Raw genomic sequence first — 59,337 nt, forward strand, 5'->3', positions numbered from 1 at the left:
TCCTCGGGGCTTTCAAATCAACATCGGTAGAAATTCTATACGTGGAGCTAGGCCTTTAGCCATTTAAAAGAAGATGCCAATGGTTAACGGCGCGCTACTTATTACAGCTGAGCAAAAATCCGAAAATCTCGACATGTCAGCCGGCCTATCACCACATCAACTACCCCAAAGAATGGCCTCCCAGAAGCATCCTGAACATCTATCCAATGCTCAGCGAATTCACCGCTCTTGAACCTAACCTCTTCAAAGCACACCCTGACTACTTCGCTCAAAGAAAAATTCCTCGACCCTGGTCCATTGCACCTCATAAAACATCTTACTTCCCAATGCCAAAAAAGGAAGCAATGGAGAACCAGATAGATCAGACTAATAAAGCTAAAAAACTCTGGTAAACCTTGTCTTAGCTCAAGAGTCAGGCCTGGTGTCTTTGAGTGGCATCACCATCCCATCAGATCTGTCTGCATTGCCCTCCACAGACTCAGATCAGGCCACAATAAAATCAACAGTTTCCTCAGCAAACTAGACATGGACGTCTCTCCTCTCTGGGACATGGATGCCCTGAATTGGAAGATACAAGGCATGCTCTCTTTACATGCAAATTCTACCATAATCTACATGCATCAATCAAACAATACTTCATGCAAAATCAAATTACCTGAGAAATCAACACTCTCTTGGATCAGAATATGTTACTAGACAAAGAAAAACAACTCCAAATCAGAGACGTCCTAGTCTCATTCCTATGGAAATCCAAATTACTCCAAATCATCTAAACAAACGTGACGCAGGACGAAGCACCGAAATCGTCTACACCAGTACAGACTTTCTAGCAGTCATGGAACCCTGGTTGGTTCACGACAAGGGGGGAATCGTCTGTCGTTATGTCTAATTTCGGAAATAGCAGTCAGAGCCTCCAGCGGATGTGTGATAAGTGCACCAATCAGGAAACATGTTTGTGATTCGTCGAAATTTTAGACATTCAGACCAACGAAACGCGGTATAGGGATTCCTCTCAGCGTGACCCAACCAGAGTTCTTTGACTTTGGCAACAACTAATCAGAGGGAAAACAAGGGTTACGACGACACCATCTAGCGCTCGCTACTGCTACTGCTTCGAAAACCTAAATACAAGATTAAGCAAAAACCGGGTTTCCTTGTATTTTTTAATTTAAAGTATCTTAGAATCCTTAACTTTTAGTTAAAGAATTCCAGTAAGTGAAGAAAATCACCTCTTTGAAAAGATTTGTGTCCACTAATTAATATTTTCATAATTACATTTCATCATTTCAATCAAATTTGCATCGGTATAGACCAAGATGGGATGCTGAGTTGCCAAGTCTGCATTCCTACCTTGGGTATTTTTCCTCTCGGACCTTATAGGAGGGAAATGAAAAATAATATATTTAATTAAGTTGTAGTTAGTTTTGTCACATAATGTTTTGGAATCGTGTACTTTACCTATGTTCTGATATAATACAAAATATTTTATCTCCAAAAAAGCTGTTATTTTTCCTAGAAAATTAATGAAATGAACTTTTTTACAATGTACCGTAGCATACGTAAAGTGATTGACTGTGACTAGTGACTGTAGTGTCAAACTGTTTTTGTTTTTAATGTTGTTAATGTGAGTAGTGTAGTTTGTATGTCGGTAATGAGTTATTTGACACAATTAGTCTTTTTAAGTTATCTGATTATGCTAAAGGACTTATTCATAATGAAAAAGAAATTTACTTAGAAAAACGGTGCAAATGCAATGTAGACTGTCCCTACGTACTGCCAAAAGAAATGTGGCAGAAAACTATCAGTGTTATTGAAAAGTTTTTACCACCTATAAGAGAGCATGAGCTTTAAATGTATTTAATTGCAAGACGGAGCAGGGATACTAAAATGCAACTTAATGCAATCAAGACCATGCATGATGCTATCAAGTACGTGGAAAGTGGTTGGGTCTCTGCGTTCTCAGCAATTGGTGTATCGCATTGTTTCTTTCCTCCGTCCTTGTATTAATTATTGATGTCTTTTCAGCTACCTCTTGCAGGGCACTTTTCAATTTTACTTCAAGTTGGTGTATTATTGTTAGAAGCACCAACTTGTCGCAATTGCACTCCTAGTGAAAAGCAAAGTTTGACGTATTTGTTGTGTATATTTTTGAATAAATATAAAATTACCAAAACAGCTGAGTGTTCGCAAGTTTCAGTTCTGATGGGAATGGTGTTGTTGGATTCTTCACCTAATACGCAATCCAAAGTGGTAGGAGGTATGTCACTAGTAGTGGACAATGATGACCTGTTGGCAAATTTCAATTGCCTTTCATACCTTTTGTATGAACTTTTAGCCTTACTGTCTTCCGACAAACTTTTACCTATTAGGCTAGGAACCTAATCTGGGTTTGTTTCTTCGTTCACCGGTTTGCCTAATGATAAAGCAAAGTATTTTGTATTTTTATAGATTAGGATATATTATTTAGTGAAAATGTTTGGAGCAAACATATTTGTTGTCGATGTCACCACTGCCTTTCTTCAGTTGCTTTATCTATAAAAGCCTTCTTTTTTAGTTTTCTGCTGCTGCTCTGAACAGGCTTTTAAATTCACTTTTGCAACACGAAAGAAACGTATTCCGACTCCAACATTTAGACTCTTGCAACCGACTACACTACAAAATTTCACCATTTCTGATAAAGAAACAGCAATGACAGTGGATGTCTGCTTTTTGTTCTTCAGTTGTAATACGGGGAGGGGGGGTGTGGTGGAAAGGTAAACAAGTACCTTTCATTAATTTTCCAGGAAAAATAACAGCTGTTTTGGAGAAAAAATATTTTATATTATATCAGAACAGAGGTAAAGTACACGATTCCAAAAGATTTTGTAACAAAACTCACTACAATTTAATTAAATATATTATTTTTCATTTCCCTTCTATAAGGCCCGAGAGGAAAAATACCCCAGGTCGGAATGCAAACTTGGCAACTCAGCATATGATCTTGGTCTATTGGGATGGTGGTTAAGAACTACGTCTAGAGATTTATGGATATGAGTATGTCGGTTCAAGTCTATATTAAGCCATGTTATCAATGTGAGTAAAATTTTATAAATTTTTAATTTTATCTCTAAGTAAAAATTTTTAATCCGTTTATAGATTTTTTACCTAAGTGATTTATTCAATTAACTACAAGAACAAGAAGAAAATTTTTCATTAACATGATAATAAAACTTATATATTGTCGCGGGGGGCAATAGCAGATGTACTTATCTCTTCTTAGAGACGCTACAGTCGACGCTGTAGTTACGAATATTAAATCTTGTTTTGATGCCATCGGGCATTACTCTTTAATAAGTAGAAATTCCAGAATAGAATAAGAAAGTACATTAGAGTAGGGTTACCTTCGGGAAAGGTCGTATTTTCAAGGCTAGTATAAAACCCACTATTTTCTCTCTCATGATGTCTCTTCTTCCACTAGACGTGTAGACGTTCGGTAAAGTGTAACCTTTTCATTTCTTATTCCGTGTATTCTCTTTTCTGTGTCAAGTAAATACAAGTGTTTTAAAGTCCAGTGTTACAATTTTGTAACGGCTAGATCAATAGCCTTCAGCCGTGTAGAATAACACGTAACGGAAGCAACAGCGTCCTGTAGACTAGAGCTCGAACAAAGGGCAATACATTAAAGTATCGGGTAGTTCCGCCGAGAGGGAAAAAAGAGAATCCAAATCGAACCACTCGAGGCAGTCTCTGTAATTCCTTTCTGCAAATACACAGTCTACTCTCACACCCTCGTTACATGGTGGAGATTCAAACGGTAAGCCAAAACAAACTTCTATCTGAATAACATCCCGAGCTTGTCTAATTGGTCAGGAAGAGGCGCGTTGCGTTTAGAGACCTTTGCGAGAAACTCAGCCGGTCTCGCACCTTAAATTGCTGAGATATAAGGTTACGGACGCAACTTCCTGACTAAATAGAAGGAACCCAGCGAAAGAAAGTGAGAATAAGAGGGAAGTGAATGAGTGGACAGGAGAACAGGAGCAGCAAGCGAGTACAAGGTATCGCAGCATCACCACCGTTACCACTGGTGACAAGAAGAAACAAGATAACGAACAGAGGCGAAGAAGAAGAAGAGGTAGACTTTAGAACCACAGCCGGAAACAGCCCTAGGCGCAAGTGCGGTTTCAACAACCAGGCTGGCAAGAGACAGCCACCCAACAGCCAAGGAGCAGCAGTGAGCGCAGAAACCGACGCAAGAGCAGCACAGAGGCACAGCAGCAAAGTCGAAGACCACCAAGGACGAGACAGTGGATTCGCAGATCAGAGCCAACTAGAACGTACGTGGGAGTCACCACAGACATCCACCAGACAACCAACACCGAGAAGGCCCGCAGACGAAGAAGGAGACCGCTCAAGCCAAGGATCCCGACCATCGTTGACGTGGGACACCTCGGACCTCACAGGACAACCGCAAGAAGAAACCCTACGCCATAGCCCAACAGCATCCCAAGAAAACGAAGTATTCGCAGATCAAGATCTTTTTTCCCCAGTACAGAACGCGGAGTTTCAACCGGAAGACGAAAGAGACGAAGACGAGCTATATACACCACGAAGACTCTGGAACGAAAGGAGGGCCGAATACCTACCAGCGACAGGCGACACCGACCTAAGCTACAGACAGCTTTCGTCCGAGTCCGACGAGGAATCAGACGGCGCTGAGGGTACATTTGGCCTACTCACAAGCTTCAACTATACAACACCCACCACCAGAACAGCAACAGGAAACTGAACTCTGACACCAACGCAGCCGGAAAATAACCCGACCCCAGCGAACACACCAACAACAGGAAGACCGCCACCCCAACACCCCACTCAACACACACGACACCCGACCCTATCAACAGTTCGAACCCCGAACCCCCGACGACAAACATGGCCGCCGGACTTCTCAAGTTCAAGGCACCCCCTGTCTTCTCGGGCAAAGGAGGAGAAGACGCCGCCGACTGGATGGATCGATACGAGGTACTAGCAGACTACAACCAGTGGACCGACGCAGACAAACGAGCAAACTTCGGCATTTACCTCGAAGGACCAGCAAGACAGTGGTTTCAATGCCTGACACCACCCAACGGGTGGGGAGACACTGCGGCAGTAGCAGCCACCCAACAACAGGCCGGGACACCGGCGATAAGCGGAATGCGTTCCATCTTCATAAAAGAATTCCTTCAAGATAGCTATGCCGGATATCAAGAAAGGAAACTTCGGAACCACAAACAAGGCATAAACGAACCCGCCGCAGAATACTACTACGAGATAATAAACTTATGCCGATTGATGGACCCTAACATATCCGAAGAAGCAAAACTACACCACCTCTACGAAGGACTAAAACCTACATTGGTGGAGAAAATCTGGGTCCTACAACCCAAAACTTGCATCGACTTCCTAACAGCGGTAAGGAGACACACCGAAGCAGCCGAACTAGCATGCAACAAAGGATGGGCCGTCCACATGCTAGCAGAAGAAAGGGAGAGAGAAGAGGAAACAAGAGTCGCAGCAGCAACCAGCAGGGATAACGAGGAACCCTCACTCAAGCAACTTCTAGAAGTCCTGCAACAACTACAAGGAGAAATAGTCGCTATGAAGAAACACGGGGGAAGGAAGGAGAGGAGCCGAGCAGACAACGGAACAACACAAAGCCAGAATGAAGCAACACCCTCACAAAGGACAGCAGATGGACGGCCGATCTGTTTCTACTGCAAAGCCGAGGGGCACATTAGGAGATACTGTCCAAAAAAGAAAGAAGACGACGACAGACGTAACAACACGACCGTCGCAATGATCAGCACATCGGACGAAGAAGATGACAAGGAGATACCCCTGCTATATATCGACGTGGGACAACTGTTGACCGAAGAAGTGACAATTGGAACAAACGACACGGAAAAAAAGACCGAAGCGGTAATCGATACAGGAGCAGCGGTATCGATCATATCCCCCAAACTAACAGCAGAAATAACCCTAGAACTCAAGACCTGGGAGGCGCCACAAATCGTAATGGTAAACGGACAGCGGACACCCCCCTTAGGAAGATTGGAGCTGACAATAACCATTGGAACGACAACAGTCCAAGCGAAGGTGCTAGTACTGGAGATGCGAGGGATCAACCTACTCTTAGGCAACGACGTGCTGAGACGTTTTAAAAAACTGGAGATCGAATACGGCAAGGGGAAAACAAAGATGCGATTCGGCGATCTACCAGTACGGATGGCAATCGAAGACCAAACACCAACACCGGCCACAAAGATAGTAGCAAAAAGTGGGGCAAGAATCCCAGCAAGATCCATGGCGGCCGTGGAGATAGAACAAACTGAAGCGACAAAACCAACATTGGACGGCCGCCCCTGGATGATAGAACCAGCAACCAACCGCACATCAGGACCGACACCAGGAAGAGCCCTCATGCCTGGCGACTGAACAACGGTATGGGTCATGATGACAAACCTGGAAAACAGATCAGTTTACATCCACAAGAAAATGGTACTAGGACACAGAACCGAAGTGGCAGGAATAGGCACAGAAATAGATGCCACAGGCAGAGCCAACGGACCCAGAACATTTAACACCGAGCTGGAAAAAGGCACCACAAATATCCTTGACTTCACACCCAGCATAAACCAGGAGCTTCCGGCAGAGGATAGGAAGGAGTTCGAGGACACACTACGAGACAACACCGACTGTTTCACGAAGGAAGGTGAGCCACTAGGACGTTGCAACGTCGCAGAGCACGAAATCCAGCTAACACCCAACGCCGACCCATCTACCAGACCCAACGCCCGGCGTCGTGGAAGGAACAAGCTATTTACAGAGAACTGACACTGGACATGCTGAAGAAAGGCTTGATTGAAGAAGCTACCGGGCCATGGAGCGCGAGGACACTATTGATTCAAAAAAAGGATGGAAACTAGAGATTTTGCATTGACTTCCGCCCATTGAACAATGTTACAATATTTAGCGTATACCCCATGCCCAGCATAGACCTAGGCCTAGGTTGACTAGGCTACATGGAGCCAAAATATTCTCAGTAATGGACTTAGAAAGCGGGTACTGGCAAATACCCATGAAGAAAGAGGACAAAGAAAAGACAGCCTTCACCACCGCAGATAGATCCTACCGTTTCCTCGTCATGTCGTTCGGTCTCTGCACAGCCCAAAGCACATTCCAGCGGACCATGGACATGGTACCAGGAGGGCTGCGATGGACCTCGTGCCTCGTATACCTTGACGACATCATCGTATACGCAAGAGACACAAAAGAACACATTCGACGACTCAGACTAGTCCTCGCCGCACTATGCAAAGCAAATCTGAAACTCAAACTCGTGAAATGTCGTTTCGGGGAATCAGCAATCATAGCACTGGGTCACAAGATCAATGCCGACGGAATCAGCCCTGATCCCGGGAAAGTGAGAGCCGTGCAAAACTTTCCCACACCACCAACCACAGCAAGCCGAGCGGAAAAAGTCAAGTTCATCAAAAGCTTTCTCGGACTATGTTCATACTACAGGAGACACATACCGGGATTCACCGAGGCAGCGAAACCCCTGTTTGACTTAACCAGAGAAAAGTCGCTGTTCATCTGGACGCCAACACACCAGGAGCGTTTCGACAAGCTGAAACAGATGCTAGCAGACTCAGCCACACTAGCATACCCGGATCCGACGGCCGAATTCGAAATACACCCAGACGCCTGTGGCTACGGCGTCGGGTGTCGGAGCAGTCCTACTCCAAAAACAGGATAATGCGGAGAGACCCCTGGTATTCGCAAGCCGTTTGATGTCACGCAGTGAGCAGAACTACTCCATAACAGAAAAAGAATGCCTGACTATCATTTGGGCGATCAAGAAATTTCGACAGTTCATCTTCGGATCCCCAATAAGAATTGTCACAGACCACCACGCACTATGCTGGCTCCAATCAAAAACGGAACTTGCAGGCAGGTTAGCTAGATGGGCCATGACAATCTCCGAGTACAAGTACGTAATAGCTCACAAAGACGGCAAGCTACACCAGGACGCGGATGCCCTATCCCGCTACCCCGTGAGCGAAGACGACGTGACCCTCGACAACACGTGGGTGGGACACGTCAACAAGGTCGGCGTAATGACGCAAGACAACCGAGAAGAACTGACCAGAGGCCAGCAAGCTGAATGGGCATACGTGTTTAGAAACGCAGAAAACGGGAAGGAAACGGTCAACTATACGATCGAGAATGGCCTTCTGTATCGTATGCGAAGAACGGGAGAAGAGGAGGCGGACGTCGAACTGCGGCTCTGCATACCAAAAGACCTGAAGACCACAATCCTACAAGCCTGCCACGACGACGTCACATCCGGACACCTCGGAGAGACACGCACCCACGACAGAGTCACACAACGCTACTACTGGCACGGGATTACCTGAGATATAGAAAACTACATTAAGGCCTGCCCAGACTGTCAGTCACGGAAGAAAGGGAAATACAGGAAACCACCCGGGTTCCTAGAGCTGACACAAGTAGAAAAACCATGGGATCGCGTAGGAATGGATATCCTTGGCCCCTTCCCCACCTCATCGCTAGGCAATCGCTACATTATTGACGCGGTTGACTACGTCACCAAGTGGGCGGAAGCGGTAACCCTGCCGGTCGCAGGAGCAGAACAAGTTGCAGAGTTCTTCGTGAAGGAGATTCTGCTACGACACGGAGCCCCCAGGAAGCTGACGACAGACCAAGGAAAATGTTTCGTCGCGACCATGATGCAACGAGTACTTGTAGCCATGGAGACCAATCACCAAGACCACCACAGCCTACCACCCATAAGCAAACGGACTAGTAGAGCGACTAAACCACACTTGGCGGACATGTTGGCCATGTACGTGAGCAAGGATCACAAAGATTGGGATGCCACACTGCCTTTTGTACGGTTCGCTTACAACACGAGAAGACAGGAAACGACCGGCAAATCCCCTTTCTTTTTAATGCACGGATATTATTATTTAAGATTGCCAAATATTTGTTGCGACAAACATCGCACGGAAATGGTCCCATTTTTAATGTTTGAATACATAGAAATCCGATATCACATGGAAGCGAAACGGTTAAAAAATGAGGTTAGCCAAAAATCAAAAGAAGAGCAGCATAAGCTGCGCAAACTGTCTAATATGGTTAATTAATGTCTATTAATGTATATTAAGGTTTATAATACAAAGAGGAATTGATTCAGGTTTTCTTTATTTGTATAGTAAATTGTTTTTATTTTTAATACAGAAGAAAACAGCGCGAAAAACAGTCATAAGCGACTACTTTCCCCATTGTTGACAACGTTATGGAGGGAATGTTATGACTGATCCGGGTAGTCAGCGCCCCTAGCGAGTGCCCCAAAATTTGTCCGTGGAAATAGCAGACGAAACACCTAGCAGACGACAGTTCTGGGACCTCTAATGTTAGACCATGATACAACTTTTTTCTTTTTAACAACTCAATTGCCATATTGCTGTCAAACTAGCACACTTTTTATTTCAAAAATTTGATTTCCTTTTGTTTTATCTTTATTCATGTGTTTATGTAACTATAACAAGTTGAAATTTTTGGGGGGTATTTTTCAACGAGGCTATAATTGCGAGCGCCAGATGGTGTCGTCGTAGCCCTTGTTTTTTTGTCTGATTGGCTCTTACTAGGGAACGCCTACCCGCCATAGGAGGTATTTGAGTTTACAGGCCTTAAGCATTAAGTAGGCCTTGCAACGACAGACGATTCCCCCCATGTCGTCAACACAGTCTTCACCAGTGAACTGATACTGATCCGATTCCGTGTCGTTAAAAAACGGATTTTTTGAGGGCCGTAGAACGGATTGGTTTCCGTTCTCTAACGCTAGAGTCGCATGAAGGCAATAACGTTATGCCTACCCTCTAGCGCCTCTAGCTGATTCATAATCGGATTCGTTTCAGTTAACCGATTTTTGACAAAGCAGCGCGTTGTTCAAATCAGTGAGCGGACCCGTTTCCGTTCACAGATCCGTTTCAGTTTATTATCAACTTGTTTTTATAATAAGAAGCGCTAAATAATAAAAACGCTAAATAATTCCCGCCATCGTGCTCGACGGCGATTGGTTGATTAATTTTTACATATTCGGGAAACAAAACCTTATTTCTAACATTTCCGTGGGCATCAGCGTAATCTTTGTGATCTGAGAATCACGAAAATGGTATACTATTTAATTGATTTTATCAAAGATAAGTAATCGAACAGTTAGCTTAAAGTTTGGGTGTGTAAGCTCAGCCCCCCTCCTCTTTAAGTCTGAAAATGGAATAATAATAATCTGAAAAAGAATAAAGCGGTAGGCTGCATAGCATTAGGCCTGTGCGCGTGAAAAAGCGTTCGCGTGAAAAAGCGTTCGCGTGAAAAAGCGTTCGCGTGAATCATACGGGCATAGACAGAAAAGTGATTGTTTTTCAATTCATATTCGGATTCAGCGTACAAAGTTGAATACAGACTATAAATTTTAATATTATCGAAGGTAGTTTGTATAGTATAATATGCGTTTGCGTGATAAAGTGTTTGGCGTGAATTACACGTACATGCCTTTATAACGGATTGTTTTTTAATTCAGATATAAATTCAGCGTAAAAAGTTAAATAAATGCTATTAATTTTAATGTTATCGAAGGTAATTTGCATTGAGTAATATGCGCCAGCGTGAAAAAGCGTTCGGCGTGAATTACACGGATATAGATAGAAAAGTGATTGTTTTTGAAATCATATTTGAATTCAGCGTAAAAAGTTGAATAAATGCTATTAATTTTATTGTTATCGAAGGTAGTTAGCATTGAGTAATATGCGCCAGCGTGAAAAAGCGTTCGGGCGTGAATTACACGGATATAGATAGAAAAGTGATTGTTTTTGAATTCAGATTCGGATTCAGTGTAAAAAATTGAGTACATCTAATGGTTTCATAAATTTGGCGGGAGTTTGCCGTTTGTGACGAAAAAAATCTCGAAAAAAGTCGCCTAGATAAGGAAAGAGAATTGGGTCGTTTGGTTTCTATGAAAAATTTTGTCAAAAACGAATAACTCCCCCGCTAACACCAAAAACAATGAAATTAATGCTGAATATTCAACTTTTTTACGCTGAATTCAAAAATGAATTCAAAAACAATCACTTTTCTATCTATATCCGTGTAATTCACGCCCGAACGCTTTTTCACGCTGGCGCATATTACTCAATGCTAACTACCTTCGATAACAATAAAATTAATAGCATTTATTCAACTTTTACGCTGAATTCAAATATGATTTCAAAAACAATCACTTTTCTATCTATATCCGTGTAATTCACGCCGAACGCTTTTTCACGCTGGCGCATATTACTCAATGCAAATTACCTTCGATAACATTAAAATTAATAGCATTTATTTAACTTTTTACGCTGAATTTATATCTGAATTAAAAAACAATCCGTTATAAAGGCATGTACGTGTAATTCACGCCAAACACTTTATCACGCAAACGCATATTATACTATACAAACTACCTTCGATAATATTAAAATTTATAGTCTGTATTCAACTTTGTACGCTGAATCCGAATATGAATTGAAAAACAATCACTTTTCTGTCTATGCCCGTATGATTCACGCGAACGCTTTTTCACGCGAACGCTTTTTCACGCGAACGCTTTTTCACGCGCACAGGCCTAATGCTATGCAGCCTACCGCTTTATTCTTTTTCAGATTATTATTATTCCATTTTCAGACTTAAAGAGGAGGGGGCTGAGCTTACACACCCAAACTTTAAGCTAACTGTTCGATTACTTATCTTTGATAAAATCAATTAAATAGTATACCATTTTCGTGATTCTCAGATCACAAAGATTACGCTGATGCCCACGGAAATGTTAGAAATAAGGTTTTGTTTCCCGAATATGTAAAAATTAATCAACCAATCGCCGTCGAGCACGATGGCGGGAATTATTTAGCGTTTTTATTATTTAGCGCTTCTTATTATAAAAACAAGTTGATAATAAACTGAAACGGATCTGTGAACGGAAACGGGTCCGCTCACTGATTTGAACAACGCGCTGCTTTGTCAAAAATCGGTTAACTGAAACGAATCCGATTATGAATCAGCTAGAGGCGCTAGAGGGTAGGCATAACGTTATTGCCTTCATGCGACTCTAGCGTTAGAGAACGGAAACCAATCCGTTCTACGGCCCTAAAAAAATCCGTTTTTTAACGACACGGAATCGGATCAGTATCAGTTCACTGGTGAAGACTGTGTTGATGTCGTGAACCAACCAGGGTTCTATGACTCTGCTTTCTACCAACCCCTGGTAGTGAATAGGGCTCGGCCCCGCGACGATCGGGTACGATTTTGGCCGAACCGCGCGGTTCCTTTTTTTAAAAAGGCCAAACCGGTGCGGTTCGGTTTATCAATTTTGGGGAACCGATCGCACCGCGGTTTCCGCGGTTTTACCGCGGTTTGTTGAGTCACACCGCGGTTCTTACGGGTCACACCGCGGTTTTAGGAAAACAACAACACCGCGGTTTTAGGAAAAACAACAACACACCGCGGTTTTAGGAAAAACCGCGGTGTGACCTGTAAGAACCGCGGTGTGACCCGTAAGAACCGTGGTTTTAGACAGTTTACACAACAAGTTTTGCACAGTTTACACAACAGTATAAGTCGTAAATTATGTGAAAAACCAGTTGTATTTTTGCCCACATCATTACAACAATTTTCTTAATCATCATTCGTCAATGTTTTCAATATCGAATTCAGTCAGATTGTGGGAACGTGAATCAATTTCGTTGATCAAACCGGCTTTAGGCCTAAACCATGAGCGCAAGCAGATGAGGGCTTCAACAGTCTCGGAATTAAGGCTCATCCTAGCAATTGCAATACAATCTTTTCCAGTGTTGAACGCCCTCTCACTGCCTGCACTAGTGGCTGGAATGCTTAACATATCTCTAGCCATGTTTGATAATTTAGGCCATCTTTTAGACCTTTGGTCCCAGTAACTTAGTATATCGGTCGGATCACAGTTACTGGACTCGGTCTCCTCATTCACATACTGTTTCAATTCATCTGCTTTGATTCAGTAGTTTTTGTGGATGTAATAGCAGCTATGAAAGAATGGTCCGTCTTGGATTTTGAACTTCCGTGTTTGGGTTTGGGATCACTATCAATCGTTGTTTCGCTGTCAGCTGGCAAACTATAGGATTTCAACATAAGATCAATACTAAAAAACGCGATTTACGCTCAACGCGATTTGATTGGTTGATTTGAAATTTCCGCCAAATTTTCAAAAAATTTCAAAATGGCGGCGGTTCGCACCGGTTTGACGAATTCCAAACCGAGAACCGCACCGAAGTAAAAAACGGCTAAACCGAACCGACGGTTTGGTGATTTTTGGCCGGCAAACCGCGGTTCGCCCCGATCGAAAACGATCGGGGCCGAGCCCTAGTAGTGAATTAGGCATCAGGCCCAGATTTTCTGCAACACCCGACTCCTCGGCCTTGTCAGGCTTGTCTGCAGAAAGCACCAATCCAACAAAAAAAAAAAAACTAAATTCCTGCATGTTACTCCTGGCGAATTTTTTGACATATTGTAAGCAGTTCTTTTCTTTTTATACAATTGCATGGGCCACTAGGTTGAGGAACACGCGTAGTAACGTATGATTTGAAACAAGACCAGGAATGGCTTGTTTATCAATGGAGAATCGTCCTCTTAAGAAATTGCGATTAGGACCGCCTGATGTTTACCCACAGGATCCCAAACAAAAAGAGGTATTACTTTTCAAATGTTTGATGTTGTCAATATTTGGCTGAGTGGCTGCGTGCAATCGTTATCATACAGCAAATAGTCCTAAACGCTGTGTACAATTAGAATGACAGCACAGAATTGAACTGTTCTTTTCCTGTTTAGGATGAGTTGACGCCCGTCAATGTGAAACAAGGTTTTTCTCATACACCAAATCTGAATCAATCTGAGGAATATGGCTCTGCCAAAAATCATAACTTTTCTGTGTCCAAAGTATGGTACCATTGATTATCAATTTTCAAAATCTTCTGATCTTGCAATCTCTCATACTTTTTTGGTCAATACTAGGTTCAGACATTCATTAATGGTGTACTTACAAAGAAACAGGAGATTAATATGTTGCCTGACACTGGCCGAAAACGTCAGCTAATAAACCCTAAAGAAAATTTTCATAATGTTACACCAAAGTCAAAGATGTTCATTGAATCATGGTTTAAAGACTTAGCAGGCAGCAAGCCTTTGATTAACCTAGGCAAAAGAGTAATTACATTAATTTTTACCAAGTCATAAAAAATTTAATTGACAGCTTATGATTATTTCTGTTTGTCAAGGTGCCAATATTCAACAAGAAAGAGGAAATTTTTATCCAACTCAGTGAATATCAGGTTCCTATGTCTAGAGCTATTTGGTTAATAAAGATGACATCTGCCTATTCTATGGCAATTTCTGAGGCTAAAATGAAGAAACGTCAAGTACCAGATTCTTCACAAGGTAGGAATAAGAAATTAGAATATCATATGGTATCAGGTTATCTATTTTTGTCTATGTGTAGAATGGACCAGTACTTTAGTCCGGTTTTTAAAAGAACAAATTGTGAAACTACAAGATTTCTATCAAAAATCAATAATTGTTGGAGGGGCTCAGGCTGTGTTTGCTTCCAATGCTACAGCGTATCATAATGGAAGTCCTCTGATGACCGATGAACAGAAACTTGCACTTCGACAGTTTAATTATTGCCAGCAGTTGTGCAAAGTCATGTTTGAGGTATTTATTCAAATTTATTTTTGCTGTTGCCTCAATGATAGGAATTCAATGACTTTGTAGGAAGGTCTCCTTGAATGCCAGGATTTCTTACAGTGGCAACTGGATATGTTGGAAAAATGCAAAACATGTGATGACGGTCTTCTCAAGTTTGTTGTTCCGATGATATTACAGTATGTTGAGGAATTCACGCAGTGTGAAATTCTGAGTCGGAAACTTGTTTTTCAGGTATCTTGGGAAAAGCTATCCAATCTAATACATTTAGCAACCATTTATGAATTCTTCATGTGTAATTTTATTGCTGTTAGGTGTGTAGAAGAATATCACCCCTCCTGTCGAACGATCAAAGCAATGAGGGATCAGTTTCATTGGACGTAGGCAATTGTGGCCAGCACAGGAGCGTTCTTATCCAGATGTCGGCAATTATTCAAGCAGTCGTTCTACATTGTCCGACGGCGTTAGTGTGGAATCATGCCGGGGAAGGAAAGATGTCATCTCATTTGGTTGGATCTCCTCTGGATCAGTTGCCGCTTCCGCCTTCAGCGTTGCCAATGGCTCCACGTTTTTCGAACGATCATGTAAGGATCTTTATTTGTCTGTCAACACAGACGTTTCTAGTTGTACATTTTATTTTTATTTTTTTGGGGGTGTGTTTTCGTGTTCTGTTTTTTTTTGTTTTTTTTTCGTTATTTTTTTTCGTTTTTTTTTTCTCGTAAACTTTTCTTTTTGTAAAACAACTAGGTCCGCGAAATGTTGCGAGATTCCGAAAATATTATAAAACAACGTAGTAAAGCGGCTGAGGCACGTTGGCCTTTAGATAAACTGATTCGTAATCTTGAGCCAAACTGCAGTACTAAAGTAAGTTTGTTTTATAACCCCGAAAATGTTTTTTTTTTTTAAGTTCTATTTATCAAGTACTGTTTGCTTAATAGAAACAACAGTATCAGCCGCAGACTGGTATGGTCACAGCACGCGTGCTTCATGCTCTGGAAGCATTGGATCTTCACAGTTTTGACCGTGTCGACTCAACTCACAGGTGAGCCATGGAGAGCGATGGATGTTGGCCTTAGCTATATTGTTATAGACTCCTGTTCTTAAGAAAGAAAAACATGTTTTTGAAGATTTGAACGTTATTTCTTCGGAATGACGTACTGCTTGTACCACTTTATCACACCTGATTTATTTGCACAATTTGATGATAAAGTGCTCTTGTTTCAGTATCGATTCACTGTACTCCAAACTATTTCCTGCAATTGGTGGAAACAAAGGAAGCCTTGATCATGCAACTGCTGAACAAGTTGATCAGTTCGCCAAGCAGGATGAGCCTTATGTTCGCTTACTGTGCCAATGGGCAGTTAGTGATCAACGCTGTGGAGAACATAGAGCGATTGCAGCTGCTTTGCTGTTAGAAAAGAGGCAATCAGATTTGGTGACTTTAACAGAAACTGATGGAGCTGGAGCGGACGACAATGATACGGACGAAAGCTCTTCCGCAATTTCGGCTTTGCTACCGATTTATCAGGTGCATTTATTTTTTCTGCTTGATTGTTGTTCTTGAAAAATGACGTTTGAATTCGCTAGGGTTTTTTGATGAAATTTCTCGACTCAGAAGCCCCGGTGCTAAATGAACCAGTCCCAGGGCATAACAATCGGACAGTTTTTGCTTCTTTGGTTCATCTGTTCCATGAACTTATCAAGCATGACGTGTTCTCTCATGACATGTATATGTGTACCCTAATTTCGCGGGGCGACCTTCTGTCAGTTACACCGTGCCACAATGGAACCACAGTAACCCCGTCAACAACTGGTCATTTCGCCGGCACCCCAAGCAGTGGAATGAGCAGCTTAACGGGATTCCAGAGCATGAATGATTTACGTTGCGAAATGGACGACAGTAAAATTGATGACGACCTAGGAAAGCTATTGCAGCATATCAAAGAGGAACAACAGATCGTTATGGTTAGTTTCAGTACAAAATAGTTAAAAACAATTTAAATTAAATTAATAATAGTGAAGGATTTGTTCATCGGTAATACCTCATTCATTTCAGGACACCCCCGACTCTCCCAAAGATGAAAATCATAGCACACTTGAACCTGGTCGTGGTGAAAAGGAGGGTAAACGCCAGTCGAGGCACCTCTTGTTCACGACCCACTTCCCTTACCTCAGGTGAGAACAAACTAATGGACTCAATTCACATCGGAGCAGTAAGGTGCAAGGGATAATAAATGTAGTTGTTATTCGGTTGTAGTGGTTGAATAGAGCGACAAAAGGATAGCAATCTTACCAATAAACCATTGTTAATTAACGTTGCAAGTGCTACGTGTAGATTTTGGTTCGAAGCATTTGTGAAAATTAGTGCACTTTATAAGTAAGGTTTTACTATAACCATTCCAAATGTTAACGTTCTTTTATATTTACTTATTAGGATGACAGTTTAACCCACGACTGTAACCAGCGACATATTTTGTTGTATGGAGTAGGAAAAGCACGCGAGGAATCTCGTCATGCCGTCAAAAAGGTCTCCAAGGAAATGAGTCGTCTTTTCCATAAAAAGCTTGCCATCGACGTCCAAACAGAAGGGACTAATTTAGCGGGAGGTGCGAGCATTTGTTGGTTCTACCAAATCACGGAAACATTCATCTCGTCTCGAGTTTAATTTCGAGCTCAGCATGCAACGCTTTTTGGCCCTTTCTTACTTTGATCGTCATGCCGTAGCTGCCCAGGCAGCCTCGACTTGTATGGAAATGATCAATAGCTTTATTGTTGGAGGAGCAGCTTATCTGCCAGTCTTGGAGCATATATCCTTCCTGTTCGATCTCTTTGAAGTTTCGCTGAGCATCAGTGGCCTCATAGACTTGTGTCTTCAACTTCTCAAAGGTAATTATTTCACTAGTTTTTGAGCTCGAAAAACTATTTATTTATTTATTTTTTTTTATTTATTTTTTATTTATTTTTATTTTTTTGTATTTTTATTTTATTTTATTTTTATTTTTATTTTATTTTATTTTTATTTTTATTTTATTTTATTTTTTTTTTTTTTGCTAGAACTTCCTGAAGTGGAGCTGCTGTTGTCTCAAAGAAATTCTGTCCTCAGTCGTAGCTACCTGACTAATGTAGGCCTTTACGTTGTTGGAGTTCTTCGTCGTTTCCACTGCTGCCTACTCCTATCACCTGAATCAACTGCGAGTGCGTTTGAATCACTTTGCCGTATTGTGAAGCATGTTACGAATCCAGCCGATTGCAGTTCAGCTGAACGCTGTATCCTAGCGTATTTGTACGACTTGTATAGTTGCTGCTCCTTTCTTAAGGTATTGGCTTTTGAATCACTCACAGTGCGACACTACTTCACTATGTATTTCTCGTCATCAGGCTAAAAATGGTCAGTTGGATTCATCGCTTGCCAATTCAAATTCATCTTCTAGTCGCAGTAGTGGTGGCGTGGCTCTGAATACTGGCAGCGAAGTGTTCGCATTCTCAAATGCTTACCCGAAAATCAAACAAACCATTTTCGCCCCTGTCGTGTCGCTGCCAAAATCCCTTCATCCGCTAAACCGGGATTTTCTCCAGGACTACATAACCAGCCCACGCCGCAAGCCCGAGCCCCATATCTTACGTCAATTATCAGATTCTGCACAGTTGCGTTACAGCTTCGTCTGCAACGTCGTCGTAGCCGTATGCAATGAAGTTGACAATGACAAACTCAATGACATTGCTCTCCTTTGTGCTGAATTGACTGCCGGATGCTCTGCGCTCTCTGCCGAATGGCTAGGAGTGTTGACAACGCTCTGCTACTCGGCGTCTACCTATATGGATGTCCTGACGCAGGTCGATGTTCAGGTGAGATTTCCGCTACAATTTGCTTCGCTTTAAAAGAGAATTGAGTTTGTTTTACATTTACGTTTCATTTTCAACGACAGGATAACTCAATCCACCATAATCTAGCCGTGTTATTTTCAGTGCTCCTGGCACGGCACTGCTTCGGCCTTCAGGATTTTTTGCTCTATGTTGGAGTTCCTTCCCTAGTTAAAATATGGAACGAAGGAGGCCGCTCTGATACCGATCCGGAAGCTGAAGCTGGCGCACGTTTGACTTGTCATCTCGTGTTGAGGCTGTTCAAGACATCGGATGCTCCACACCCTGCATGTTATAGCAGTAGCAGCCACAGCGTGAATGCATCACCTCATCACACACTGCAACAAACCGCCACCTCCTCTGCGTTGGGTGTCAAACTGGCGTGCGATCGGCATCTATTGGCGGCTACGCATAATAGTATATCAGTTGGCCCCGTCTTAGCAGTACTAAAAGCTATCCTTGTGCTGGCAGATCGCGTGCCACCGGAAGGTAATAGTAACAGTACCAGTTGTAAAACATTGATGAAATATTCGTCAATTGTGCATTTTGCCTAAGGTTAGTGTTTAAACTCTGTGGTTGCGATAGGTAAAGGCAGTCGCGTGACCGGCAGCAGCGGTGGCATGAACAGCAATAGCAACAGATTAGGTGGAGGTGGCAACGCCATGGCCAACGAAGTCAGCATTTCCCACATATTGGGTACGTCTTGGAGCGGCGACCTAGACTTGGACATTGGTTCGGCAAATTTTGGAGTCGGTGGTGGCCGCAATAGTTTTGGAGTTGCTACAGAGAACGTGCCTTTGGCTTCCTACGCCAGATATGTTCTCAGGCAGATTTGCTCACAGCCTTGGGTTCATCAGCGTTGTCTTCAAAACCCCGAAGAATTGTTGAAGCTCGATGGTCTGCTAGATAGCTGTTTGAGCTTGCGTCAAGCTCAGCGTCTCCTTCAGATGATAAGTCGACCTGATTCAGGAGCCACCGCTGCCGACGAACACACCAACAATGAACATCAAGATTATCGTCAGGTAAGCGGTGGAAATCGACGGTTTAAAAAAACAAAAAACATAAACAAAAAACTGTAAATGCAAAGCAAAATGCATTTTATGTGGTCCAACAGTTTAAAACCCTTGAAAATGACTTGTGATGCAAACTTATGGCTATAAATTTCTTCGTCTGTCTAGGTGGTTAATCGTGTTTTGGAGAGCCTCGATCAATGGCGGCTGCGAGTTGCTTGGTTGGATCTGCAACTGTTATGCCAGCAGTTGACGACGGTAGGCAGTGGCGGGACATCGTCCGCCGACATGAATCAATTACTAGAAGCGATAGCTCGCGCCGTGCTTGACGTATTCGAGTTATCCACAACATCAAGCATTAAAGAGGACCCCGATCAAGGCGGAAGTTCGAGTGCTTTGAAGAAACGATCTGAATCAGCGGCTACAGTGGCTTCTTCAGTTTCGGCAACCCCGAGCCAAAACGCAACCGAATCTGTCCATTTCCTTAATTGCACCTTTAGTTTCGAAGCTACCAGGCTCCGTTCAAGGGCGGATTCTCAAAGTGGCAAGTCAGGTAAAATAAAAAACAAAAACTATTGTTTTCCTTTGCTGGTAATGTAACCCAAAATCACATAGCTGCACGAAGTTTTCCCGAAACTGCCTCTACATCAATGGTTCGTATTCATTATAGGTGCTCGAAATTTGCAATTGGGGCCCGCCTTCCAAGGGAAAAGATAAAGAGCGCAATATTCCAAACACCACGTCTGCATTCCGTTCCAAATCGCTGCTGTCGTAACGAACCTCTTCTTTCCCTTGTGATGACATGCCTCAAAGGACAAGACGAACAACGCGAGGCTTTTCTTTCTTCACTTCATTCTCAGTTGTCGCACTTCATTTTCTTGCCTAAAGAAGATCGTTTGTATCATGGTGAAGACGTCAAAGCCCGCCAGGCCATGTTAGAAGCATTGCAATTGCGGTTTAGTCTTGTTGGCGGTAAGTTCCGAATTTAAACAGTTATTTGTTGCCTTCAGGTGACTTCCACTACTTGTAGTCTATTCAATATTTGGATTCCCCATTTTTTAATTTTAAATTAATTAATTTATTTATTTTATTATTTTTTTTTTCCCCAGGTTTGTTTGATTCCATTTTACGTAATCCTACGGTAGTCATAGACTGGGCAATCCTGTTAACTCAACTAGTGACAGCTGGAGTAGTGGATTTGTCGAATAATACGGAACTATTTGCAACATTGCAAGATATGCTAGCTACATTGCTTCATTCAACGCTGGTCACTGATGGCCAATCGGAACGCGGCGAAGATAGTCGCAAGTATTACCCGCTCCTGATTAAGAAGCTGAAAAAAGAATTAGCCGAACGCAAAAGTTCTCCATCCATCCAATGTATCAAGCAGCTTCTTCCTTTGCCCAAGCTAGCCAGCGAATTCGTCACGTGCGAACCGTATGGAACTCTGACTGATATCAAGGTACGCAATATCCACCACATCGCCCTAACGGGATCAAGATAGCCAATTGAGATTCCATTGTACATGTCTGTCACAGGGTAACAAAATCAGTGGCTTTGATAGTAATGACAAAAAGCAAGGACATCGGCTCCATGAAAAGCAACGGGTGTCTCCTTGGGAAATATTGGAAGGGCACAAAACAGTTGCCCCACTGTCTTGGGCTTGGTTTGGGCGCCGTTCGTGTGGAGAGGAAACCTCTCCGCCACCAAGAAGTACAGCGGCTCTTACGTCATCACACACATGCTCTACAGAAACCAGCTTCTTACTATCTGGAGCATCCTCTCCTTCCACCGGAAGATTTAGAACCTCCAGTAATAGAGAAGACCATTCCAAAAGAAGAAATTTGCTTCAAAACGGAGCCGATGTCCGACCAATCACCGAGGGGAGGAACTAAGCGTGGCCAGAAAACGAATCAGCGTCGACCGCGAGGCAGAAGAGGTGCGGCAGCAGCAGCTGCCGCCGCTGCAGCTGCAACGGTAGCGGGAGCACCGCCGGTATTTCAATATTCGTATGTGATTATGCAATTCCTTTAATTACATGGCGCATTGTATTACCAAGGCTGTCGGTGGTTATCAGAGCCCAGTGGCATCTGGAATGTATCCACCTTCGCAGCCACCACCACAGTGGAACGCTTATACTTCGCCAGCTCCACCTGCTTCTCAACAAGGAACAGTGCCCACATCTGCTGCTTTCTTTCCCCAACAATCAATTGGCCCCAGATTTCCAACCGAAAGACCGGGAACCCAGTCACGTCAGGCATTGAGCAATATGCTGAGGCAGAGGCATCCTGGTACACAGTTTGTGCCAGCTTCTGCTTCAATCCTTCTGGTACGAATCCGGTTGCAGTACCAAATGCCCCACCCACGGCAGGAGGAGGAGGAGGAACTATGGCTAACAATTCCCGAATTGCGGGAGGTGTAGGAGCTGGAGGTGCCAGTCAACCACAATTTGCTGGCATTTCGATGGTAGATAAACAGAGGCAGCAGCAATTTATCCGCCAGCAAATACGGCAGCAACATACTGGCGGTAATGTTTTTGGCCAACAAGGTCCTCAGCAAACACAGCCCCAACAGCAGCAACCCCAACAACAACAACAACAGCAGCAGCAACAACAACAACAACAACAACAACAACAACAACAACAGCAACAGCAGCAGCAGCAGCAGCAACAAGTGCAAATGGCTCCTGTCGGCTTTGCTAATATACACACGCCAATGAACCAGAATATGAACCAGAATATGAACCAGAATTTCAATATGTTTCAAAGTGGGGCCCCTGGTATGCAACAGCTCGTCAACCCACAACAGCAAGCACAGCCGCAACCAACACAGCAGCAGCAGCCTCAGCAGCAGGCAATGATTGGGCAGCATTTCAATCAAGGTATTTATTTATTTATTTGTCTATTTATTTATTTATTTATTCATTTATTATTATTATTATTATTATTATTATTATTATTATTATTATTATCATTATTATTATATTTTTAAATTTAGTTTCATGTTTGTTACTTTTGCCTTTTCCCCTTAATCCAATTTGACCGTGTTTTAGCAGGTGGAAATTTTCCCATGCAACAAACGCAACCTCAAGGAAATATGATTCTCATGCAACAGCAACATCAACAGCCCCAGGGGCGTGGAATGAATGCCCCAGCTATGCGCCCTCCGTTTATGCAAAGTGGAGGTATGCAGATAAATTCGGCACAACCAAATCAATTCGTACGAGGAGCTATGCCGAATACTTCCCAGCAGCAAGCAGTTCGATTACAACATCAACAAATAGTGGCTATACAACAGCAACAACAAATGCAGCACAACATGGGACAGCAGCAACATAACCAGCACTATCATCAACCTTTTTAAAGCAAACGGAAAACAACGCTTTCAATCCTGTGTAGTCCGTCTGTTTGAGCCATTCAGATTTTTTTTTAAGAAACAAGTATTTTTTTTAAATTCGAAATACAATTGATACACGTGACAGACGTCGTCCAAGTCTACAGTTACTTCGTTTTAAAAGTGATAGTCTTGTCATTGAATTTTATTTCTCAACCCATGCCGAGAGGCACCATGACATTTTTTTCCCTATTCAAAACTAATTATTTAATATTTCATTATTATATTACCTTAGAAATTTTAGTCGACTGTTGTCGTTATAACGGCTTGTATTTGATAGATCATTTATATTTACCATCTTCCTTATTTTACCCTTCTTCTTTTTATTGTTATTTATTTTTTTATGATTTTGTTTCATTTTTGGGTACGAAAAAATAATAGAATTCACCCCCTCGGTGTTTTATTTAAAAACTAATAAGGCTGATTTTTAGATTAATGAGACTCGGTTTTGTTATTTTCACCATTTTTTTTTTTTTTTCTTCTTCTTTTTTGGGGTTTAGCTCTCTGTAGTCCAAAGCGTTCGTTCATATTTTGTGTTTCTCATACACAACATACTGTACCTACCGGAGGTGAAGGCCATCATTTGGTACTGAAAGTTAGTGCTGGCAACTCTGATATCGGATGTACACTGTATAGTGAGAATCATTGGTTTTCAGCATCTTTGGGAGTCGTTCCAGGGTTCATTACCATGCAGACCATAGGGATTTTTTTCAGAAGTTACTTAGGATTCCCAATACTTGGGCTCGCATTTGATCTTCAGCATAAGTGTTATCTAAATGCAGAAATTGCTAACAGCAACATATTAGCGGACTACTCCGTGAAATGAAAACGCTAGTAAAACTAAATCTTGAAAGAAGTTGAATATGAATATTGGAACAGAAACTATAGTCGATTGCACTAGCACGAAAAGGTAGCCTACAATATCCACGAATAGGGTACTCTTTTGAAATGAGCTGGCGTTAAAAGACGGAAATGTAACTGTTAAAAAGCATGCATAACCTATTTTAAACCAACAAGCACGGAAATCCATCTTTAGATTTAAAGCATCCAAACTAAAGTGTACTGAATGCAAGATCGAAAAAGAACGAGCACGAATCTCCACCAACTTCCACGACATAGAACATCTTGTCTCTAGAGTTTCCCTATCTTGCAATAATGCCTGTTTATTCTTGGAACTTTGAGGACAATCGATGCGTGCGTACACGCATACTAGTCAGTAATTATTTAGGTTTTGGATGAAAAGATTTTGCGAAAATCCGGATTCGTTTGTTTATTTGATGCTCTGGCTTATGAAAACATTTCAAAGGCACCTGTATTTCACAGAGTTTTTTTAATTCTCAGTTAAAATATTCTTAAATAATAAACATGATTCGTTAAATTTAAATAATATGATTAGTTTTAGTTAACTAAAATAGAAAATGTGGGGAAAAAATGGACAAGTAAACTAAACGAAAACGAAATACCAAAAACTAAAGTAACGATAACCAAAATAAGACCATGATAAGACTAACACATAAACTAACAAATAAACTTAACAAGACGAAAATAATAATAATACACAAGAATCGGAGACTTTGACAAAAAAATGGATTCGGATGCAATTAGCAAAGTTGTTAAAGGAAATCATGTAATTGCATGCTAACTACGCTTTAAGTCAATTCACTATTCACATAGGAGCTTACTACCTGCAAATCCTATCACTTAAATGCGTAATGCCATTTTGGCGATTAGATCATGGACTAGTTTTTTCTTGAAATTTTGATATTCTTATAATTTGTTCTTTTGGAAGTTTTTCTGCAAAAAATGAAAAAAGGTGACCTTATGGGTGAAGAAAGATGTTAAAGTATTACACTGAATTCAGCAAGAATCTCAAGCTCTTAGTTTTTGAGCTGATCTTAGGAAAAAACAATAAGGACATTTATTTGCACCGATTTCAAAGTCAAATCCGTCGCCGTTTTCCAGTTGGTCTCCTAACTTTCAATTAACGCAAATTAGGCTTCAGTCTGCTCAGCTCCAGCGGAAAGCGACTTTGCTTTTAACAGCAGTAATAAGACGGCATTTTTCTAGGGATGTAAGCAAAACTAAAAAACTAAAAAAAAAAAACAAAAAAAAACACACATTTTCCTTGCGTTCTGTTTTCAACGGAACGGTGGAGCAGAGTGATGAAGGGTGGGACGTAGGTGATGATCGCCATACTCGACAGCCTAAATTTATTTTTTCCTTCTTTTTTTTCTTTCTGTTTATTGCTCTTTCATGCAAACAATGGCATGATGGGGTTCATCGGAATAGGTCGATATCTCCACGGTGGAATCCAGAAGAACAACTGAACAAGCGGAAGCTGTTGAAATAGAATGTCGTCCAAACGACTAATGGCTTTTGCAGAGATTCCCGTTCTTCGAATAAGCAGCAGTTGAAGGATCGGCAATAAGTGAACAACGCTAGCCATTAGCAAAGGGAAAACCGGCGAGTAGGTGACATCAGCCAAAAGTGTGAGGAATGCCAAATTTGACCAAAAATATCTTATTTTGGTTTGAAATCCACTCGTTTCGTCTAAGATTTTCAATGGCACGTTTTTGATATGTGGGCAGGAAATTTAAATTAACTGCATTTTAATGAACAGTGGTTCAGAAAATTAAAAATTTGGCATTGTACGTACTTAAATTTTTTCTCTTTACGCGTTTTTACGTAATCGTGCAGGCGGAGACCCCGTGTCACTTTAGTAATTTTAGCACGATATCAGTACAGTACAGCAAACTAGAAATCGATTAGCATCATCCAGCTGCCATAATATTTTCTGTAAACCATTCAAAGATTGAAGTGTTTTTTTTAATGACATTTGAGCAGGTTGTTTTCAGCGTAAATAACCAGCATTAACTAAACTGTGATAAATTTGGTCTTCAGTTAGAGTAAAACTTGATGAGAAACTTGAAAACAAACTACTAAATTTTAATATGACGAAATATTTCATAGAATTTTTGTCCAAGCTAAATTTTTGGCTTTGGTTTGACTTAAAATTTTCGCCACTTGCATAAACTTTAGCTTAGAATTCATAGTGTGACATTAAATCCACAAACTAATTAAAAAATTCAACTGGTCGGCTTAAGATCCACTCTAGTCTAGGTCGAGTACACAGCTGATGAATCAGTTACCTATTTCTCAGAAAAGAAAAAAACCGGGAAAACCAACACAGGAAGAACCGTGTTGCCCACTGATTGGTTGCTGTGGAATAGGTTATCGATCCAAGGACACGGAGCCAAGAGGCGAGCATGTTTTCACCGTATTAATAGACCGATAAGAGCTAGACAACTGAGAGTGTACTACATACTGCTACTAGCCATGGTATTTAGCTGTTCCAATGAAATCTCAAACATTTTCTTACCCATTTGCCTTTTCTTCCTCTGAGGACGAGCTGTTCTTCATAATCAAACTAAATCTACTGTGCATTGGCTATATTTCGCGCTTGAATGTGTTTCACTTCCTTTTGTATTACTATCACCTTATCCTTTTAATTTCCTTTTTCAAAAATCGGGTGATGGACCATGGTTTTTCTTAAAAAATCAATCCACCGACAATAACGAATGACACTCGCACAGATTGAATCGTGTCATTCCTATTCTTTTGAAACAGCTTCATGCACGATGTTGCATGAAGAAGGGAACAACCCAAAGTTGCAAACGAATACTTGATCCGAAAATGAATTGGCAGTCAAATCGACACCCCGTTGGGTGTAGGGCGGTTTCATAGTGACGGCACTTAATGGCAAAAATATCGCATCGCAGGAACTCAAACACGTAGGGTCTCAAAACAAAAAGAAGAGCAAACGAGCAATCGACGTTCGCTTATCTTGATAATTGAACCTGATAATAGCACCATGAATCCTGTCATTTACATGAATGCGTCGTCGTAGATCGATCTTTTCCGATGACCCCATCGGGGCAGGTTGATTCAGAGCCGCACGTTCAGCAAATGATTTTGACTTACGTTTTCTAACGTATTCTAGGCTTTAAAAGGTGACGAATCAAAACTGAAAAATTGCATTGCGCGTTTCTTAACAAACCAAAACAAATATGTAGCTATACAGTATGTATACTGTAGTAAGGATACGATTCGAACATTTTTGTCAATTGAGATTGAAAGAGTATGGCTGAAAATGTCCACGACTAATGGCATCAGTGGTGCAATAATGGAAAAAGAAGAAGATCTCCGAATGACGACGTATTTCATCGTATCTGTCGTCGTAAAGCGAGATTCCAAAATGAAAAGATCGATCCCGTTGCGGGGTAAGATTACTGGGCAGACAGCAGAGACAACCAGCATATCGATCGTCTGCGAGGAAGACGGTCTATGACCTTAGTTAACGCAACGCTGCTAAAAAATCTCAAACATTTTTCATTTCGGTCTCTTTGTCCGACCGTAGCCGACCATAGCTTCCTGTACATCGGCTGCAAATTGAACTTGACCAGTAATACTCTCCATTGCATCCACGGGTTTTCGCGTGGTAAAAGAAGCAATCATCCGCTTCGGATAAACAGAAAGCAACGCGAGCGATGAGTATCTTCATGTCTCTACCCGCTCGAATGAAGTCTAGATGCTCTAATATTTTATTTGGCTTTACTTATTTAACGAATAAGTTTGCTTCAAGGAGCGCGCATTATATAATGGAAAAAATATTCACGGAGATAAAGAAGCGACTAACAATACGGAGAGCGACATTGCAAGTTTTTTTTTTTTTTTTTTTTAATGTCTTAAAACATGGGAAGAGAAACCGGCTGGCATGATCAATAAAATACCGAGCCGAGAATTTTTGGAGCCTAGTGTGCGTTGAGGTTTTTTTTTTCGGCAACGTCCCGCATGTGCACCGTGGCGCTAAGCTGTGCGCATGCGCCAAAAACTGTGTTTCCCGCCCCTAGTGTGTATGCAACTCACCCTCTCCGCTTCCTTTTCGGTCTCTCTCCTGTCCTAATCCTCAAGGAGGAGGAAGAGTTGGCTTTCATAATGGCCGAAACACGTCTAGTCTTCTCGGCTGGACGGCGTGTGTCGGGTGTTTGAATTCCGACTAGTTGCCATCTTTAGCTTTTCGGCCCTTCTCGCCTTTTGCCGATTCATTGTTGAACCCGATTGCGAGTGACATCTTTATTCTTACTTTATCCCAAGCCCATTGCACAGACTAGCATAAACTATGCAAGGCCATTGAAGAGCTCTGCTTCTTTTCTAAGCAGCACTGGTGTCTTGCCTCGATTCTCGAGATACAGCAAAGAATTCCAACCGGCCGAAGATTCACCCCCTTCGTTTTCAAATGTCTTTTCACAGCCAGCAAACGGTAAAAAATACAATAAAATAAAAAAAATAAAATAAAATAATCGCTCTGTTAATCTCGTTGAATTTAGGATGCAAAATGTATGTCATTTGTGTGTGCTCAGCTATTGTAAAGCTTGGAAATGACAACTAGTCTTAATAGAAGGTTTCTGTTTAACTCCAAATTGCGTAGTGCCTTAAACAAAGAACGAAGCCGGCTAAAAAATAATTCACATGCTTTCGTCGATTTCCTTATCTGGTATCGTTTTATCCAGTCCTACTGTGGCGTATGTTCGCCGAACACTTGTCTAAGTGGTGCATCGCCGCGTCACCAGCAATGGGGCTCGATAGCGACTGTGACATTCCCACCGAACGGAAATTATTACTTTTATTTTTTGTTTGTTCTGTTGAATTAGTTTAGATTAAACGTGAAGGTAATTAGGTTTACAATTCGTTACATTTCTGGATTGTTGGTAGTTGTAAGCCATTGAATTCGATGTAACTGGGAAACGTTATTGACACGTCTCACGTCCAATTAAAGGTTTCTTGCTCGACTTTTTGGAATTTACCTTTGTGTTATGTCAAAAGAAAAGTACAAACAGTTTGCGTTGTACCGACTGATGCCCCACTTGGTCCAGACCAGTTCATCTTGGTTGAAACGTCTAGGACAACATTTTGTCAACTTCACACTTTGAAGTCAATTTTTAATGTTTGCCAACATTTTGAAAATATTCCTTCCTTTATTTTGGCTCGATTTGGAAAAGGACGGGGAATTGATGGGTTCTATTCGATTATCGACTCGCTTGGTGACGCTTGCATCTTGTTAGTTTGGTCCTTTTGTGGAATAGCCGAATAGGACGAAAAGGGAAAAGAAACGTCATTGATCGCGTTACCAAGACCATTTGGCAACGTGACAGCTGGACTGAACAATAGCCCAGGATAACGATCTTAGTTGATGAACATGTCTGGGGTTTCCAACTGCTCGATGTGTGTTGCATTTCTCGCTGATGTTTGCGACAATCGCTACCAACAGAAAATGTAGTGCCAATCCTCAGGGATTAAATTAGATTGACGTTAAAGTTGAGACGTTACGCAAATCCTTGTCGATAGTTTCCACCTTCAAGTTAGACTACCTGCACTTTACCTGGCGATTGTCCGCGTTTTATGTTGCAGCTCTGCTCAGCTCAGCTAGAGTGTAGTATCGATCGTGCTATGTAATTTATTCGTTCTTGTGTTTTATTTTGCTGTTGTTTTTGTACTTTTAGACTGAGGCGAAGAAGAATGATGGACTGGGTTTTGTTCGCTGCAAGCGTCAACGTCAACCGCCGGAAATGCATGTGGGCTTATCTAATTGGACTGGGAGTTCTGGCTGTGATCTTGATGACATCCCATCTACCACGCTCTAGCCTTAATCCATCAACTTTCGTCGATAACGATGACCAGCTCGGAAGCGGTACGTATTTCATGTCACGACGTTACTCAGTTATAATTAAATCTAAAAAACAAAAAGTAAAGAGCAAACTAAACAAAAAAAAAAAAAAGAAAGAAAGAAATTGCTATTTAATTTATTGTAATGACAAAAATCCTGCATCTCTCGTCAACAATTTTCTACATTAAATTGGATTTATTGACCGATTGGGTGATTGCCTAGCAATAGGACTTTGTGAAATCCCCGTCATTATTTATAACAAATCTCTTTTGGATGGGCTGTGACATTTTGCCATTTGCTGGAATTAGGGATGTGGAGACGTCATTTGTTGACAAATGAAGACAATGAAGCATCTTCTACAACGACAACATCAACAACAGCAACGCCTAGTCTGAACCCTTTTAATGGAACCAATTGCACTCCGCCGGCTATTAAAGAGTTTCCGCGGCCAATCATTCCACAATACGTGAGAGCCAAAGGCGGTCTCGTTGTCCACCTGCTCATTTCAGCCTACATGTTCCTAGGGCTGTCAATCGTCTGCGATGACTATTTCGTTCCTGCGCTGGAAAGAATGGTCGAGTGTACGTCTCTCACTTTTCATTTCAACTACAACATCTTCGTTTAATGCAACTCTCATTTTTGAACAGCTCTTCACATGTCGCAAGACGTTGCGGGAGCGACTTTCATGGCAGCAGGGTCGTCGGCCCCCGAACTTGCCACTGCTATCATCGGTGTTTTCATAGCTAAGGTATAGCGTATAGATGGTGCTTTTCATTTCTATGGGCAAATATGGCGAGGGGTTGAATTCACAATCCGATAAATGTTTTTGTTTTATGGGTTTGTTCTTTTTTATTTATTTATTTTTATTATTAATTTTTTTTTTTACAGGACGATATAGGTATCAGTGGTGTTATCGGTTCTGCCGTTTTCAATATCATGTTCGTTATTAGCGTGTGCGCCCTCTTCTCCGGAGGTGTCATCTACCTCAATTGGTGGCCGCTCGTTCGCGACTGCATCGCTTACTTTGTCTCTATTTTCGCTCTTCTTTTCACCATTTACAATGAGGTGGTCACATGGTAAGCGCAAATATGGCGGTGTATTTAGGAAAAGTACCACCCAATCCCCTCCTCCTCCTCCCCCCTCCCCATTTGTCATGATTTTCCACCTGTTTACCACCATTTTGAGTTTTTAAGTCCATTAAAGCTGAATGCTTTCATTCTTCATTCTTCTATTCCAACACGCTCGCAATGGGTGGCATGAAGGTACGAGTCCACCATTTTCCTCTTGCTTTATGTGGCCTACTGTGTAATGATGTACTACAACTCTGAACTGGAGCGATGGGCCAACACCCTACCGATTCCAATTCCCGACTACGCCCGAAGACTTCCTGGTGGAGAAAACGCGTCGCTAATGCCCTACAAGAATCTAGACGTAGAAGGAGGTGGACCGTCTGGAAAACTCTACACTGACGAAAAATCTCCCGGTAAGACTTCGTCTCTGCATGCAGTTGCAATTTGGCTCATCTAGGTGGGCAGGCTGATGAAATGCGATATCCTTTTTTAATCGGTTTCGTATCCTTTCGAAACAGATTCTGCCAAATCTTCGATTGACGGAAACGCTGTCGGCGTCGACCCTACTTCACTTGGCAAAATTAAGGAAGAGGAAGCTGAACGGTTTTCGCCTTGGGACGCACCGATCGCATTCTGCGATCGAATCGTGTGGGCTATTTGCTTGCCATTGCGTGCTGCTGCCTACTACACCATGCCGAACTGCCGCTTAGAGAAGTGGGGCAGTTGGTTCCTCGTTTCTTTTTTATCAGCATGTTGTGGATCTCCATCTTTTCTTACGTCATGGTCTGGATGATTACTATTATTGGTTAGTATTTCGCGACTGCCGGCTATCCTCCCCGTACTATCACTAGCAATAAGCAACGATTCACGGTGTTACCACCTACTGGGGACGGGTAGAAGCACTTTTCTCAAATGTTGTATACGAAAAGTCTTGAGACTTAAAGTTCTAAGAACATTAAAGGTAGACGTGGACGAACTGGTTCCTCTTCGTGATGTGGCCGTTGAGATCTAAGTTACGTTGGGCACGACCAACAAACTTCCTGGGTATTAACATTAACGAGGGAAAGAACTGTTTCTGCAAACAGTCCAACACAAAGAAGGCCAATTGTGATGTGATGTTCACAACGCCTTGTGCGTTGCCACGCAGCGTATACGACGTTGAATACGTAGGTATGGAGTAAGTCTGTCTGGAACGGAATTCACTTTCAAAGTGGGTTTCTTCATCACGATGGGATACATTGATACGAAAGTTCTTTTCGGTGCACTTTTTTTTTTATCATGAAAAAAATAAAAAATAAAAAAAAATAAATAAATAAATAAATAAATAAATTTTGTACGTACCTACACAGGTTTCACGATGGGAATTCCGGATACAGTGATGGGCTTGACATTCGTGGCCGCCGGTGTAAGTATTCCAGACATTTTGACCAGTTTGGCTGTGGCGAGGGAAGGTGAGTTATTGACCAAACTATAATAACTTTGAATACTGCAACAGTCTTTACAGTGTTAATTTTAACAAGGTTACGGTGACATGGCCACATCCAACGCCATTGGCAGCAACGTTTTTGACATTCTTATTTGTCTCGGGTTACCCTGGTTTCTTCAAACTGCCGTTGTTAGTCCAGGAAGTTTCGTGCGGGTCATAAGCAAAGGTTCTCGGATGGAAAGTGTACAATTTTCTGGTCTAATAAGTCAACAATTTCTATTGAAAACGCAGGCTTGACATACTCCACGCTTTCATTGCTGTCAACAATTGTTTTCCTGTTGGGCGCCACGCATCTCAATGGGTGGAAATTAGATCGCAAATACGGAGTGGCACTCTTAGGCTGGTATTTCTTCTTCATGATCATCGCTTCTAGTAAGTTGCATTGTTCAATCATGAGACACCTAAACATTATTAATCTGTTTCAAACTATTATTGTAGTGTACGAGATGAACATATTCGGCTACTTCAATCCACCAGAATGTGACAGTGATTTCTGAGAAATTAGGCGCTTTGTTCTAGACCACCGTCCCGGATTTGCACTAACAAAAAAACAACTACAAAAACAAAAACAAAAAACAGCCAGTTATCTATAGGAATCAAGTAGTGATAACCTGTATTTAGCAGGCGATGAAGCTGGTCACTGGTTTGCATGTGATGAACTTATACAGTGTTCCAAAGTTTCATCGGGCGCTACAGCTTTCGGCCACGCATCCGTAGTTGTCGGTGGAGCGCAAATTTTATATTCTTCTATTCCGTACGGATATAACGGCAACGAGGTTTTCTTTCACAATAACATACACTTGCGATTCATCTGTTGTGTAGCACAAGACCTAGTCTGATATGTTCACTAATTGTTTCTCGATATAGTCATCGTTCTCTTGTTTGTTTACATACGATAAGTATCTTTGGTGTTTCGACGTGTGCCAATGTATTGATGTTAAAAAATTCAAATTGCTTTCAATTTTCCTCCACCCCCCACTCCTTTTTTTTCTTTTGATTATTATTATATAAATCAATTATCCAGTATTATTACGTTTCCTAAGCATTCCACCTTGAAACCTTGTTAATCGTAATCAACATGTAAGGGGAAGTGTTCTGTGAACGATGAAGTTTAAAAATGTTCATTCCGACTTTATTCATCATAATTTAATATAGTGTTACACCAAGCAGTTGTGCATACATGAATTATGCATGGTTCTCATGGGAGAAACTATAGAACATTCTAAAATTCTAGCATACGTGTACTGTACTACTTCAGGTTAACAGCCTATTGCACCTTGAGCTAATAAAACAATCATTCGTCTAAAGTATAGCCAGTTGTTTTGCTTTTCAAGAGAAATCCTTTTCTAAGTGAGAACATTTTTCAACGTCAATCAATTAAATCATTCATCAACGTAAATTCGCAGCCAAATTTTCTTGAAGTTATCGCGTTAAACCAAGTATCGTTCCCATTTCTAATACTATGATACATGGGAACAATGCTGAGACGAGAGCCTAAAAAAATATACATACATCAATTTAAGTCAAAGCTTGTTTTCTTTCATTGCCGCTTGACGCTACCATCTAACTCTTTGCTTCTTCGAGGTCTTACGGCAAAACAGAATCGAATTTCTCCTAAACTTGAAATGCAAACACCAATCGATTTCTGTAATTATCTAACGACAGCATTAAAAAGATAATTTTATTTGTAACACCTAATTTTCTAATAAATCTTATCGTTTTTGTTAAAAAACCCTTTCACGTTTCTTATTACTGAGCTGTGCGCCAGAGCGGTAAATATTTAAAACCAAATGCAACACAACAAGAGAGATATATAATTACATGTGTATTGCAATAGAGCGCTAAATTCCCTTTCGAGGATTTACGATTTCCTCCCGTTAAAATGGGTGTCTTTTGCGTTACGTTATTTATTAAAGACAAATATATACAGTAGGTGCATAAAATGTAGGAACATTGCGTCTAGTTTTAAGGCCTATTAAACACGGGTTCTTATGGCGGTAGGGTGTAGAATGGATTTTTAAATCTGTCTTATTTTTCCGTAGGATTTTTTTTGTTACTTCGAAATGTTTTCCTTAGAAAAAAAAAAAAAAAATGTCTCCCTCTTCCCGCTTTTTCCCATTGGGGCGGATAAGCGGGAAAAATCGGGAAAAATTTATCGGTCTTCGTAAAAATAATTCTTACAGAGAAACAGTTCGGATTTTAAAAATTTTATTCTTTCAGTTTATACAGTTGATGATGCCCGCAATCTAACCTCAAGCATTATTTCCCTTCCTCTTATCTTTTAGCGCAGGACTACCGCTATAAAGATCCGCGTAAAACAGTTCTAAAGACTAGACGTGTTCTTTTATTTTCGGCACCTACTGTGTAAAAAAAAAAACCTACTAAACTAACAGTAAACCATCTGACCGGCGGCTTCAAAATATTACATGTAAAAGGATTTTGTGTGATAGAATAAGAAATTCAGTCGAAAATTATATTTCATTAGGAAAATTCAATTGCCATTAGTACCCCCCGTTGCAGCGAATGCTCCTTAGGTGTCGTTTTCCTTATTTCGAGTTGAAGGCTCAATACTTTTCTTTTTATTAAAGCGAACGCAAAGAGAATTTTGCTTTTTTTCGCTGAAGTTTTTAATGGCAATTATTCCTATTCACTTAATTTATGGTGCTAATGTGAAAGGTGATTCAGCACTAATCTTTGCTTTCTTTAGTTTAACTCCATTTTCAAATACCAGATGAGCTCACTTGTACAAATAACCAATGACAATACAGAGAAGTTTCCGAATGAATGGTTGATAATTTAAAAGATGTCAAGTATTTGTAATGAACACCATGGTCATGTCAGCTTTCAATTTATTTATATTCCGCTTGAGATGTGCCTTCATCTGACAAAGACATCGGTATTCCGAAAACTGGAATTGTCCCTGGAGATTAAGGGAGAAGAGGTAGAGAGGAAAGAAAGAAAAAAGATTATCAATCCTCATTTGAATGGCGAAACCACCATTCCGTACTTGAGAGAATCCGTATGGTTTTTGTATTCAAGTATGGTGTTAGGCGGAAGATTTAAGACACGGCGAAGAGTGTCTCGAATACGAGTGGTAGTGGCTTGATCACTCGCAATGCGATTCCACACAGAAATAATATCCTCCTAGAAGCGAAAAATACAAACAAAACGAAACAAAACAATCACCATATGAATTTGAGCACGTGACAAGTTTCAACTTACAGCAAATCGAATCGAGATGACGGCCCCACAAATTTCGTCGCCTACCATGAACTGTTCACCTAACATTGCTAATATTAAATTCTCCCAACAACGCGAAGCCAAACCTTTACGGAGACGCACAATCCATTTGCCACCACAGCGATTGGCATCATCCTGTGGAAAAACAATCAGAATATCAAAAGACATGATAATTTCTTAACACTGATATTACCTCCCACATTGGTTTAATTCCATCTTTGAACAAATGGAAATCACTATGACCAGACAATTCACAGGGCTTGATCAAATGGCAATAATAAGACCAGAACTGTTCAACAGAGGCAAATCGCCCAACCAGTCTTAGGTTTTGATCAAAACTTTGAGGTGCTGCATGTTTTCCTGGAGCTCGTCGACTAAACCACAAGCAATATGTATACCTGGATAGCAATGAGAACATTATAAGTATACATAAAAATGTTAATAAAATTGTATTCTGTACTGAAGTGGGTGTTCTTCTCTGGGAACCTGAATAGGTGGCTGAAAAAACACAAACAGAAAGTCAACATACATTGTGATATGACATTGCTGTGAAAGTCACACAAGTTTTTAGTAAATCCAATGCTATAAAAAGCACACATTATAAAAATAAGGTCCCTGTTAAAACTGCAGATCCAGCATTTTAATCTTAAGTTTTCCTTAAATGTCTCACCAAGGCTAAATCCTTTTTCTTTCTGTCTTCCGCGAATGATGTTTCATCGTCATCACTATCCTCGCTGTTGTTCAGACTATGAAAGAAAATTTTATTATAGCCAACATGAATTCGTTTAAAAATACGTGAATACTTACGCATCAAATTTATTGTTATTTAGCGCCATTGGAAAACAGTTCGGTAATTTGGACTGTTACAATGATAGCAGTAATTTCTTTCTTTTGTGTTTTCTTTTTTCTTTTGACAACTGTACAGAGGATAAGGAAAGAAATGGCAATTTTCTTACGCAAATTTGATGGCTAAAATGTGTAGAACAATCGCCTACTAAACTAATGGCCGGTCATCTGGCTGCAAATTTTTTTGGTAGGATCAGAGCATGGACTACTTTATATTAAGGACTGGACACTTCGATGATTCCTATGTCTCCCATGTAATTTTTTTTACGTCGATATAAGACAAAGAATTAAAAAATGATTGCTGAGTTAATAAATGTTCCTATACCTAAATTGAATTGTTTAAAAGATATTTCCGTTTTACTTTCAAGAGAACGGGTAGAAAGTCGACTTGACTCATTCGCCATCTACCTGCCAAACGGCCTAAGCTCCTACAGGTACCTAATAGGTTACCTTTAAATAACCGTAGGTGTGTTTGGAATTACATACACAATTGCAGCACATAAAGAAACTTCCGTAATTCTTCAGCTTTCAGTTTCACGAATCGACACTTCTCGCAGCAAATGCCAATACACGTCCACCAACATTTATATATCAATACAATGATGACCAATGGAAACATATAATAAAAAAAAACACGGAATTGCGAATGTCTAAGTCACTTTGTTTACAATATTTAACTTCACTTCCAGCCTTCAAACACACTCACAACACTAAGTAAAAACTTAGGCCGTTTGGCGGGTAGATGGCGTATGAGTCAAGTCGACTTTCTTCCCCTACTCCGATAAAATAAACGTTAATATCTTTTTTCCCCCTAAGTTTACATTAAAAATTACAATGTAGCTGAATTCGTCTTTAAAAACTCAATATAATGGTATTTTTTAATTATTTTGCTGTAAAAAAGCCTACCGGACAGGCATTAACACGGCGAGATTGGACTGAGTCCAGTCCTTAATATAAAGTAGTCCATGATCAGAGTCATAGAACCCTGGTTGGTTCACGCTGAGAGGAATCCCTATACCGCGTTTCGTTGGTCTGTATGTCAAAAATTTCGACGGTTTTGGGGCGGGGCACAGTGGTGGAAACTAGAATCAGAGTCATCTATCGAGAGAAACTGAGTTATTCAACGGCCATTGTCAGTGTTTCCATTCGAGCTTCAATTTTCTGGTATCGTCTGTTCTGTTCGTTTCCTTTATCACTGTTGTGATTGGCTGTTAAGTTTTCAAACTGTTTTCTGATTGGTGCACTTATCACACACCCGCTGGAGGCTCTGACTGCTATTTCCGAAATTAGACACAACGACAGACGATTCCCCCATGTCGTGAGCCAACCAGGGTTCTATGAGGGTGCGTTCGTCAACCTGTAGTTGAGCTGCTCAACTTTTTGGTTGACCATAAAACGGTTTTTACGTTGGTTGAGTAGAACTTTTTGGTTGAACTACGCAGTTAACCATAAAACGAAAATTGATCTCAACATGTGGAAAGCTCCTCCTCCTTTTCCATCCCTTTCAGAAATGCTTAATTGTAAATTTGATAGAAATAAAAAAATAGTTGTTTTAGGAAATAACGGTGTCTGTAAATTTTAGTTAGTTTTTAACGTAGTTTATTGAAATTGGCTAAAATTTTTAAATATATTGATTAGTGTGGAGTAGCAGACGTAAAACGTCAACATGAAAAATTTGTAAAAACAAAATGCAGATCACACAATTTCTTCAATGTCAATTCAGTAGTTATTTACTTATCTCTACTCTCAAATTTCTGGAATGGTAATAAATGTTAATGTAGGAATTATTACAAAGTTTAACATATTTTTATTTTATATTTTTATATTTTATATATTTTTATTGTTTTATTTAATATTTTACCTCTTGGCCTTAAAACACCTTCACACCAGTGTTCTGTATTTGAAAAAAATTGACGTATTTTTAAAATAAAATACATTTATTTTAAAATACTGGGGTTGGAAAATACAATTTCTCGGGTTTTTCAAAAATACCAAATAAAATAAAATAAAATACCAAATAAAATACAGTATTTTAATATTTATTTTAAAAGTAAAAAATACCAAATAAAATAAAATAAAATACAAATACTTTTCTTTTTTACGATCTTTTTTTTGTTTACTTATAGTCAAGCTGAAGCTAGTGAAGCTACGCATAATATCTGGTGAGTTTGTGAATAGTAATTTTTTAGAAAAGGTAAAAGACATTTTTTATTCTTTGTTGGCTGGTCCAGTTTTGTTTATTAACTGATCAATCATTAAAAATTGAGTTCAATTCAATGAGAAATGAGATTCAAGTCATTCAACAGGCCACAGGGTTATTGATCAACTTTGAATTATGTTTGAGAAAAAGTAACTTTTCAAACAAACCAGCTTTAGTTCGCATTCGCTTTGCCGTTAAAATATCACTGGCAGTACTGAAAACTCTTTCAATGCTGGCGGATGACGCCGGACAACCATAGATATCTCTAGCAACACATGACAAGTAAGGAAAACGATGAGCATTTTGACTCCAAAATTTAAGTGATCTTGTTGGTGTTACGACACCAGAATTATCCTCCTGTTCCATAGGGAGGGTTTTCTCGTTCAGATAGACTTCGAATTCTTCGAGAATTTGAGAACTGCCAGCTGAAGGGGGACGTTCTGTAGCATTGATAGTGCTGTACAAATTCCGTTTTTTCTTGCTGGGTGTTGGACCACTTTCTTTATTAGTCACTCCTTCGTCCTCATTTCCTTGATTGAGAGTGCGAGATGCATTTTCACCGTCCTTCAGGTTTGAATATCTTGACGTCAGTTCAAATCTGACGCTATCTAGGAGAGCGTACTCTGACATTGAAGTTGTAGAGATCCAGCATTTCTTGAACCGGGGATCTAGAATGGCACCTTTGGAAAAGTCAAATGTAATTAACATGGGAAATAGTTAAGTGTGAATAATTCGGTTTTTTACCTAGCACATAAAAAGTGTCTTGTAAGACAAATGACATTCTAGATTCAAGCGATTTTTTGAGAGCCTCAGCCAGATCTGCACAGTGATTAATTTTTCCGGCCAAAGGGCTTTTTGGATTGTTGATAAGAGTTCCGTCGTCTTCTTCCCGTGTCAAACTAACTTTATTTAGTAGGTCGAAATAAGCAGGGATAAAGTTTCCAAGTGTCTCGTAATCGGCCTGTAGATCATCAGTAGCCTCTTGAAAAGGCTCTAAAATCAGGACTAACTCTTTCAGAATAGCAATCATCCTGCTCGTCAGACGATTCGATTTGTCTTTTGTTGCATTTAACTTAGTCTGAATCAAGGGGTCGATTTCTAACATCCGTAGCACCCCTTAATTGAGTAAAATTGTGAATTCCATCGTGTGACATTCTTGGCTGGAAGATGTAATTTTGTTGCATTATAAACCATTTCGGTGTCATTCACACTCCTGCGCACCGCACTGATGATACTAAAAGCTTTATCCATGGCATCGACTACAGCTTTCTAAAAGAATTTCTGAATTAGCATATAATTTTATTATCAATGTAACAAATAGTATCCTTACGTTGATTGCCTTGAGCCCATCCTTGATTACAAGCTGTAATAAATGTGCAATACAATGCGCGCGAAGATGTGTTGATAGGAGAATAAGAGAATGCATAAAGTCATTGTTGCTTCTTCCAAAGTCAAAGAAACTATCTTGCAACGACTTTTCAACCTCCGTCATTTCTACTTCTTCCTCTTCATTCATCTGATCGAAAACCTCGTCCATTTCTTGACATGATAACTGAATATCATCAATTCTACCCCACAAAGAACTATCGTCGTCAAGCTCAATTTCGATTTCCACCAAACGTTCGCTATCTGCGATATTGATTGAGGGATTGGGATCAGGCTCGGAGCGCTCGACTTGTTCAACCGATGACTGAGTGAGAGTTTCAGACTGATTGGTTGGGAATTTTATATTAAACGCGCGTATCATGTTACTTCCTCCGTCTGTGATGACTCGAACGATCTAACAAGAAAAATCTGTAGTAATTATCCTTGGTCTTGGAGAAAATAGTCTTAAATTATATAGATTTACCTTTGAAATTGGAATATCCCACTCCTGTATGACATCTTCATATTCATTAAGAATTGCTTCACCAGTATGTTTCCCTTTGACTTGTCTAATTGATAAGAAGCACTTGAACGGCTCATATGTTTTCAATACTCCAGAACAAGTAAAGCCAATGTAACCGACCATACTCTTACATGACCAAATATCTAGTATTATAGATAAAGCCGTGCAGGATGACAGTTTCTTCTTGATGTATTCTTTAATTTGTTCATATCTTTGTGGTATGAGTGAGTTTCTCATTACATAAACCGAGGGCAAATGGTAACCAGGAACTGCCATCTAAAAAAAGTAACACATGTTAAATGTGATAACAACAAACTGAGGTTAGATTAAAACTATGAATATGTTACCTCAATCCATTCACGAACAGTTTTGTTTGCTAAGATGTTAAGAGAAAGATTCCCTTCGCTTACAACTCGAGTGAGCCCTACGTCTAACTGGTTTTTCTTGAATTATGCATCGTAGTTTGAACAGTGAAAGGCTTAATTGAACCTTGATTTCGAACTGTTCCTGGTGCTGTAAACTTTTGCCATTCTTCGCAGTGAACTCTTGAACAATGAGTTGAAAAGTTGGTGTAAGCTTGTTTTGATCCAGAGAAAAAACGTTTATCTTGACAAAACAGGCATTGGGCGTATACCTTCTTGGTAACTTCTCTCCAGTTAGTAAAAATTTCTTACGCCAAGAGGGCCAGCTTTGGATTGTAAAGTTTGAGATTAGGTTACCAGGTGGTGGTTTTGAACTTCCACTTGAGTTGGAACCAATTGTTGTATTTGATTCATCTTGCTCTCCTTCATTCTCGTCTTGTTCTTCACTTATGTTACTATCCTGTTCTTCTGGGATATTTTCAACTTCTTGTCCAACATCATTGTCGAGCTCACATGATGGATGTTTGGGATTGTTCTTTCGAGGCCTTCCTCTCTGGCCTTTCTTGGTTGGTATAGGCTTATTCATTTTTGGACGCCCCATTTGCTCGATATCATGAAGTCTTGAAGGGATATTCTAGTTCTAGATCAATTTAAAATAACATATATAGTCAACAGGACTCAACACCCATGTCACAATTTATGACATGGAAAACTTAAAAAGATTATAATAAATCAAATCAAACTTTGCACTTATACATTTCTACAAGATACCCCTATGTAACAATAAAAGTAAAAATATATTACCACTTTACCAGTGATAAATCACAAAATTAGTACTTCAGACTTCAGAGTCTTCAGTCAGTAGGATAAATTGTATGCAGTAAAATTTTTAAACTGTTGAGGTAGGTCGTGCAATTTTAGAAACGAGTCTTATCTTGCGTCTTATCGTCTAATAATGCTTGACATAATGACGAGGCACTGTTTTGTTGTCGGCTGCTAGTGAAATTCTTAAATACTAAACAGTAGGAAAAGGAAGTAGAAAAGGTCGAAAATTGACATAATTTTTTTTAAAATCGTCGAGTATTTTGAGTATTTTATTTGAGTATTTTAATAAAAACGCAGAAAATACCAAATAAAATACAGGGGAAATTAAACAAAAATAAACGCTGAAAATAAAATAAAAAATACCGTTTTTATTGTATTTTATTTGTATTTTATTTTATTTTATTTGACAAATACAGAACACTGCTTCACACTTTGTATTCATTGTGATAGAAAAAAAAATTTACAAACGTGTACCACGACCCACGTGTCACGTCCCTATCTAAAGAAAGCCGTCTGCTGTGATGGCTTGAACAAAAAAAGGTTGCCAGATTAAAGAAAATAAGAATTATTATAAAGTGGGAGGGTCAACCAACTTGAATTTAGTTCAACCACACCCTGACTTTGGTAGGATCTCTATCCCTCCCTCCGGCTGCTGGAGGCGCTGTGGTACACGCCCTTGCTTATGCTTATGCTATAACAACCTATTCTCAGCTAGCGTCGCTAGCCCGTGTTGGCGCAGCAACACACACTGACTAGACAGTACGTGTATCGATGTACAGTATCCTGGGGCCGTAGTCTGAACTTGGCTTGAGCGTCAAGCCAATCTGGATGGCCATGTAAAGCCAATGGAGGCCAATCTGCATTGACGCTCAAGCCAAGTTCAGACTACGGCCCCAGCACAAAAAGGTGAACACCGATTTATTTTGAAAAAGCCATCTGTGGGTAGAAAATATTAATAGTTTACCTTTTTAAGGAGAGGTAGGGCGGATGAAATAGAAAGACAATATTGAACATTTGAAGTTGAATTATTGAATATACAGTCATGCGTGCAAGGTTCTTTAGCAGGCAAATGGGTCTATATCCTTTCATTTTGTTTGGACGGAAGGGATACTATGGTGCCTACCACACCCTCATTTTCTTTCCATTCTTCTCTTCCTCTACGTTTCAGTCAATTTTCCTACTTTTAATGTTGCACTTTTTTCGCGGGTTACAAAGAAAGAGAAATAGGGACACCATAAAGGGGTACGGTAGGCACCAAACTATCCCCTCCATAAAAAAGAAATAGAAGGATATAGACCCATTTGCCTGCTAAAGAAACTTCCACGCATGACTGTATACTAAGAAAAAATTCAAGGATTAAAAAATTTCAATCTAGAAAAATCCCATTTAGATTGCGGATGAGTCTCAGTAGTAAGATAAGGAGTTACTTCAATCGGCTTTGCTTCGGGAACTTTGATAAGGCAATTTCCCTCGGCTATTTCCCGTCTTATGAAATCCAAAAGTCTGCGCTTCCCTTCTTGAAACAATTCTCCGGTTAATTCTAAAGTTTTACTTGGATGGAGTAAAGAGCAAATCAAATTAATTTGATGAAATTTGTCATGTTTTACATCCATAAAGCTTCCAAATCGCTTTTTCATCTCCGTAATCCCTACTTCGCATAAACGCCTCATACTTGCATCACGGTCCTTTTCTTTCGTGATTTGAAAATGCTCTTTTAGGGACAAGATGGAGGGAATTACCGAAGCTGTAGTTGGATAAAGGTTTCCTTCGAGATAGGTGGTGGTCATGGCTAATAGTTTTAAGAAACGAACAATTTTTTTAACGTCGGCCCAATCAAAATCAATTCCCCAAACGTGTTCTTGGCAAACAGAGATAATGGCAGATTTCAACAAGAGTGCACACTGAAGGACAAAAAAAGAAACTATTCCATCTTGTTTTTGCTATTTTCAGTAGCTTTTTTCCTGTAAGTCTCTTCAGCTCTTGATTCGCGATCCCAGGAGTATTAATCTTTTTGAACAATTTCAAGACTTTTTTTCGAAGTTTGCTTAGGCAGGACTTGCTTACATCCAAAATTTTGTGAAAGATAATGTTTAAGGCATGAGCGATGCATGCCATCCTTTTTGGAAATACTCGAGGGAAATTTTCTTGTTCAGAATCATAAACATCATCTTCTTTCTCGGCTTGAGGATCTCCATTTTCTTCCGCGGGTCCATTTCCATCGTCTGACTCATTGTCTGAAAGAAGTTCCTCGTCATCGTCACTTTCTTTATAAGCTTTTTCAATATCTAATTCAATTTCCACGTAGGCGTCATCAGTACGTTCAGGTCTAGGGTACTCAGCTTAATCTAGCGATGGAGTTGCTTTCACGTATTGAACAACTTTATATGGCTGTAAAGCATTAACAACGTTAGCTCCTTTATCAGTTGTAAAACGGATAACTTTCTTCACATCTAAATCATATTCGACGAAAATTTGTTCAAAAAGCTGCCTAATACGCAATCCAGTTTGTGGACGAGGAAAATCTCTACAGGCCAATGCAGCTGCTTGGATTCTCGGTGATTTCGGATTGTAGAATACAGCTACAACACCAAGATAAAATTTGTCGAGTCCTGGCTGGCTCCAAATGTCCATTGTGACGAAAAAAATTCATCGCTGCTTTTAACGATGCGATGATATTTTTCTTCACTTTTGTTGAATAATCCACAACCCACTTTTTGAGGGTGTTTCGGCTTGGAAGACAGTCGGCAATGCGACTGTTTGCATGAATCAGCAATGCATGGAAATGACTACTATCTACCATGCTGAGTGGAAAGGAGGTGCATCCTGCCAGGCGAGTGAAATCCTCTTTAAACGTTTTGTAGGCTTTTTACAATACGGATTTTTGACACGCGGTTTAGATGAATTAGATGGTTTGTTGAAGAAGTCAACGAGTGACGAGTGACGAGCTGAAGTCACACTTGATGTGTTTCTTGTACGCTTCGGAGTTTATATTTAAAGTACTTCTTCAGTTTCTTTATTTTCATATTCTTGTTCCACAATTGAATGTGTAGCTATAGAAGAGTGAGAGTTTTCTGCCATTGCACTCGGTGAGGAGTTAAGGTGAGATGAGGTGAGAGGTGACTATGAAATTTGAAAAGTAGAATTTTTGCAGAGTTGGAAATTGGAAGTTTGGAACTTGGAAAGTTAGAAGTCTGAACTCTGAAGTAGGAATTGGGAACGTAGCCAGATTCAGCCTACAGAACATGAATTTGAGAATCAGAATTTTAATCCAGCCAAACATAGTATTTTCATTAAGTACCTTACTCGCAGGCTTACAAGTCGGAAGTCTCTGTAAAGATTACCCAAGCCCGTGACTTAGGAATTACCTTTAGTTGAAATGAAGTGAAGACACGGGATACAATTGGTTCTTTCGTGAGGTGTGAGGTCTCCTCTGGTTTTTATTACACTAATTTTTCATACATTGAACAGTGTCGGCAATGGGCCTAGTAGGAGGGGTAAAACAGTAAGGAATAACTTATAATGGTGGCCCTCTAGCGAGGGCCACCCAAATCTTAATCGAGGAAGCGGCTAGGCATCCTTGTCCGCCACCCAGTTCGTGTGGCTGGCTGTTGGGAATCCAATATATTCCCTACATACTCCCCACCAGAGCCCGTGCTACACGGCTCGACCTGCCCAGCCAGTTCGGCGGTGGGCGTGAGTGGGGATCAGTGCTTCCATGGCCAAAAAATAAAAAACCCTAGCTGCATTGCCAGATCTCCCTTTTTACCCCTTTTTAAAATCCAGAAATCCCTAGATTTCTCCCTAGATTGATGTTGCCATATTTCCCCATTAACTTCTCTTTTACGCATTGGAATCCGCTAATAAGGCGCAATAAACCCTGAATTAAAATTTTTGTTTCATTTTGACCAGATTCTATGTATTCCGAATTGCACATTGAAAAACATTAGATAATGACAGTTCCTCGTCAAACTGCAACATTTATGGAGGCGGAAACTAGGTTATAACTTATAAATCACTCACATAAAAGGAAACAGCACACAGTTAAAAAGGGAGAACATCATGAGTTTGGCAAGCTTCATCTACGCCACATCTGATGCCAGGCTCAATAGCTTGATTAGCAACAACAGACAAAACGCTTTTTATTAATTGTTCACTGAATTCTGCATCACAAGCAGCTCTTCCAGTTACTTTCAACCAATCATTAATCCGCATTAGACTAGATAATGTAATATTTTGCAATGAATTTCTACCATCAGTTTTAATGAGCTTGACTATACTAAAAACCCTTTCAGCTGCAACATTGATGTAAGGCATTGAAAATAAAAAAGCAAAACAAACGGCCAAGTTTGGAAACTTCGTACTACCATTTGGATTTTTGCATTTCGATTCGACCCCAGTAACTTTCGGCATCAAGGAGTCTCGCCGAGCCATCGTTGGCGCAACCAAAAAACTCAGGTTCAAGATGAATGTAGGATCGCCACTCCAGTTTGTCTTTCGACGTGTTAATCTTCTTTCCTAAAACAGGAAAACGCTGGAAAAGAGAGGTTAAATTAGAAGGCTCACAACTACGGGCATTTTTGGGATAAAAGAGATCAGCTATTGCAAAAAGCTGTCCTTGAAGCTATATGTAAAAGCTTCGACGTAGCTTGAAAATATAATAAAGTTCGTCAGTGCTCAATTCAGTGCACTTTTGGATCCATTGATTGACAGCTTCCTCTAATATTTGGGTTAAATGGCTCATGCATTAAGGAAATTTATTGTGGGTTTAAAAGTTACTTACCGAGATAAACTTTTCAAAGGCTAACATACTCCAATGTAAGCCACATGTCAATTTTTGAAACTTCACGGCTGATGACGTACCTTGGATTCATGAAGTTTGTTGCAAAGCTCTGCATAAGTCCCTCAATAGCTCCTTTTAGGAGATGGAGTTGTGGAGACTCTGATTGGAATTGAGTGTTAACTTTGTTCATCTGGCTTAAGGCATGACCAACAAAAAGAAAAAAAGGAACGGTCAATGGATGCTTTCAGGAAGCTATAACTGCTTTGTTGGTTTGAGTATTCGACTCTTGGTACCCCACATAACACGAGGCAGTCCGTCGGATGTCCGACAGATGTCGGGGTCGGATGTTGAGTACATCTTTTTGATATCCTCCGGACAGCCCGATATCCGATTTGGATGTCCTATGGATGTAATTTTTTTTGGTTTTGACCGCCCTCAACAGCGCCGTCGGACATTCTAAGGATATCCGAATGGGCTTTTATTTGGCTATAAACATGACATGTATTGGACCTCTAATCTAGAAAAAACATTAGGCTATATAAGGATATCCAAATGGGCTTTTATTTGCCTATAAACATGTCATGTATTGGACCTCTAATCTAGAAAAATATTTGGCTATATCAGGATTCAAACTCGGGTCTCCTGCACCACAGTGGAATATTATTCCACTGTGCCAATCTTTAGATATAATATACATCATTTTCGAACAATACAATCGAATTGTTGTAAAACACTTGAGCTCGTTCGATAACAAATCACATACAGGATTTTTAAGAAGTCAAGATGATGTCGAACTTAGGTTAAACCAGAAGTGTATAAATTGAAATGAAACAATTTAGGATAAATATTTTTTGAATTTTAAACTTCAGCAGGATTTATTAAGTTTAAAGTAGTTTTTTATTATTTGAAATTAAAATCCTATCATAAGTATACTTGCTTTGAATATTATTAGATGCCGAATAATATTTATTTTCTGTAAATTAATTTCCAATGGCTTGGTTCCCGTAAGCTAAATGGAAAGCCTGTGCAAACAAACTCACGACTTACATATATTTTATTCTTTTTTTGTAATAAATTTAAAAATAAACCATCCGGCAAATAGATAATTACTCCTTTATTTTTTCAATTTTTCTTATTAAATGCTGGACTTAAAATTAAAATATGTTCAAGGGTAAAATTTGAACACGGTTAAGTTTTCCCCTTTTGGAAACAACGAAATTTTGTCAATTAATAATGAAACTTAGTGATCAGCCCCAATTAGTTCTAATCGAGTTAACCGCCCCGCACCGATAAAGTGCATTCGTGGTTGAATTGAGGTGCCACTTTTTCAACCGGGGCGGTGCGGGGAAAAATTTTAGGTTAACCCGTTACCCCGAAGCAATTTTTAAAAATGCCGTTCTTTCGGTTTCAGAGTAAAAATCGGGGCAAGCGGGTAGAACGAGCTATTATCGGGGTTGTTATCGGATAGATCGGGTGAAACAGTCAATCGATAATGTTATTTGCATTGATGAATCGATTGATTGCAATCCAATTGATTGCAAACCCCAATTGAATTCGGGGAGAAGAATTTTCCACACTGACCCACGCCTCGATGGCCCGAAATGAGAAACCCGATTTGCAAAAAAGCGCCCCGATTGGCTCGAGGCCGATCCTTAAATGAAACAATTGAAAATCTTCTTGGCTGTTGGAAGGAGGTCCGTAGAATATAATTTTCGTACATCCATTGCACTTCCAAGGTGACTAGCCGACGGACATCCCTGGAACTACCCATTGAGTACATAGATATCTAACGGATGTTCGGCCATGATTCGGACATCCGACGGCAGAAATGTGCTATATGGGAATCAGATTCAAAATATTCTTTCAATGCCGGTAGCTGATCATTCACACAACAGACACAGGCCTCAGGCGATAGCCATCTTGTTTGTCCGGGGGACAAGATTCTATTTTTTGCTACTCCAACGAACTCCTGAAAGGCGGAAAAAATTACGTCGGCGACGAGCTGTGCTGTGCCTAAAGTGGTTAAAAACACCGCGCAGACCATCCTCAATGTCTACAGGAAGCCTCTTGCAAGCGTATGAAGCCGAAAGATTCATGGAATGGCATGAACACTTTACGGTTAAAAGGTTCGGCAAAGCAGAGGTCAACAGAGTGGAAACGGAATGATGCCTTCCAAACATTGTACTGCAGGTGTTGGCACTAAACCCGATGACTCTGTAAATATAGAAATGTAGCAAGGGTGATAAAATATAATCCTTTCAGTGAATAGTTGTACATGTTACCTCTGCAGTGGAATCTTTTCTCTTTCCAGCAATTTTAAGACACTAGTAGATAAACCATCAGAGGTTGCCGATTCGACTTCAATTAAGTCGAACAGTTTAACAAACAGCATGTGTTTGTCGAGGCACCAATACTGAACTACACACGCAAATTGTCCCTTTACTGAGACATCCATCGTTTCGTCAATAATAATTGAGAAAAATACCGCTTTTAAGGTGTTCACTAGATCTTTTTTCAGATGATCTCCAAACCTGGAATTAAAAAAGATTGTTCAGCTACACAAAAATAAACTTTTCTTAAATAAATATACGATCTTTAGGAATTACTTCAGATCGTATTCCATTGTTCGTTTGAGCTGTATGAAAATAAATGATGATATTTTTCCGCTTTTGTAACGATATCTTTCACTTTTTTTCCCAACTACTATAACAATTTACTTGCCCGTAGAATAAATTCGTCAAGTGGTTCAAGTGGCAAACAAAATGGGGTGGTTGCCGGGCAGCCACGGCAAAAATTTTGTAGTCTATACTCTCATGATACAATTTCGCTAACCACCAAGAGACAGAAAGATAAAACATCACCACAGTCTCCGTTCTAAGAACGAAAAAAAATTATTCGTGGCTTATCCGTACGTACCATGGCTAACGATGTTTCCTAGTTTTTGTTTCTTCAAAGCCAGTTTGCGATTTCCTTCGTCATCTGGAAAGCATTTTTTCAAAAGGTCGCTTAAACTGTCAATGCCAGAAAGAGTAAGGTGGTTTTCCGCGATGAAGAGAGTCAGTCTTCCCTCTAGTTCTGCTTGCTTGGTGGAGCCGCTGACAAACCTTTGCATCGTACTCCGTTGCTGTTCCACCAGCTTCAACGCCCACTTATTTCCCTGCTGCAAGTGAATGCGGGTAGCCATATGTTGAACGAGTTCAGAGCGGCCATTTGTGCATTCTACGCAACAAAACTTGCAATAGGCTGTCAAGCAGTTTTTGGATGGACTTTGCCTTTTTTCCAGCCATGGTTTGAATTCTTCTTCTGCAAGCCATTTGTCGAAAAATTTTTGTCTGTAATATGGTTTCTTCTTTTTACTGGGCTCTGTCGAGTCTAGTGAAGCAAAATCAGGATTGGTTATGACTATTGAAGTTGCACATATCTCTTTTGTTGTTCTAGATGATGGTGATGTGCAAGTCGGAATAGGTAACACTGCTACTGGAAGAAACACTGCTACTAGAAAAAACGCTTCTACTGGAAGAGACACTGCTACTGGAAGAGACGTACTAACAGGAACTTTGAAAAAGTTTTGTACGGAAGTCTGTTTGTAGTTCTGTTTCGCCTTTGTATCCACTAATGCTCACTTTATTGCGACCATCACTTTCCTGAAAAATTTAAACATAATATTAATGAAAGACTTGTTGATAAAATCACGATATAATAGGAAAGGTACACTCTCGGCTATCCCCAAGACCGGCGGGTAATCAGTAAAGGGTCCCAAGATTCCCCGCCAGGTTCGCTAGTATAGGAGGCCCCTCGCCTCTCGGGGGTATAGTAAAAATTGGGGTTTTTCGTTCGTTATCTATAAAATTACCAATCAATGTGTCCAGAAATTGATTTCATTTAAGCTTAATTTAATTCCCTATCCTTAAATACCTAATTCATCTAGATTAGGCAATTATTTATATGTTAAATTTATGATTGAAATTCACAATTTTTTTTTATTTGCGCCTTTCGCAACATTGCCTATTTCATTAAATTAAACACGTTTGTCTTCTCTCTAGTGCAGAATTCATTATAAATAGAATTCGTCAATATTTATTAAATATATCCATTTTTAACAAAGGTGTAAAAGTTGCTGCACTAGAGAGAAGACAAACGTGTTTAATATAATGAAATAGGCAATGTTGCGAAAGGCGCCAATTTCAAAAAATTGTGAATTTCAATCACAAATTTAACATATAAATAATTGCCTAATCTAGATGAATTAGGTATTTAAGGATAGGGAATTAAATTAAGCTTAAATGAAATCAATTTCTGGACACATTGATGGGTAATTTTACAGATAACGAACGAAAAACCCCAATTTTTACTATACCCCCGAGAGGCGAGGGGCCTCCTATACTAGCGAACCTGGCGGGGAGTCTTGGGACCCTTTACTGAACACCCGCCGTTTCTTCCAAGAGACTGGGATAGCGCGAGAGTGTACCTTTCCTATTATATCGTGATAAAATATACAGTATAACTAACTTTATAATTTTAAATGTTTGTGGGTACAACGACTTCAATGACATCAAGACTAGGAGATTCACCAGCACAAAGATCGACTGATATTAGTTCAGGGTCTGACATTACTGTCTTTGTGGGAAAATAATTTGGAATAGAAATCCATCCTTACACTTTAAAAATCAATTAATTCTATTTTTAAAAAAAGTAGTTTGAACGGTCAAATTCAAATATTCGAAATCTAAAAATTTCTCTGCTTCTCTCTGCTGTTCTGCTTAAATTTTGCGGAGTATTGTGCTGCGTTGCATGCTTTTCTTAAACAATAATTATAAACTATGAAAAAAAAGAAGAATTTTGATGCAGACGGCAATTTTAGCCACACAAATATAAAAAAGCCGACGTTTTTCCTAAGTGTTTGCCGAAAACCCTAGCTTAGCTCTAGATATCCATTAAAGACAATATCCCTAGAAAGTCCCTAGCTCCCTAGATGGCCAATTCCATCTTTCAATTACCCTAGAAAACGGTAATTACCCTAGAAGTGGAAGTGCTGGTGGAGATTCGTCTTCTTCGGTCTCCTGATCTGGTGTAGGCACCGGCACTTCGATATCTTCTTCTTGATCTTCTCAAAGTTCCAGTGGGTGTATGATTGGATGGCGTGATTGATCAAGTTGCCGTTCGGCGTCTTGACGGTGGCAGACCGGATCAAGCAATCCTTGCTCTTAATTAATTCCTTCACTCACCACACTTCACTTCACTTCACTTCACACACACTTCACACCGTCCACATGATGCGTTTGGCGTTGTCATTGTGGATGACGACAACTTCGCCGATCCGCATTTAGCGCCCGGAACCTCCCTTGCAGTGGAATTTGTCGATTTGTAACAGGTAGCCTGTCACAAATCGTTCGCATGTGTCAGTGACGTATTCCCTACGAAGTCGGTCCATTTCGATCAGCCGAGTATTGGTTGCGTCGGGAGTTGCTAAGTTCACGACCGGCTCCGGTGGACTGCAGTTTGAACGCCTGTTGTTGAGAAACTGATTTGGAGTGATGGGAAAGGGTTCGTCGCTCCCTTCTGCCACGTAGCTGAGTGGCCTAGAATTCAATACGCTCTCGGTTTCAATTAGGCTTGCTTCCAACTCGTCGTATTCCAGGCAGACCCAGCCGTTGGATCTTCTCAGTAGATCCTTCATCATTCTCACCATACGTTTCCAGAATCATCCCCACCATGGCGCCAAACTAGCGGAAAACCCCAATTCTGTTTTGCACATGGCAAGAAGATCGTGGATTGATGGGTCGGATCTCAAGACTTTTAGGTGGTTTGAGATACACCTAAAGGTCTGGGCATTATCCGAGTATATGATGGAGACGTTACTCCTCATAGCGGAAAATCTTCTGAAGGCTAGGAGGAAGTCTCGTGCTGACATTATTTTCGTGAGTTCCAAGTGAACGGCTCTGGTCACGCCGCAGTTTAATAGGCATGCATAGCTTTTCGTCTGTTTGATGGAGCCCTTTTTCTTGGTCGCCGATTCATCCGTTTGGAGGTTTTCTTGTATTTCCTCCTTTGCTTCTGTTGTAGGAGCTTTAGTTGTTGGGGCTTCAGTTGTTGGCTCAACAATTGAATTTTTTCTTGTGGGGATTCCATGGAGGACGTAGGATCCGTTGGTTTGCGTTTCTTACGCGATGCTGGGTGTTTGTAGTATAGTGGGCCTGCGAAATCAACACCCGTGATTTCGAAGGCTTTTGCTTGTTTCAAGCAATTTAGCGGTAGAGGGGCGGCTACTTCTCGGAAAGATGGGGATGATTGCCGTTGGCATTTGACGCAGGCATGCCAGACTATCTTGGTTTGTAAGCGTTCATTCACTACCCAAAATTTCTCCCTGAGATCTGATAGAGTTGTTTTTACTCCGGCGTGCTTGAGTGAGACGTGTCTGTCTTGGATAATCAGTTTCACTACTGGATTATGGGCTGGCAGTAGGATGGCAGGTTCAATGTTCCTTCTCTTCGATCCTTCCAGTTACTCTGATTAGTTTGTCTCTTTTGTCCCACACGGGTCGGAGCTTGTCAATTGCTTCTTTGTGGTGTGGTTGCCTATCCCTTGAAGATCTTGGAATGATTTTGGGTATTTCTCTTTTTGGAACTGTCTATAGATGCACAGCTCCGCCCTTGTCAGTTCTTCCACCATTAGATGTTCTACCATTATTTCCCTTCCATCTCCGATCTTAACTGGAGTTTTCAGTCGGGTTCTGCTTGCTGTTTGGTTCCTCCTTGAGATGAACCTTAATATCCAAGCTGTTCTTGGGAGAAGCCGGTTCCATGATGGAATTTGCTCCAGTTGCCATTCCATTGGATTGGCTGGCTTGGTGATGGCTGCTGATACCGTGATGGTTTTCGATCTTGCTTCTCCTTCGATTGTTTCTTGGATGTTCGAGATTGTCAATGTCGATGTCTTCTATGTCGATCGAGATTGAGTCTGGCCACTCGCTTTGTGCTTCTTTTAGCCATGTTGGGCCCTGCCACCAGAGTTCTGAGTTACCAGCGTTAGTGCTGGCGCTCACCGGGAGGCAAGATCCGCAGGATTTTGTAGGCCTGGATAGTGGCGCCATCTGCTTACACCTGAAATCATTTTAATGGATTCGACTTGGTTTCTTACGAATGGTCTCCATTTGTTTGGATCTCCTCTGATCCATCCAAGTGCAACGAGCAAGTCGGACCAGTAAATCGATCGCCAAGCTTCGATGTCGAGAAAGGTTTTGATTTTTTCTCCTAGCCGTGCTGCTAACAACGAGCTCAATAGTTCCAGTCTGGGCAATGTCACTTTTTTCTTTGGTAGTGGAACTACTTTAGTCTTACTCGTGAGAAAGTGGATGGTGATATCACCGTTTTTATTTTATAGTCTGGCGTATGCGACGGCGCCGTAGGCAGCTTCAGACGCATCTCCAATAACATGCAGTTCTGCAGATTCGATGACCCTTTTTGAGTAGCCAATCCAATGTGGGATTTTTAATTTGGCAAACTCGTTCAACCCGACCATTACTGAGGTCCATGCCTTCTCAATTTCTTGAGGTGCTTCGGCGTCTCAGTCTATCTCCGACTCCCAAAGTTGTTGATAGAGGAATTTTAGCAATAGTGTCGTGGGTGCCAAGAACCCAATAGGATCAAACACTCTTGCTCATATTCGTAGTATGTTCCTTTTTGTCAATACATTCTGAACTTCTGCGGCGGCTAGAATGATTGCCGTGGGGTCGAATAGGAATGTGTCGGATTCGTTATCCCATCGAATCCATAGGACTTTAGATTGGCCTTCTTCCAATTTTTGTGTGAATATTTTCACGACGGGTTGGATGAGTCCCTTTTCTTTGAGAAACTGACGCACGGATTTGTCGATGGTTACCCAACTTCTCATGTTCAGCTTTGCTTCTTGGAAGATAGTTTTTGTTTCCTGAATCCTGGTTTTGGCGGCTGCTGTGTTGTCGGCGCCACCTAGGTAGTCATCGACGTAAATTTGGTTCTTTAGTTATCTGATTGTTTTGGAATACAGAGGCTCTATCACATCCAGATGTTTGTTGAGAGTGGCTCTTAGGAAAAATGGGCTAGATCTAAGTCCAAATGGTACTCGTTTCCATTTGTAGGCAACTAAAAAGGAGTCAGGTTTTTCTGGCTCCATTTTTCCAAAGAAATCTTACCGCTTCTGAGTCTTCAGGTTGTAAGGCTATGTTTAAGAAGGCCTTTTCGATATCTGCTATCCATGTGATTCGAATGAAACGGAATCGAATCAAAACGGCTAGCAGATCTGGGTTTAGGTTCGGCCCAGTTTCCAACACATCGTTGAGGCTGGGTCCGTACTTTGATTTTTCTGCGCCATCAAATACCAGCCGGATTTTTGTTGTTGATTTATCTTGCTGGATGACTGGATGATGTGGCAGGTATGTGTGGAGACCTCCATAGTCGAGGTCTGCTTCTTCGACAAATTTATGGAGTCGGAGTTGCTCGATATGCTGGTGGTATGCTGTTAGGAGTTCCGGTGTTTTTTTAGTCTTGTTAATAGACTTTCCAGTCTCCCTTTTGCTATGAGGAAATTCTTTTCTAACCACCACTTGTCTGTTTTCCATGGGATTGGGGTGCAGTATCGCCCGTCTTTTTGACAGGTGATATTTTCTCCAAAAGAGCCTATTGGGTCTTCCGGCTCTACAGCATTGCAATCGTCTAGGATGGCGAAGTGTTCCAGCTTCCAGAACAGTGATAAGTCGAAGTCGGTTTGATTTTTTAGTTTTTTTTTCACGAGTTTCTGTATTTTTTTGTTCAATTTGAAGTTCCGTTGCTCTGTGATTGAATTTTCTTCCATGGGGTTTCCTTTTTGTTGAATATATATGTTATACAACCACACACTAAGATGTTGCCCAACCTGTTGTGATATTTAGCCCGACCCTTGTTCATGACCCAACCTCTGTTCTTTTATAACAGTCTATGTCAGACCATAATTCCGTCTGCTCTCTCTCATTCTATCTTGTGATCTGCAGAAGGAAGCAGTGCCATCATTTCATATCGGTAATTATTTTATGACCATGTACCTCATGTCTGTTGCCTAAAGTTCTCATATCACAATACAGAATTCTGTTAGTGGTCAATCCCAAACATACAAATCTAACACTTTTTGGGTACCCATATCTATCACAGACATCGGTTGGGGAGATAGAGTTCTTGTGGTCTCCTTTTCACCCGCTGTGGGCTCTTCCTTGTCTGGAAACTTCGTGAAGATTCCTTCTGGATTGTAGCATTCGGTCCCGTATGATGACACTGTTCGGGCTGTGGTGAAGCTACAGCATTGTATCATTTGCGGGATAATTTCCTCCCCTTTTTTGGTGTGTTTTTTTTTTAGGGTCCAGCTATCATGCGACCCAGAGTCGTCTGATAGGCCCTGAGTCTGCACGGACCTTGGATTGCTGCTTCGTTTGGAATTACCTCGAACATTTCGTCGACTCCGATCAGGACACCGACTTCTTCCTCCTGGCTGCTGGTTTCGAATCTGTCGTCTGCCATTTTCTCGTTTTCTAGCCACAGTCTTCTGGCGAATTCTGTGTGTGGGTACGGTCCAGTGTCTCCAATGTAATCCGTTTCAAGCGCGTTAATTTTAACTACATAACGACATAAAAAGGTGACCATTAATTTTCAGTTTGCGACAATATAATTAGGCTTAATCTCTTACCCAGATGATGGTGCTAGTTATCCAATGCACTGAAACACAGAAAAATTTCACTGAGAGGAGAATTTTTTATGCTAAACTTTTTTCCCTAATCAAATCCCAGCAAAACAGGGCTGGGTTGGAAAAACAATGGAGGATTGCGCCGTTGCGCCCGTTGCTACAGGAATCCTGCTATCCGCACCGTGAAAGAGGTCTATTGCCTAGGTAATAATTTTTCAAAAACTAGGTATTACTATTAATAGGTATACCTAGTAATATATATTTTCCGAAAACTAGGTAAAAGTAGCTGAAAAAAAACTAAGTATTACTAGGTAACTACGAAATACTAGGTATTACTACCTAGTATTGCCACCACTAGTTTCACATAATAACACAAAGGAAAAAACGGTCAGAAGGCCTACTTTTCCCCGTAACTAGTGCCCTCTGGAGTTGAGGGGCAATAGCAAAAAAGTCTATTGCCCCTCAAGAGTTGAGAGGCAATAGACTTTTCCTTTTCTTTTTTTGTTCACAGCAATGCAACTAATGCCCAGCCAAATGGGCCAAAGCCAAAACCCTCCAGCCTACTACGTCAAAGTAGGCAATTGCCTTGAGCTGTTGTTTTGTGAACTTGAATGATTGTGTTTTCTGTTTTTCTTAATTAGACCCGCGGCTGATAGTTTGCAACCATCGTCTTCCAAAACAATAACACTCGGTGCGCCTAAGCCTGCTGCTAAGCGAATTTTGTAAAAATTTCTTGACCCGAATCATACTGCCCAAAGAAAGATGTACTCTGCCAAAAGTATTGTTGCCAAAGATTCCCAACTAGTTACCGGTCACGTTCAAGAAGTGGAATTGTAGAGGATTTTTTTGAAATGTGTCTCTCTTCTGTCAACGCCTCTGAATTTTCATCCAGTCTTCAGCGTGGAATTATATGTTTTTGTATGTTGGCGTATCTGGAAAAGCTAAAATAAATTTTCAAATGTCCTTACTTTCACAAAATGTGCAAATTAATCCCACTTTGTTGATTAGGAGGGGAATATTCCTATTAGAAGTACAGCTTTGCTAAGTTTGTACGTATATTCAAACCAATTTTACTCTGATTCATGTCGTTGCTCAATAGATTGCTTTTAAAACATCAATTAAATTTCTAATAATATGTTTCGGTATTACTAGAAACGATAGAAATAACCAATAATAATGCTAGTTATTGTCTAATCATAGCGTACTGTGAATGAAATTTAAATTGGCGGGTAAAAACAATGGCCGCCTGTATGTCCGTTAGTGATTGGTTCATTGACTTTTACAAATTAAACGTACAAAATTATGTTTTAGGAAGTTTTCAATAGTGCCATCTTGTTCCTCGTGATAAGAGGATCACGAAAACTGCAATATGAATGGTTTTTAGTGAGGTTTATTAGGGGAACGATGTGCAACAAGTTCAGTGTGTAGTACGCCCCCCTCCCTCCCCTAAATTTGACAAAATTGTATAATTAATAACTTTCCAACTAAACATTGGAACGGTATGATTTAAAATACTCTAACGATATTAAATTTCTCGTTTTTATTGACAAGGACTAGTTTTGCACTGGGGCGCAGTTTTATCGCCCCAGCGCTCCAATGTTTAGTTGGTGTAGTAGCCAGTGCACACTGGCTCGGAGCAAGAAGGGGCATGTATGTGACGTCATGCATTCCACCGGGTTGTAAGAAAATGGAGATTACACTCAAACACTTTTTTCAACTAGATATCGATCATCGCGACGGCTCTCAGAGACGTTTCGTGATGGTTCGAGCAATGGCAGCCTACAGATTTTTTTGACAATTAGCCCAAATGTCACTACCTCCCTGCGCAGCTCAAAGCTCTCCAATGCAAAAGGTATTCCCGTTACTGTTCCTGGTGGGGATAGAAACTTTTGGGCTAGTTGTCAAAAGGACTCCAGGTTTTCGGACCCTTGGACTTTTGTCCCTCGACACTTGGATGAGAACTTAAGGACAAATAGACTCCCAGGCAAATTACGAATAGTTTGGATTATCAAATGTGACTATGAAAGTGAAAAAAATTTACAGTCAAATGCCCAGGTGAACTAATTTTTAGATTTTATTGCTGTCATAAGTAATTGAATAAGAATGTTCAAGATTTACTTGACATTATCAAACGTCACGCTGATCTGAAGTGAGAGTGCCGTGCACTTTAAGAGACTTCTGTTTAAAGTGTAAAGGGATCGTGGATTTACTAATTCTTTCCCTTACGGAATAATTAAATTAAAAGTGGTTTAAATAAATAAAAAGGAGACGGCTGATCCACAATGCAAATGTATCTGCTTGCAGTCTTATGGTAGGTTCAAGTGGAGGCTGTGTGACGAGGGATGTGTGGGAGATAAATTGAAAAAGCCATGCTTGCAGAATGGGAATTCTGTTACATGACTCCCGGTCCCGTAAGATTACGTCCCGTAATAGGTCTAGTCAAACTTGAGTTTGCAGTAGAGGAGGTATATATATTGTTTCATGTCGATTGGTTCTGAAATGTCCATCACTTCTCGACGTCGGTTTCTTCTATGGATGGTTTGGTTGAGATTTTTAAGTGTGTAGCAACAGCTCCATATCATCTTGAATACGCCAAGCCAACGGAGGATTTTGAAGGCGATGGTGCAGATGATTGCTAGACCAATGAAGAACATGATGATCTTGAATGTTTCCCACCAGCTCATATAGCTGGTTATTCCTGTTTTTTCTTCTGCTGTAACAATGATATTTATCATTGCTGTTGATTAATTGATGCCTGTTTTCATGCTTTGTTCTTCCATTGCTGCTGCGAGATATGCTATGATGTTCATGTGGCTTGTTGTTATACCATCGTAGGCAGGATTAGCCTGTGGTTCATAGTCGTGTGTATTATCGTCGTCGTAGCGGAAGGACGTCGGCAAATCCCATTCTGGTTGTAAAAGGGTTGCTTCGGCTTTCTTCCAAGTACCGTTACGATAGACATGATATCTTCCATTAAAGTTGACGTAATGGTCTCTCCAGTAGCATGGGCTGTACGAGGCAAGTTCCCAACCATTTGTGGAGATGGTGAAGTTTTTGAATCGAGGTTGAGGTCCACAGCTTGTCGTTTCGGTAGCGAATGTTATTCCAATTGCTCTGCATTGCTTCAACAATACAGTTTCTCCTTGTGCTTGAAGATTCA

At 40.6% G+C, this 59,337-nt stretch overlaps 6 protein-coding genes across 8 annotated transcripts; 3 read left to right on the plus strand and 3 right to left on the minus strand.

Annotated features, from left to right (window-relative positions):
• Nucleotides 1–4,983: 4,983 nt before the first annotated feature.
• LOC123476958 lies at nt 4,984–6,453 on the plus strand. Its single transcript, XM_045180034.1, has one exon. It carries the CDS (start codon nt 4,984–4,986, stop codon nt 6,451–6,453), a length of 1,470 nt encoding a protein of 489 aa, XP_045035969.1.
• Nucleotides 6,454–13,627: 7,174 nt separating this feature from the next.
• On the plus strand, nt 13,628–23,156 carry LOC123477048 (mediator of RNA polymerase II transcription subunit 12-like). The gene is given in 29 exon segments (XM_045180274.1): nt 13,628–13,796; nt 13,936–14,043; nt 14,119–14,310; nt 14,382–14,541; nt 14,603–14,814; nt 14,875–15,039; nt 15,120–15,389; nt 15,553–15,669; nt 15,744–15,847; nt 16,030–16,333; nt 16,393–16,770; nt 16,862–16,970; nt 16,973–16,980; nt 17,240–17,415; nt 17,417–17,691; nt 17,860–18,122; nt 18,184–18,651; nt 18,732–19,155; nt 19,252–19,688; nt 19,845–20,067; nt 20,132–20,229; nt 20,347–20,448; nt 20,450–20,648; nt 20,786–21,138; nt 21,215–21,346; nt 21,348–21,671; nt 21,736–21,991; nt 21,994–22,557; nt 22,729–23,156. Coding segments are annotated over 29 exon segments (6,822 nt in total). The 5' UTR covers nt 13,628–13,706; the 3' UTR covers nt 23,040–23,156.
• Nucleotides 23,157–28,000: 4,844 nt separating this feature from the next.
• On the plus strand, nt 28,001–33,515 carry LOC123477049 (probable sodium/potassium/calcium exchanger CG1090). The gene is given in 12 exon segments (XM_045180275.1): nt 28,001–28,389; nt 29,630–29,817; nt 30,102–30,374; nt 30,441–30,541; nt 30,682–30,869; nt 31,056–31,276; nt 31,382–31,597; nt 31,600–31,668; nt 32,213–32,314; nt 32,384–32,515; nt 32,581–32,721; nt 32,788–33,515. Coding segments are annotated over 11 exon segments (1,674 nt in total). The 5' UTR covers nt 28,001–28,389; nt 29,630–29,645; the 3' UTR covers nt 32,847–33,515.
• A 1,629-nt stretch (nt 33,516–35,144) lies between these two features.
• Nucleotides 35,145–36,641, minus strand: LOC116927608 (eukaryotic translation initiation factor 4E type 2). Of its 2 annotated transcripts, XM_045180276.1 has the most exons (7): nt 36,397–36,640; nt 36,260–36,335; nt 36,050–36,087; nt 35,783–35,987; nt 35,572–35,724; nt 35,357–35,493; nt 35,182–35,269 (listed from the first exon to the last, which is right to left on the minus strand). In XM_045180276.1, exons 1-7 carry the CDS (start codon nt 36,423–36,425, stop codon nt 35,227–35,229), a joined length of 681 nt encoding a protein of 226 aa, XP_045036211.1. In that variant the 5' UTR covers nt 36,426–36,640; the 3' UTR covers nt 35,182–35,226. The 2 variants fall into 2 exon arrangements, with proteins under 2 accessions (XP_045036212.1, XP_045036211.1); XM_045180277.1 differs by lacking the exon at nt 35,357–35,493 and having other exon boundaries at nt 35,145–35,269; nt 36,397–36,641.
• A 1,915-nt stretch (nt 36,642–38,556) lies between these two features.
• Nucleotides 38,557–39,743, minus strand: LOC123477051 (zinc finger BED domain-containing protein 4-like). Of its 2 annotated transcripts, none has more exons than XM_045180279.1 (2): nt 39,380–39,743; nt 38,557–39,303 (listed from the first exon to the last, which is right to left on the minus strand). In XM_045180279.1, exons 1-2 carry the CDS (start codon nt 39,738–39,740, stop codon nt 38,735–38,737), a joined length of 930 nt encoding a protein of 309 aa, XP_045036214.1. In that variant the 5' UTR covers nt 39,741–39,743; the 3' UTR covers nt 38,557–38,734. The 2 variants fall into 2 exon arrangements, with proteins under 2 accessions (XP_045036214.1, XP_045036213.1); XM_045180278.1 differs by having other exon boundaries at nt 38,557–39,315.
• Nucleotides 39,744–39,754: 11 nt separating this feature from the next.
• LOC123476959 (E3 SUMO-protein ligase ZBED1-like) lies at nt 39,755–41,187 on the minus strand (the record flags this gene model as incomplete). The annotated part of the gene is given in 5 exon segments (XM_045180035.1): nt 39,755–39,904; nt 39,966–40,415; nt 40,485–40,799; nt 40,871–40,962; nt 40,965–41,187. Coding segments are annotated over 5 exon segments (1,230 nt in total), but the record flags the coding sequence as incomplete, so codon positions are not given.
• Between the last annotated feature and the right edge of the window lie 18,150 nt (nt 41,188–59,337).

Source organism: Daphnia magna, linkage group LG10, assembly GCF_020631705.1.
Source record: "Daphnia magna isolate NIES linkage group LG10, ASM2063170v1.1, whole genome shotgun sequence".
Taxonomy (NCBI): Eukaryota; Metazoa; Arthropoda; class Branchiopoda; order Diplostraca; family Daphniidae; genus Daphnia; species Daphnia magna.

Bases quoted from the DNA above. Each gene is read 5' to 3' on its own strand.
- LOC123476958 (XM_045180034.1), top strand. From the start codon at position 4,984: ATGGATCGATACGAGGTACTAGCAGACTACAACCAGTGGACCGACGCA.
- LOC116927608 (XM_045180276.1), bottom strand. From the start codon at position 36,425: ATGGCGCTAAATAACAATAAATTTGATGC. The intron at 36,336-36,396 runs GTAAGTATTCAC...TTTCTTTCATAG, and splicing joins AATAACAATAAATTTGATGC to TCTGAACAACAGCGAGGATA. The intron at 35,988-36,049 runs GTACAGAATACA...ATTGCTATCCAG, and splicing joins AGAGAAGAACACCCACTTCA to GTATACATATTGCTTGTGGT.
- LOC123477051 (XM_045180278.1), bottom strand. From the start codon at position 39,740: ATGTTAGAAATCGACCCCTTGATTCAGACTAAGTTAAATGCAACAAAA. The intron at 39,316-39,379 runs GTAAAAAACCGA...ACTTTTCCAAAG, and splicing joins AGACACTTTTTATGTGCTAG to GTGCCATTCTAGATCCCCGG.